Source organism: Eleutherodactylus coqui, chromosome 10 (genome assembly GCF_035609145.1).
Source record: "Eleutherodactylus coqui strain aEleCoq1 chromosome 10, aEleCoq1.hap1, whole genome shotgun sequence".
NCBI classification, from domain to species: domain Eukaryota; kingdom Metazoa; phylum Chordata; class Amphibia; order Anura; family Eleutherodactylidae; genus Eleutherodactylus; species Eleutherodactylus coqui.
The window spans coordinates 112,337,949-112,410,037 of record NC_089846.1 but is presented as its reverse complement, the minus strand read 5'-3'; the positions used below and the strand labels follow the sequence as shown (position 1 = coordinate 112,410,037).

The following is a 72,089-nucleotide window of genomic DNA, read 5'->3' as shown; positions in this document are numbered from 1 at the left end:
TTTGTATGAGACCGGGAAGTTAAAGAATTAGATTAAGTGTCAGATTCTCCTCAGGCTGCATGTATTGATGTCCCTCTGCAGAATGTGGAACAAAGCAAGAAAGGTGTGGACAGCGCCTTAAAGGAGGCCACACAAGTGAGCTACGTTATGAGACACGTGGTGGTGTGGCTAAATCAGACCATGAATCGGTTGTTTAGAGGAAACCCTGTCCCACTGCAGGGACATCCAAAGGAGAGCAAGCAGATAAATAACTGGGTAGCTGGGGACCCCCAGAAAAGATATATAGTGTATAAGAAAGAAAAAATCCTGCGTTCAGGGTGACCTTCAAGGAACCTTGTGCAATTTGTGGTTAGCTATCTTCTATGGTGAAGAGAGACAGCCCCAAAAAGATGGCATATAAAGATGTTTATTATGGACAACAGGAAGGTGCAACGCGTTTCTGAGCACGAGGGGCTCCTTTATCAAGCACAATAAGCTATACATAGATAAAATATGTGATAAAATATGTGAGGTAGAAGCCAATTTTACCCATTCAACGGACAAAAAATCCTTCCTGACTCCAATCTGGCAATTGGTATAACTCCTGGATCAACAACCCAGGGCTGAAAACTTTATTTCATGGTTTAGTATGCTTATGATGTTTGGTTTCTTTTGTTCCACTACGTTTTTAAAAAATAAATGTACCTTTAAAAAAATTGTCACCATCTTCTGACCAGCATAACGTTTATTTTTCTGTTGATGCCGATGTGTGATGGCTTGTTTTTTTTTGTATCTGTGGTTTCTATAGGTAACATTTTGGGGCACATACTACATAATAAATTTGTAAAATTAAGGACTCTGCACTCCAAAATGTGATTCAAGCCGTGTCTGCTGTTTACTGAATTATATTATTATCTAAAGTGCAGTTTTGGATACATAGGAAAAAAACTAGTCAAATACTGTTATAAGTTTTTCAGAGTCCATGAAGAGATAAACAGACCTATTACATTCTTCGTTGACTGTCTTCAGTATTCGAAATCCTATTGTTAGCCTCTTAAACCCGGTGAACAGGCATCATGGTCATGGGCGCCTAAGGCTTATTAATGCTCGTGGGAAGTGAAGCTAGCTTCTCTGGTCTGATTCCACGGAAGAGCTACTGTAGCATGCACTGCTCAAAAAGTTAAAGTTGGCTATGACAGGTATCATAACACACAGTATATGGCAGCTTCCTACATATGGGGCTTTGTAGCTGCAGAGTGATCAGAGTTCCCATGCTGACTAGAGATGAGCGAACCTACTCGGCCACGCCCCTTTTTCGCCCGAGCACCGCGATTTTCGAGTACTTCCGTACTCGGGTGAAAAGATTCGGGGGGTGCCGTGGGTGAGTTGGGGGTTGCAGCGGGGAGTCGGGGGGAGAGGGAGAGAGGGCTCCCCCCTGTTCCCCCCCCCCGCGCCGCCACGCCTCCCCCCGAATCTTTTCACCCAAGTACTGAAGTACTCGAAAATCGCAGCGCTCGATCGGGTAAATACTGGAAACGAGTAGATTCGCTCATCTCTAATGCTGACCCCTGATCGCCATCGGAGGTGCCTATAATGACTATCCGAACTGGACAATGGGGCAATTGGAGAAGGTGGCTCGGTCTGAGGGTGCGGGCAGACGAGCGTAGGCGTATTTACGTTCGCACGAGCGCAACGTATAATCGCCCGAGAGAACGTTTTTCACCGATCACGACCAGAGCTAGAAAGCGTATTTTCGTTTGTTCCTACTTTGCAAACTATCTTTTCGGCCATCGAATATGCGTTGGCGCGTATTTCGGTCGCATATGTTCCGGGTTTTTTTTGGGTTGCCGTTTTTACGCGCCGTAAAATCGCCCATGTGAACGAATACATTCGAAACCATTGCCTCAGATGGTCACGTATATACGTTTGGTCGCAAAAACGCGCCGTTTATGCGCTCGTGTGAACGCACCCTGATGAATCCTGTTTTCTTTTGGATTATGTGGACAGCCATCACACGGGGTAGGGAGTCGCCTCGCCCAGATTTAAATGGCTATTAAGCCAAACGAGGTGTCGGTGTTCATACCCGTGAGCACATATGTGCGCACCTCCCATAGACTTCCATGGGGCACAAAACAAAGCCGGTCCTACTTCTCTGCGCCCACGAGGACCGCACACGAAGGGAAAGAAATGAGACTCAACCACTGAAATCAATGGGTTCTGTTCTCTGCGAACTTTATTTTTTCCACGCGCAAAAATATGCTCATCGGAAGGAGCCATCAGGCCGGTCTCACGCGGTCGAGATTCTCGCATTGCGAGTTGCGCAAATCTCATACGAATGTGAACGCATACGTAGGAGCCATTTTTTTAGGCGTGCCCTGGCATCGCGCAGTGTGATGGGACCGGCGAGGCATCGCACCGTGTGCTACGGTAGGTGCAGGCGGTCCTCCTCTATACGCCGCTGCCCTGAAATTATGCCAGATTTCGATACAAAAGCGTCTTGAATCACAGGAAAATCCCACGTTGGCGAGCGCGATATCTGCTGTACTTCATGGCCTCATATCACACTGCCCCGCCGCAAATTAGCCTCAAGGGGGTTTATTTTTTGCCTTCCTCAGGATACAGGCGGAGCGGAGTCCTCATTCAGCCTTACAATCTGTGTTACTATGAGGCATACGGATCTAATGGGCGCCATCTGTATAAAGACCCCGTATTAACCCCACCGAGCAGCATGTATCTGCCGAACTGCAGTGTAATATAGCTATATGCCCACGTGTGGGGCAGCCTGCAGGATGTGTCTGCGGACTGCTGGACTGAACTAAGTCGCAGCATCGCTGGGTAATATGCCGCACCGTCTACACAGCCTCCATGAGAGCCCAGCACGACATCACCCGCCCGGACCTTCCCGCCTCCTGCTCTGAGGTAAACCACGTGACCCGCCACACAAGCCCCGCTCGGCCGCCCTGAGTGAGGTACGTGGGAGCAGCGGGGCGGGAGGTGCGCGCTGCTGAGCGGATGGACTGGGAGTAGTCACTGAGGACGGTAAGTCGGTGTGAGGTGGGTGATGTGTGCGGAACAGACCGGGATACACGCTCTTTAGCCTCTAGTGGAGGAGAGCCGTGTACCGCGGGCGGAGGGATCTATCCCCGTGTGGCAGGAACGGCCGGCAGCACGTCCGTAGTACCCGCCACTGCCCGCCCAGTAGTGGCAGCCGGTACCCTGCCCGCGTCTGGTATGTCTACAGTAATGTGAACTGCTGCCCCTAATCCTCTGCAGGGCACTCCTCGGTGGTAAAAGGCACACTTCTAATAATAACTCACACTACACCATCCTTGTAATCGGAGGGGGAAATGTTGGGGCAGAAAACTTCAAGTCCGCCTTAAACTACAGAGCGGTGGCTGCTGTGCGTCACGTCCCATCTGTGCGGTACTTTACTTACCCTTGGGGCTCCTTCACACTGGGGGTGTGGGTGCGGTGCCGCCATATAACGGATTTGCGCATGGAGGTTGGATGCGGTACCTTTTGCGCTCGTCTGTACTTTTTGCTAACGGTACGAGAGACCCTTTACGTGAATCAAAAGTTTAATTGCCCTAATGAGGTCCAGATGTGTTTTACGCTTCCCCTTGCATATTTGCGCACCTCCCATAGACTTATGGGGGCCGTGGTGCGCAAATACGCAGGAAAATAGGGGGGGTCCTACTTTTTTCCGCACGCAAAACATGAGAACGTACCAATTAAAATCAATGGGCGAACACGGTCGTGTGAAGAAGCCCTTATATGGCAGGTATATATCCGACGGCGCTATACACGGAGCGTCATAACTTTTATACTGAATGATCTTGTTTAGTTTATTGCGTGCGAAACTGATACTTGTTCAGTGTAAACGCCGCGGCGACTGAAAGACGAACGACAATCTGTTGGATTTGTCGTTCGGTTTATCTTAAATATAAAATGCAAAACCTGTTTGTGTCGGATACAAATCCACGGTTCTGCCCCAATTTGAGTGAAATTCTGCATGCGCGTTCTTAAGCACAAGGCGACAAATACTGGCAGAATTAAAAAAAACGAAAACTCAATGACTTCCCCTGTAATTCTTGTTGCCGATAGCAACCAATCACAGTACAGCTTTCATTTCTCATACTGCTGATGGTAAAATGAAAGCTGTGCATTGATTGGTTGCCATATCTTATACTGCCGAGGTCAAATGAAAGCTGTGATTGGTTGCTATGGGCAACACACTTAGGGTGGGCTCACACAGGGCGGATTCCCGTCGGAAATCTCGCAGTTTGGCCGCAGCAAAAACCGCGAGATTTCCGCCGGGAGAACCGCCGCGGCTTAAACCGCTTTGAAGCGGCTCGGCCGCATGCTTTTCCGTTGCAGCTGGCGCTCCCATAGAGGAGAGCGCGGCCGTGACGTAAATAAACAAAAAAGTAAAGGTAAACAGACATGCTCAATCTTTGGAAACCGCGGCTGCGGTTTCAACCGGATTAGCCGTCCCGTGTGGACGAGATTTCTGAGAAATCTCGTCCACATGTCTGGCTAATCCCGAGATTAGCGGCTGCGGGCGGATCTGCTGCGGCAAATCCGCCCTGTGTGAACCCAGCCTTACTCTTGGACGACTTCCATAACAGCGTGGTGCTCGGCTTGTTGTTGTGGCCCACTATGTATATTCCAGAGCGGCTATTCATAAAATCGCCGTGCAACGGATGTGTACATCACCTCGCGCAGCCATAACAATCAAACGACGATTGTGTAAACAGTCATTCGTTTATGAACAACCGCCTGTGAATGGGGGCGGCTGGAAGAGATTTCCATTCTGCCGCTATTCACTGAATGATTATCGCTCTTTTATGAAAGCACAAGATAATTGCTGGGACGATCGTCCCGTCTGGACCCGGTCCCCAAGGGAGCTCACAGCCTGAACTCACCTATTACGTTTTTTGATTATCCACAAATGCAGATTTTTGCACTCAACTGAAATAATGTAAGCCAAAGAGGAGAATAAAGCATTACCCTAACCCTCCGGGGCATGCAAAATTCAATGCACAGGCTGCTGCTCCTAGCTGTGCCTCTCCTGCCAGGTCTCCTTCTGCAGCCGCCGCTGACAGCAGCTCTCTTCTCCTGGCGCCGACTCTCCTGCAGCTGCCGCCGACAGCGGCTCTCTCGTCCTGCCACTGCTTCTGCCGCCGCCGTCCTGCCATCGCCTGTGCTCACACCGTCGGCGCTCTGCTCCTCCCTCTGCCTGCAGCTTGTAGCTCTCAGCGTCGCCACTGTGCTCCTGGGGGATTCAACATGCCCCTTAGCCAATCAGCAGCTGGGGGGCGTTAGTAGCTATTTCTGACAACTGTATTATGTTGCCATCCCTTACTTCCGGTGGCGACATAATACACCAGTACCAAAGTTGATAGAGATACATGTCAGTCAAACCATCAGTTAGCTGATGACTTCTCATATGTATTAGGCCGCCTGCACACGAGCGTTCCGGATTCCGCTAGTGGATTTTCACGCGCGTATGGTACCTAAATGTGCTTGCGGATAGGTGCGGATGCGTGAAAAATCACGCGCGGATATACGCGGATGTGTTGCAGAAAAAAACGCGCAGAAAAACCAGCAGACACCCCTTATTGTAAACCCAACCCCTAGAGAACTGCCCATTCCTTGGAAAACAGCTTAAAAACCAACACCCAGACTCCGTTTTGTCCCTCTTGCTTGTGCGAGCACCGTTAAATTATTCTGGCAACATGCTTTCACCCGGTGAGCAGATGTCTTTGTGGGCATGGTTGATCCATGTAACTTTTTTCGGGCGCTTCTCCAGCGTGACTTTATTTCAGTCACTGCAAAAAAATTCACAAGAGGAATTCATTACTACAGATTTTGCATTCTTACATCCTGCATTGGCAAGAAATACTACCTATCTCCCTCTACAAATTTGCCTGTGAAGCTCTGCTGTGTGTTGGGACGCCTCCTACCATGCCTACGTCCTGTAGTCATAGCAACCAGTGACTCCATCCGCAGCTGCACTGCGGATGTACTGCGTGAAAAAACGCACCCATTCACTTGTATTGGAGGCTTCACGCGCAGAATCCGACCCAAATTAGAACAGGTCGCAGATTTTTTCACGCGCGTGAAAAAACGCGATACAAATCCGTCCGTCTGGGGACAACTGCGGATCCTCATAGGAGTATATTGGCTGCGGTCTGGGGCAGATAATGTGCCTAAAATAACGCGTTAGAAATTCCGTTCGTGTGCAGGCACTTACTGAATCTTTTTTTTTTACCCTGCAAAGTGTGAGTGGAAGATATTTTTGGTGTGCAAAATACACATATGGTGTGTTACACTTTTGTAAGGGTGGTTTCAGATTCCCGTATGCACAACTACGCTTGCTAGTACGGAGCACAGTTGCGCCTGAACAAGGTTTTTTTATTTTATTTATTTATTTTTTAAACCTTGCTGGCCGTTCAAATTCTCCGTGCCATAGCACAGGTGTTGGTAAAAAATAGCGGGAAGATAGATGCTGGGGCTGGAAAAAAAAGTGGACAGCACTCAGATGCCATCTGTGTCTGCTTCTCTTGAGTGACGCAGCAAAAAAGGATTGGGTCTATTCCCTGTGTTTTGTTGTTTTTTTTTGTTTGTTTTTTTTAACTGCACATGAAATGTATACAGATGGCGCACGAATTGCACAGAACTGCACTCGTATGAAAAAGTTTCTTGCAGACATAATTTTTTAAATACAAGTTTGCTTCTAGCCTTATGCCATATTACATAGCCACCCAAGTGCAGGGTTTTGGTCCATACTAGTTCTTTCAGCCTGGGGAAGTCCATGGCAAACCACCCCGCAAAAACAGTCTGCCAAGAAACCGTCACCTTAGGAGTCGGTCATGACTCGGTGCTCGCACCAGGGGACTTTACCTTAGTTCTTTCCTCAGCCTGAAGAAGGGAGAGGTCTCCTGAAGTGTCCAGGCGCGTTGGCATCTGTTTGATCTTGGAAAAAGGCTGATATTTCTCTACATGAATTAGGAAACTATGAACTTTATATGGAGTAAGGCCACTTTCACACATCAGTATTTGTAAGGCCAAACCAGGAGTGTATCCAAAATATGGAAGAGGTAGAATTCTTTCCATTACACTTTTTCTCTGTCTGTTCCATTCCTGGTTTTGTCTTACAAATACGGATGCCATTGCTGACCGGAATATTGCTGCATGGAAGTGCCTATATCTGTATTTTCCGTCAGACATATAAAGCAATCTTTAATGGGCGAGAATACGTATGGCGCATGTATTTTATAATGAAAGGATTCTGAACAAGGATTGCGGGATTTTCTCCGTGCTTGGCCTGTCCGTGGAGAGGTTGTCCTTTTGGGTTTACAACGAACTTATCAAAGCAATCTGCCATTTCTGTATGCTGAAAAACTGATGTGCAGAAATGATCTACTTTACTGGGGCACATTTACTACCCTGTTTCCCCGAAAATAAGACGCGCCTTATATTAATTTTTGCTCCCAAATATGCGCTATGTCTTATTTTCAGGGGGTGTCTTATTTCGCCGTGGCAAATCCGTCTGTGGCCACTAATCCCTCAATTGGCCAGCTTTTGTGGACGAAATTTCTCAGAAATCTCGTCCACATGGGACAGCAAATCTGTCACGGCAAAGCTGGGAGAAGCCGGTGTTGTGGTGCGGATTCACCGGCCACAGAAACGGAAAAGCGTGCAGCCAGGTTGCTTCAAAACAAGCGGCTGAGTGCCGTGGGTTTTGAAGCAGCGCTTTCCCGGCGGAAATCTCGCTGTTTATCGCTGTGGCCAAACTGCGAGATTTCCGCTGGAAATACGCTCTGTGAGAACCCAGCCTTAAGAATCACACAGGGTGCCTGACTCACACACAGAGCCATAAAAAAATAAGGGCTGTAAAGTAACGTACCTGTCTGCAGACAGAAGGTCCTGGACCACCTGTAAGCAGGGATGGTATTGCAGCTTCCGGCCACCAGGGGGAGCTCATCACAGCAGACGTGTACAGCAGGAACAGAACGTACGGTATGGACTTTTCCAGCCAGCAAGGGGAGCTCACAACAGCACACTCGTACAGCACAGCAGGGACAGGATAACAGCAGACTGTCTGCAGATCTACCTATACATCTGGAGGTAGGAGACAACGGGGATGGCAGCAGGGGACAGGCCTCTTGACTTGCCTGCACACTTTACTATGCCTTACTATCGGGGGGGGGGGGGGGTGCCTTATATTTGGGACTTCTGCAAATTTCAGGGCTGCCTTATTTTCGGGGAAACACGGCAGTACCAATGTACTGCTGAGCGCGTGCTATTACAGCGTAGAGCGCGCCATCTTCAGCAAGAAAGCGCACATCAAGGCTATGTTCACACTAGCGTTTTGGTTCAGTCTAGCTGAACACGGGAGCAGCTAAATAGAAAAAGCTTCAGTTTTTGTGCCGATAGAGCAGTATTGTAACTGAAGACCGTCAGTATCGGTGTCTGGCAATTTTCCGCCGCTGTTCCGCTTTTAAAACTGAAGCAAAATTGCAGACTGCTGCGCTTTTGCTTCCTGTTAAAAATGGGAACCAAAACAGAACTTTCTTTCTTTCTTTCTTTCTTTCTTTCTTTCTTTCTTTCTTTCTTTCTTTCTTTCTTTCTTTCTTTCTTTCTTTCTTTCTTTCTTTCTTTCTTTCTTTCTTTCTTTCTTTCTTTCTTTTTTTTAACATAGCTTTTTGTTTGCTTTTGTTTTCGATTGACAGCAATCTGTTTGCTTCCCTATTTAACAGAAACAAAAAATGCTAGTGTGTACACAGCCTAAGGCTGCCTGTCCACGGGTGTTGCAGTATCCCGCGGTGGAGATCCGCCGCAGGATACCGCCGCGCAGGAGCAGAAGCCGGCAGACAGATCTCCACTGTCAGCCTATCTGACAGGCTGACCGCGGAGAATCGTGGTAAATTCGCAGCATGCTGCAAATTGCTGCCCGCAAGCGGAGAATCGCAATGATTCTCTGCTCGTGGATGGGGGAAAGCGCTCTCCATAGCGTTGCTATGGAGAGCTTTCACTGCGTTCCCCGCGGCCGGATTATCGCAGCGGGGAACGCAATTCAAAGCCGCCCGTGGACAGGCAGCCTAATTGAGGAGCATGGAGTACATATTGAACTACCTTATATCTTGCCTAGCGCCATCCACCACCACTTTTTTTGCACAGAAAAGTGAATGAAAATGTTTGTAAATTGGGTTAGAAAATGTTAGCCTTCAGCCTATGAGCATGACTACTTCTGTCAGTGGATTCGCACTTCGGTACTGGTGTAACTTGACGCCCCTGGAAGCTAGGTGTTTTGATAGGGCTTTGATGCAGGAATGCCCCTGTCAAACCCCTAGCTTCCGATTGGCTACTTGCAAGCAGGTCCTAGAAGCAGCGTGTGCCAAACTTTTTGCCTGCCGCTCCTGACAGCGCTCCCGGCCACCCCCGCTCATAACACCGCCCCCCTTTCCCCTGCGGCTGCTGTCACTGTGCTCCACCCTGCCCCACTCAATGCCGGCTGTGTCTGTCCATGTGGCCCTGCCGCCAGTGTCCTCCCCGCTCTTAGGCTGCATGCCGTCGTTGTACATGTTTCCCCCGCGCCGGCACGGCAAGGACACTGACAGCGGCGCAGCAGGCATGGAAGATACCGGGCCGCCATTGCAGTGAAGAAGGCAGCTCGCCGGTACTGACAGCGGGGGACCACTCACAGCCGCGGAGCAGGCAGGGAAGACGCCGGCCTGCGGCTGCACTGAAAATGGGACCGCGCTGGGGAACAGTCGCAGCCGCAGAGCAGGCATGAAAGACGCTGGGCTGCCGCTACAGTGAAGAAGGGAGCGCGCCGGGCCATCGGGGACACTAACAAGGCAGAGAGTGAAGACCGGCAGGGAAAGGTGAGGGAGTACGCCGGGGACATGTCTCACCTGCCAGGGCCATTGGTCCTTCATACTGTATCTTGTCTCCCAATCCGAAGCTAGGGGCGTTCACTCGTGGTGACAGCTGTCACACCCCTAGCTTCCGGTGGCGTCAAGATACACCAGTACCGCGCACTTCCATAGAGAAGACTGGGAGGATGCACGTACTGAATTGGAAGAAGTCTGCTCATAGACGCCTCCTTCTAGGTGTAACAGCGTGAGAACGGTGAGCCCAGTAAGTGTGAAAAGCACAGCCCCGGTCTCCACATTCCCTGTCTTATAAGCACTGTAACATAGTTGATGGTGCTTATAAGATATGACCGGTTCCTTTTAATTCCCTTATATCCTATGTATATTGGCTCTCTTCCTTGGAAGGAACATCTGGAAGTGCCATTTTCTAATGTTTTTTTATCTTCTCAAGGAGTTTTCAGTGTATAGTCATAGCCTAAATGTGCCCCCTCTCGGGATTTGTACTTTGGAATTGAGTCACCAAATGACAATTGCCTGTGAATACTGGTCCAATTCCGCAGGGCAGCGGGATAGAGTGCGAGCGTTCAGTGGCGCGGATCTCGGTATGCCTTATCTGTACATCTCGCTTCCTGCAAACACGGCTGCTTTTCTTTGTACCAGAACAAATGTGCTCCGCAGATAAAGTTTTATGGCATCCAGGAGATCCGGATTCAGCTGCTTCTTAGAATAGTTCTCTGAAAGTAACAGTGTATCACTATCCAGTAGATAACTCTATGTACTTGGGGTAGAATTCACGGCGTATAGCGGATTTCTGATAATGTTGGTATTGTGTGTGCTCAGGTAATGTATGCTTGTAGTATGGAGTTCTATATGACTGCTGTGTATAGATCTTGGTTTGAAACTTGATTACCGGACTGGGGAGGTGGGTGTGAGAAGTTCCTCTTCATGCACGGACATGCCATATACGTCTCCATTGTATGTGTTCTCCAGACTCTGTGTTGTATCCGTGTCACAGATCTGTACCTGCAAGGGCAGCTTCAGACGACCTTAGGTGCAATTGTGCACTCTTCAGCACAATGTGTGTGCCCCATGGACGAAGTTTGAGGTGTGTACTTTTTGCATATGCAGGACCTGTACACATGTGCATGTGACATGCTTCCCAACATGATTTTATTTTTTTTCCACAGAATTGCGCAGCTTATTTCATACATCTGCACCTCCCATAGACTTCTATGGTGCACAAATATGCAGGAAAATGGAGCAGAATCTATTTTTTCCGTGCACACAAAACCAGTTCATTGGCACGATCCCATTGGCATTAATGGGTACTAGTCTTTATATATTTTACATGTGTAAATGTGGTTGCCTGAAGAAGCCCCTACCTGGAAGTGGAATGGGTAAAAAGCAGTGAATTCTGCATGGAATATTTCCCACTAGGGATTTCATAAGATATATATTTTATGTTTAAAGGGGTTGTCCCGCGCCGAAACGGGTTTTTTTTTTTTCAATAGCCCCCCCCCCGTTCGGCGCGAGACAAACCCGATGCATGTGTTGAAAAAAAAAACGGATAGTACTTACCCGAATCCCCGCGCTCCGGTGACTTCTTACTTACCTTGCGAAGATGGCCGCCGGGATATTCACCCTCGGTGGACCGCAGGTCTTCTGTGCGGTCCATTGCCGATTCCAGCCTCCTGATTGGCTGGAATCGGCACACGTGACAGGGCGGAGCTACGAGGAGCAGCTCTCCGGCACGAGCAGCCCCATTCAACACGGAGAAGACCGGACTGCGCAAGCGCGTCTAATCGGGCGATTAGACGCTGAAAATTAGACGGCACCATGGAGACGGGGACGCTAGCAACGGAACAGGTAAGTGAATAACTTCTGTATGGCTCATAATTAATGCACGATGTACATTACAAAGTGCATTAATATGGCCATACAGAAGTGTATACCCCAACTTTGTTTCGCGGGACAACCCCTTTAAGCTAATTTTGCACAGGACAAGCTATATTGGGCCAAGAAACTTGGCCAGATATTGCGCTTGGGAACGTGCGATGCCCCCGCAGATGTAAGGCATTTGTGTCAGAAACGCCTCCCATCACTTCAGGGAAGTAGCGATCCTCCGGCGGCTTTGAATGGGAAACCTCGCATTGCACTTGCGTACACCTCGCACGCTATGCATTGTTTTTTCTAGCTCCATTGAGAACAATGGGCGAGGCGTTCCAAGTGAACGCCCGAAGATAGGCTATGCTGCACAATAATGGGATTCATATTCGTACGAGATTTGTGCGTCCCACAACGCACAAGTCTCACGGTTTTTTACGGCCGTGTGAAAGTGGCCTTACTGTTATTTTAACGTTTTCCTAACTTTATTTTATGTCATCCTCTGACATTTTAAATAAAAGAACGTAGTTGCATGCTAATCTTCCTGAAATTGCGCAAATATGTAACTCCACAAGGATCACAGAGATTCATAACTTTTTTTTTTTCTATGTACTAATTGTAATTTACTCCAGTATACATACATGTTTCCATGGACACGTCCATCTGCAATAAACAATGGTTAATCAAAGTCACATGTTCCTGATGGCTGATATTCATGTTTTACTTTCTGGGCTCAAGACTAAAAAAAAATTACCTAGGAGCCAAATAAAAATTTTAAGTTGCCAAATTTGGGGAAAAAACTGTTAGATTTATGCATTTATATCACTATAATAAGACCAACGGTGTATTTGCATGCAGCTACGGTGCTGTGGATATGCCACAGTTGAAATAATCCACAACAAATCAGCCTAATGGATTTTTGTAATCGAACATTAAAGTGTTTGCTATAGTAACCAATAGAATAGATCTGTATTGGTAGAAACTGTCAGTTGAGTCGGACATTCATAACAATGTATCCCTGCTAGGGTTACATGGGCTTTGTAGTAATACTGTTTTGACTTCAACTATTGAGTTACAGCCCAGAGATCTACACATAATTACATACAATCGTGTGAATTTCAGTACTTAAAGAAATAACTTTTCTCATCTATCCATAAGATAGGTGATAAATAGGGGTCTCACAGATTCCAATAACGGAGCTCCTGACCCCCTCATTTTGTTGCTGCATGCTCACTGCAACCACCTGCAGTGCCGTTGGATAGAATGGAGCAGCAGCCACACATGCGTGCCACCGCAGCATTCTATTAAAGGCTCTGTGATCTGGGATTATTCCAATTGTCAGATTGGAGTTAGGAAATAAATTTTTTTCCCCCTTTAAATGGGGATCCCGTCCCAGGGAAACCATCACATGACCGATAGAAGGATGAACGCACATATGCGCTCTGTTAGAGATGGATGGAACGTATGTTGCGTTCCACCATAGAGAGGATGCAGCGCCTAATGGTAAACGGAGGCAGCTCTGTGCGGCGCGTCAGTGAGTGACGTCACTCTGCATGAGCGTCCCAGAGTCATCAATCAGCTACTTGTGGGAATTCTAGAGGCTGTATTATGGCATAAAGAGGACGTGAATAGCATCCCTAAAGCTAAGTACTTAGTTCCCATATAAGAGCGGATGGCTTATTATACCAGAGGATCCTGACTTCACTGCTGCCGAAGTGAACACTCCATCTATGTACAATTTAATACTTCTATAATGCACCGATTCATACCTAATGTATATAAGTGTGTGTGTATATGTATATATAGATAGATATACACTATATAAAACACAAATAATAGAAAATGCAATGCAGTAAATATAGAAACACTAACATCCATACAATAGGTGGCAAAAATCTATAAATATGACTATTTATTTAAGGAACTACTATATGTAAAATGAATAAAAATCAATATTAAATATTTCCTGAGGCCTCATTCAATATGCAATTCATATATATAACTAATTCCAAAGGTAGCATAAACCCTGGCATCTCATGAGGGGATAATAATAAAGAATTTAAACAGCAAACTTAAAATTGATGCTAAATGACACTGAAAAATACTGATTAGCATATATTAAAATGATTAAGATGAGTTTTAAATCTTTTCCAAGACCTCATTCAGTCGTTGGGGTGAAAGTGTTTTTTAATTTATAAATCCAGTACATTTCTCGATTTCTATGAAGGGAGAACAATCCTGGTTTAATACACTAGTGGGGTAACTTTTAAGGCTGGAAAAGTCTTTATTATGGAACTTTAAGAATTGTTTAAAAAACCCTTCGTTCTATTGGTACAGTGTTTAATTCTTGTCTGTAGCGCATTAATCTTTCGCCCTATATACCTTCGTCCACAGGGACATTCCAACAAGTAAATAACATAACTAGTCCCGCAGTTCAGAAATGTTCTTATTTTATGGGGTGCTTTTCCCTCCCCTAATAAAATTTATTTCCGTCTATGGGTTATGTTTCGGCAACATTTGCATCTAGATGAGCCACATCTCAATGTTCCTTGTATCGGCTTAGATTACATTGAGCTTAAATTCTTTTCTCTACTGTTTAGTTATACTTTTATTCGTATTTCTATTCCTATTCTTACGTGGACAAAAGGGGGCAATCATATCTTTGATGGTTTTGTTTCTCTGAAAGGTGATCAATGGTTTATTGGGTAACCACCTGAATCTATTTTGACTCTGTGTGAAAACCATATATCGTTGTGGTAACTGCAATCTGTTTTATGTCACACAAAAAAAATCTAATTTTGGTTTATTGTACACTGGTGGCCAATCGAGTGAACTACACCAACTGCAATATGTCGTATGTCAACAGACCAATGAGAAACCATCAAATTCCCCCTCTCTATGGGACGAATCAAGATGATAGGGTCAAAACTGGAATGTTTTTGTCTCTCCTGTAAAGTTTGACATGCAACCTGTTGCAGTTAGCATGACGATCTATTTAGCGGATCAAGTTCTGTCATTGGTGGGTGGGAAAATATCCTCCCTGGAAATCTTTAGCAAAGGTTTGCCATATTTCAGTAAAAAAATACTATTTTTGTTACCAATACGGCTCTCACATGCGCCAGAAATATAACCCTGTGATCGCAGCCTTATAGGTATATAGTTATGTCTCCCCATGAATACAGTTTCACAGTTTTATATTATCAAAAGTTGAGTAACTCTGCAAATATATTGTATCTCTTATCTTTGTTAAAGCTGTATCCTATCAAGGAGCTGCATTTCCTGTTCCTCTGGCTGCCATTGGAAACGGTCAACAAACTTGCAGTAAGGGACACAGCTAGCAGATCTGATTCCTGTTATCTATTTGGCCAGTAAATAATCACCTATATATAGCGCATGCATATCATGTAGCACTTTACATCACTTGGGGCTCACAATGTATATTCACCTATCTGGATGGTTTGGGAGGAAACTGGAGTACTCGGAGGAAACCTGAGCAAATGGGGGGGAATAATACTGTAAGAATGTAAAAAAAAAATGATCACAAGACATTTAGCCAAAAAATTCTGAGAATTTTCAGCTCTGGAGCTTCCAAAATATAATGCATTCCATTTAAAGTAACTCTTTGGTTCACAATAAATATTTCACTATACATGCAGAATGTATAGTTAATACACCTAGTGCCCACCTCAATGTTTCTGGTGCGGTTTGTCCCCTCTGTGTATGTAAAATGTCCATCAGATTCTCAGACTTCCCTATAATAGGCTTTAGTAGTCGGAGACCCTCCCCTGTGCTTTGGGGGGTGGGGGGGACCTGCAGGTAAACTAGAGGGGGCACTCTGCTGCCATCAGCGGTGATGGACCATCTGAGAGTAGGGGAAATGTCTCAGACTACAAAAAGCACGCTGTAAGTAGGGAAGTCTTAGAATTCGGCAGCTATTGTACAGACATGCAGGAGATTTGGGAACAGGAGAAACCACAGCATTAACAAAGAGAGAAGCGGGCAATGTTTCCTCTAAGGCTGCGCTCACGCCAGCATTTATTTGCAGCGTTTCGAACTGCATTTGAAACGCCTGCTAAAAATGCTGTACTGAGTCTCCATTGATTTCAATGCGGCTTCTCAAACAAGCGTTTTAGCACAGCATTTCTAACACCACAGTTTTCAAACGCATTCTGTTCCATTTAAGTGCGTTTCGCCTTTTTTTTTTTTAAGCACCACAGCATCCAATAGGATGCTACAAAAACGCTGTTGAACCCGTTTGAAAACGCTGTGTTTAAAAATGTGGCCTTTTTACGAAGGCCTGTGTGAGAGCAACCAAAGCCTTTACGGTTGGGGAGCTGGGCATTGTACTGTCAAAGGGGGGCAGACTGTTAAGGGTTTATGCAGACAGTACAATTAGGCTCAATGTCCACGGATGGACGTGAATTGCGGAATCTGCGCAGGGCACCCTAGCGGACGATCTGCAGTTCCAGCCGCCCATAGAGAAACATAGGCGTATGCAGATTTGTTTTGCGGACCTTTTCCAGAAAACAAATCACAGCATGCTCCATTTCAATGCAGTTCCCGCACAGACTGCTTCCATTTGAAGTCAATTGAATTGCAGATTCCGCAGGAAAGCAAGAGTTTAAAAAAACCTCCACTGCACATGTGCGGCGGCGCTTCCGCACACATCCGCAGTGAAGAAAATAGATGATCCGGATGGGTAGGCAGAAGACCCGCAGTGTCCATGGCCGCGGGCAGGGTCGCATTCCGCTGTGGGCTCCCTCATGCGGAATTCGATCTGCCCGTGGACCCATTCAGTTTAAATTTTTTTTATCTGGGTTTTGTAAAACTTCACAGCAAAAACCCCCAAAACGATTTGGCTGTGATTTGTGAACACAGCATTATTATGAGGCACATGAAGTTACTAATTTAATCTAATCTACTAATCTCATAGGAAGTATCTCCATTTACATCACATTAGCCCCAAATTGGCACGGTTTTAAAATGATTATCTGCAAAACAGCAAATTTTTTTTAACACAAAAACCACACAACTATAAACCAATATTTAAAAACAACGCTGATGAATCCGGTGCTGCATCACAGTTTCTGTTGAGGTTTAGGTTCTGTTTGCACCTATGTCAGAGCCTCCAGCACAGGTCTGGCACAAAATAACCCAGCATGCCAGATAATTGAATGGAAGCCAGACATACCCCATTATAGCTAAAAGGACTCGTTGGGCACCATTGTAGAACGGATCCAGTGTTCTGCTTTCCTGTTTACACTATGACCAGGGGACCTTTGCCTGTCTCTTCCTCCCTCTCTGAGGTGGTCGTTAGTGGACAGTCCAGGAGGAACATTCATCCTCTGTTCTCTGCTGCTGCAGCACATAAGTGTCTTATGCCTCTTTATGTGCAGCAGCAGCAGCAGCAGCGCTCTGAGGAGGCAAACTCCTCTTGCAGGTGTCCGTGTAGAGCTAAGCGGGGAGAGCCCAGGAGCCGCACTGCTGTGCAGCTTAAAGGCGGGGGGTACCAGAATTACAAGTTATCTCCTATCCACAGGATAGGGAATAACTTGCTGATCGGTGGGGGTCTCACCACTTAGACTCCAATCTGCAGAACGAGACTCCCGTGCCCATTTCTGCCTGTTACTGCGGGGGTCACTAGGGAGCACTGGCTGAACATGCGCTGACAGAAATGCCCAAGCAGCTGCCGCTCAGGTATCTCCTCAGTCCCATTAAAAAGTGAATAGAGTGCTAATGTACTTGCGCGACCAGCATGCCATTCAGTGTCCTCGCTGCAGGGTGTGCGGTAACCCTGCAGTGAGGAGGACTGGGGACATGGGACCCCTGTTCTAAAGATCGTCGGGGATCTCAGCGGTAAGCCCCCCACCAATCAGCAAGTTATCGCCCATCCTGTGGATAGGTAATAACTCGCAATTGCAGTACAACCCCTTCAACGAGAGCACTGGAACCAGTATGTTAAATATACTTTTTGCATGTTTAGTGGAGTTTATACTGAGAACTGAAGGCTCGCTTTAAATGTAATGACAGACCCAATAAGGATAAAAAAACACTAACTTTTGATCAAATTTTTATCCACAGATTACACTTGTGCAAGAAGCAGACAAGCGCTGTCTCCACTGATGTTGTAGACTATCGGCACTCTGAAGCTTTTGTGGATTTTCTGAATTCCTTTTTAAATCTTGTCCTACAACAAGCCTGCCCATGAATCTTAATTGCAGCGATGCTTCGCAGCTCAAGAAGCTCCTCGTCCAAATGTTGCAGGAGCTAGACCGGATCAATAGCACCAGCACCCCAACTAGTGATCACGACGGTGATGCCGCTTATATGTACATCCTATTTATAATGATCTTTTATGCCTGCTTGGCAGGAGGACTTATCTTGGCTTACACCAGATCACGAAAGCAAGAATCTAAAGATGACCCATACCATCTATACATAGAGAGAGAATGGGGACGAAACCCTAAGAACATTCGAGCTGCGGACGACAGCCACACAGGAAGCATAGAAAGTGAACTTTTTTTGTGAAAGACGTGGATAACGAGGACCAGGCATTTCGAACAGTTTTAGGACCACAATGGATACACAATACTTGTACATAAAGGCCTTTGTCAAATGTTTCCTACAATACCAGTGTCATTGCTTCTCCTATAAACTGTATTAGGTATTTTTGTCACACCTGGAAGACATTACTTGAACCCATTACTAGTACGGTGTCACTTTCTGATATATAGTGCCAATGTCTTAATAATTCCTGGATTAATGATGTTATTCAGCATCATTACTGCAGGCAACAGCGCTTTATGTCATCGGTGATATCTTCATCAATACACTGAGAAATATCGTCAGGAAACACATCTGTGTAATTATATACAAGTGCACCGCTCCCGTCATTCTGTTTGTCTATAGATTGATCTGCTTGCCTTGGAAATTAATAGACTTTCATAGTCTCTAAGGACCTTCTTGACCCTTTTGGTATTTTACTTGACGGCTGAATGCTGTGTGTTCAGTTTTTACTGTTCTCTTCTGTTCCAGGAATTAATTACTTCTGACAATGAATGGGGCTCACCTTTCATTTTCACTGCAGTTTAAAAGGTGAAGACTGAATTCCGATTGACCTCATGCAGATTGCTCCGCCTTAGTCTACAATTAAAAATGCGCATTTTTCAATACGATGTTGGGCTGCTTTTGGCCTCTGACTGCAGTAACCCTCTTGGGCTGCTTTCCACCAAATTCCAATAGATATGTGGAGGGCTTCCTCAAGGAGCGCTTCAGATAGTGATGTGGGGGATGTTGGGTATGCATGGATACAGCCTTCTTGTTCGTCCCAAAGATGCTTGATGAGATTGAGATCCAGATTTCGGGTTAGCCAATGAAGTTTGTAGACATTTTGCTACTCGACCATCTGATTTGCATATCCCCTTTTTCCTGACAGCATTGGTGGGTGTTCCAATACTTTTGTCAACGTAGTATACTTTTATTCATTTTTTTTTTAACTCCGTGGTACTATAGAGCCACTATTTTATTATGTTATTGATTTGGACAGACATGCACCAAGACCCACTAAATAGCGCTACAATGTGAGTCTCTTTCCAAATAATTCCCTATATAGAAAAAAAATGTCCGTACATGGTGGGGATTGAAGCGATCCTTTAGGTCTGGAGAAACAAAGATGGCTGAACTGCTTCTCTGACTACCTGACCCACACTGTGTATTAGTATGCTCTAGTAGTCTTAAGACACTACATGCTGCTCTGACTGTCCAGCATGGCTTATGTGGGAAGCACTGGTAATCAAAGCATATGTAGTCTCTTATAGTCAGAGAAGCTGGTGCGGCCATCTTTGTTTCTGCAGGTACGGAGGGTAGCTTTAAGGCCCCTCCCCTATGCACATTAGACTTTAGTCGTCTGAACCTGCCGATAATGGATGACTTCTCTAATGTGTGTGGTGATGTCTCAACTTTCTACCAACAGATGTCTGGGGCTAAAAAGCATCAGAGATGTTGTTTCACTGCCCAATGCTTTTGCCCCTGGAGATAAGCCAGTGTCAGAGCTGTCTGGCTGTAGCTTACTCGTCAAGGCACATGAACATTTGTCCAAGCCAAACGTTCATGTGTATGGAGAAGCCGTGGGTATAGTAGGCTGGATAATGATCGTTCAGGTGTTGAAGGCGAATGAGCAGCTTTTTTTCTTTGTTTATTTTGCTATGGCTTTTGTAATTGTATAATTCTAAATGGAATCATCCCTGCGATAAAAAACTTAGGGCTCATGCCGACGGCCGTGACGTACTCCGCCTGCGGAATATCGCAGCAGAGTCGGTCATGGTGCCCCCCCAAAGACCCTATACTCACCTCCCAGATCTGCTGTGTACATCCCGCCTGACGCACCGATGAGCAGTACAGCGCATGATGCGGTGGGCGAGATCGTGTAATTACGCGATACTTCCGCTGTACTGACAGCAGAAGTATAGCGTGACGGCCGGCTTCCATTGACTACAATGGAAGCCAGACGAGCGTATTCCTGTGGCAAATAGGATATGTCGCGGTTTATTTCACGCTGCGGAATTCCGCGATGGAATAGAACCTAATAGCTGCGGTATAACGCCGCACGACAGAAATCCGGCCGTGGGCATTAGCCCTTATTCAGGATGGGATGTTGGAAACGCAAACAACATTCTAAGCTTCAAATAACAATAAACGACTCCTAGGTCATTTCCATTAGGCTGTATTCGCACATCCAGTCTTCAGTGCGAATTTTTTTTTAAAGCCAAACACTGGAAATGATACAAGAGAGGAAATGTATAAGTATTTCCATTTTGCTTTTCCTTCCATCTGGATCCACATCAGTCTTTGGCTTCCAACATAAGTTCTAAGGACAGGGTTATCTCAAAGAATCATAGAATAGTAGATTTGGAAGGGACCTCCAGGGTCATCTGGTCCAACCCCCCATGCTCAGTGCAGGATCACTAAATCATCCCAGACAGATATTTGCCCAGCCTTTGTTTGAACACGTCCATTGAAGGAGAACTCACCATCTCCCGTGGCAACCTGCTCCAGTCATTGATCACCCTCACTGTAAGAAAGTTTTTTTCTAATATCTAATTTGTGTCTCATCCCTTTCAGTTTCATCCCATTGCTTCTAGTCTTTCCTTGTGCAGTTGAGAATAGGGCTGATCCCTCTACACTGGGACCGCCTGATATGTAATGTTCATATTATCCATTGCTAGAATAAATTCTTTTAATTAAGTTTTTAAACTTTTTACCAAGTGAAAATAAAACAAAATATTGGCTAACGTTTCTTTACAATTATGTGAAACCTTTTTGGTTCTAAAAATTCACAGAATGTGACTGTTCCTCAGGGTATAATGTGCTCTAGTTTTTCTCTGCATAGACTACATATATTGAAGATCCAAAAACAATTTATCATGTTTTTTTAATTTTTCCTAAATTTGAATCTTAAATGACATATTGAAACAAATCTAAATTGGGATCAAATCTACTTAATCACAGAAATAGGCAATATTTGCTGATGCATGGGAAAGTATAGACATCAGAAAATTACTTTTTTGTGTTCAACATATTTTAAAGCATTTTTGGTATTTTTTTAAAATAACTTTCAGTCACTATAATTTACAATTTTTATCCTAAAATCCTGCATTTTTCACACTGACCAAGAAGCCTTAGGCTAGCTTCGCACGAGCGTGTATTTTGTGCATGCATACAACCACTGCATTCCCTATGGTGTGTTCACATGTCCATGTTTTACAGGTGCGTGCCTGTAAAGATAGGACATGCGTGCACCATAGGGAATGCACGCATTATCTTCAACGGAGCCGCGGCTGCTGCCATTGACTTCAGTGAAGACAATGGTGTGCCAGCACCCCATAACTGTTTTTTTTCAGGGAAGAGCATATAAGCTCTTCCTTGAAAATCAAGAATTTTGGTGTAAAAAAAAAAAACAAAAATAAAACGTAACTGCCCGCCGCTGCAGTGTTCCCGCAGGGATGAAGAACACACCTGCCGCATGCGGCAGACGTTTCCTTCAGCCCCGCGAGGAAAAAGAATTTCCTGCAGCACCTGCCACATGTGTGACAGATGCAGCAAAGGAATTCTATATTCCTGCGGGGAATAAAGAATTACCTACCATAGCTGTCACAGATGACAGCTGCGGTAGGGGATTCAGCTGCCGACATCCTATAATTGTTTTTCAGGGAAGAGCATTAAATATAAGCCCTTCCCTGAAAAACAAAAAAGAATGATGATAAAAATACTTACCTTTCTTCAGCTGCCGGGGCTCATCTGACTCCAGCCGGCTCTTATCCTGCACTACTGTGAGGAGTATTCAGCAGGTGGGGATTTAAAATCCCCGCCTGCTGAATGGGCTGCCTCTGATTGGCTGAGCACTGGGACCAATCAGAGGCAGCTCTCAGCTATTGAATGACAGCTGAGAGCTGCCTCTGATTGGTCACAGTGCTCAACGAATCAGAGGCAGCACTCACCCATTCCTGAATTTTTGAAGCAATCTGCATAACAATGTTGGTGCTCTCGCAAAAACAGGGCTTATTCGACAGGAATAGCAAAAACACGCTTTAGCACTGTTCCCCGGGATAACCACTGAACGTTAGAATGGTACAGAAGTACCTCCAATTCAGAGCCCATTTCATTGCACCGCGCTTCAGAGCACTATTTCGCACATAGTCCACTCATTCCACTACAACGTTTAATACTTCAGTTTTGGAAGTAAGGTTTTTGTTGCCAACGCATGTCTGCGCAGAACACGGTACGTAACAATGATGGGTGGTGCATTGCCTTTAACCAGTGCACCAAAACCAGAGTTTTGTCCCAGCATGACTGGAGCTCCGTCCGAACAAACTGCAGCAACCATATCCCATGATAGATCGATGTCTCTGAAGAAGTCATCCATCCACAAGTTTCTTCATGTCGGCTGACTTAGTTGTAAAAGGCTTACAAAATAAAAAAATCTTCCTTTATCACGTTGTCTTTCACATAGCGCACGAATACAACAAGCTTGCTTAGATTTGAAACGTCGGTGGTCTCGTCGAGTTGGACGCTTAATTTTGCTGGGCCTGAAATCAGATCTGCAACTACTTGAGCCAAGATGTTATCGCTCATATCTATTCGGCTGCTGATGGTGTCCATTCAAAAGAAGTATTTGGGATACGTTATTTTCAGCAGCTTCTACAGCTGGCTTTACGAGTGTTTCACCAATGGTGTGTGGTTTGCCCTGCTTTGCGATCAGGTACGCATCACGAATCATATGAGGGAGTTTATGGTGTGGCCTACATATCTAAGATGGCAAGAACACTCTAATAGGTAAATAATGTAATGTGAGCCGCCGTTCAAGTGGTGTTTGATCTCAATGGCATGCTCTTTTTTTTTCCCCTCTTCCTCCCATGGCAAATATTACAGCACTTGCATTCAAACTTTTTTACATTTTAAAATGCCCTTCTCTACTTCCATTCAGCCAATCATATTGGCGTCAACCCCTTGTTATGGTCAGGAGGGGGCCAGGATGTTCTAAAGAGTTCTTCCACGGCTAAAGATCGTTCTTGTTATGGCAGGCAGAACATTCAGGATAATATCGCTTTGCAAAATTTTCCAGTGCTTGTAGAATATTCCCTTGATGTTACTAAGTTGCATCTTGTATAAAGGAGATATAAAGTCATTTGTGTTGTTGCTTGTCATTTTAATGCTTTACAAAGACAATCTTCCTGATTGAGGGCCCCTGCCTTCTCGCAAGCTGTGTTCCTTGGAGGAAAGGCTGCGTGCCTTTTTTTTTTTTTCGTTTCTCTATCCTATCTGACATTCCGGACTACTGAATTGGATCGGATGGCTGCAACTAGTGCTGTCCATGTTGGACATTCACATTGGAGGAGGATCCTCTGCCATCTATTGAGGTTATATACAGAAGACCATCCAGGCTCTGAGGTGTTGTGGTGCACCAAGCAGATACAAGGGTGACCCCGCTACACCAGGTGAGTCTGTTCCTGCACAGCTACTTGTTCTTTTACATCTGGGGTGGGGGGCGTTCTCGTTTATACCTCTATTTATGCTATTTGGAACATATGGACCTTTTGTAATCGGTGATATGTTGCCGACAACAATATATGCTCAAATGATTGCACTAAACAATGGTTCACGCACATAGGGTACTGCTGATTGTTGCATATAACTATGGCTCAATGAGTGCAGATAGTGTTGTAAAAATTGGCACTCATTCCTGGCAAACAATTTGCCCGTGTAATGCTGACGTCACGCACATGCCTTAAAGGAGTTGTCCCGCGCCGAAACGGGTTTTTTTTTTTTAACACCCCCCCCCCCCCCCCCCCCCCGTTCGGCGCGAGACAACCCCGATGCAGGGGTTAAAAAAACAAACCGGGTAGTACTTACCCGAATCCCGGCGGTCCGGCGTCTTCATACTCACCTGCTGAAGATGGCCGCCGGGATCCTCTCTCTCTGTGGACCGCAGGGCTTCTGTGCGGTCCATTGCCGATTCCAGCCTCCTGATTGGCTGGAATCGGCACGTGACGGGGCGGAGCTACACGGAGTCGGCATTCTGCACGAGCGGCCCCATTGAAGACAGCAGAAGACCCGGACTGCGCAAGCGCGGCTAATTTGGCCATTAGAGGCCGAAAATTAGTCAGCACCATGGAGACGAGGACGCCAGCAACGGAGCAGGTAAGTATATCCCTATTTATATCACTCAACGGGGAGGGGGTTTACTGAGATGTTACAACTTGGACAACCCCTTTAAGCAAGCTTATAATTCCTTCTCATTTTTAAGATGTGCAGCTCCTTTTAACTGTAAAATGTATTCACATCATTCTTCATGTAACCATGGCATGGCTTAGTTTTCAGAACGCTATGGTAACAAAACTGAATTTTCAAAGATTGAGTCTTTCCAGATGAAGTTTGCATACACCCACATCACAAACTTTTTTAACAGGGAAGTTTACAAGAAACTTGTCTCTTCTGCCAACTACTTTGCACCATAGAACAGTATGTCTACTCCAAGGCCAGACAACAGATTATATACAGCTGTGACTTGTATGTATGGATAACTCTTTAGAGACTTTTCAATGTTTTATAGTGTAAGCAGTGATCTCATATAACAAACTACAAGTGCAGCAGTGTAATGTCAAACAATTGCTTTTAATGGCCAAAGACTTGTTACCATTTGGCTTGGATGCTTCTATGTTACTTGTATTGTCTCATGTTTCAGATGAAAGTATGCAGTAAAAGGATACAATTTTATCTGCCTGGAGATTCTTCACTACAGCAGGCCTATTGTCTGCATGTAGACATTTTCTAGTGAGATCTCAACTGAGTTTTAAAGGGGTATGCTAGGAGTTTTAAAAATTCTTGCTATTGCTGACCATCAGGGAGCTGCTGCTCAAATCCCCATCGATCAGCTGATTTCTAGGGTCTTGTGTCACTGCAATCAGTCCACGAAGCAGAAAGTGCTGAATTCAGCTGGAGCTTTCCCTGCAATACCAACCTGGACCGCTGTGGTCAGAGCTTTCTAATTCCCATACCAACTACCTCGGCAATCAGCTGATTGGTGTAGATCCGAGCAGCAGGCCTCTGCCAATCATCTATTGATGACTTCTATGTCATCAATAGCATAAATTTAAAAAAAAGTCTTGGAAAACCCCTTAACGGGGGTATTCGCACATGCGATTTTCCTGTGTAAGTTCTATTCAATTCCAAGATTCACCTGTGAGTGCAGTGTGTGTTTAACGCAGGTTACAATGGGGACCACATAAAAAAAAAAGAATCGGAGCAGAGAAAAAACGTGCAAGAGAATAGCATGGAAATACAGCCTAACTGTACAGCCACAATGAACATGGATGGATTCTAAAAATTTAGTTTATTTATCTGAATAGCTAGCCAAAATCTGGTTATCACTAGACTGTAAAAGTGACCAGTACTATAAGTGGGGTCCCGTTCATAGAGCGCACTAGTTGGGTGTGGTTGGTTTTGTGGTTTGCTTACGTTTGGTACACAATACTCTCCTTTTTTCAGTTTTTTTTCTTTTTCTGTTCTTCTCTATTCTCCTACTGTTATTCTTATTATTCTCCTTCTTTCCCTCTTTTACCTCTCTAGGTTCTTTTTTGTATATTGTTAAATCTTAGGATATTACCAGGTACCACCTGTACTCTAGGCCCCCTGTCCATGGGCATTGTGAAATCCCATGACGAATCTCGCTGCGGGAGCGACCGCCGGGGAGCAGGAGCCGGCAGATAGGCTCACCACGGAGAACCATCTGACAGATAGGCTCACCGTGGAGAATAGGGGCAATTCGCAGCATGCCACGAGTGAATAATCACAATGATTCTCTGCTCGTGGACAGGGGGGCTGCGCTTTCCGTAGCAATGCTATGGAAATCGTTCACTGCGCTCCCTGCGGCTGGATTATCGCTGCGGGGGAACGCAGTGAAAATTCGCCCATGGACAGGAGCCCTTAGGAATTCATTATGATGTCTTATCTGGTCATCCCCTTTCATTTTGACTATTCTATTTTAGAACTGGCCCATGTTGGATTCAGATGACCATTTAATGAGGTGATATTGAATATAAGAAACTGTTATTGTTACTAAAACAAAAGAAGACAATGTGACAAGTTTGTACAATTTATTACTTTTATTGTATCTTCATGATGTATAATTGACACATATTTGGCTTCAATAAGAAAAGTAACGTGCGGTCATTTACTGAAGGATTCGACATTTAATGGAGTTATCCAGGATTACAATTTATTTACCCTGGCAACTTTAATGAATATAAAATGTATTTGTAATTGGTTTATATTAACAAATGGTCCCCCCTTTTTTTACTTTTTACACCCCCCCCCCCCCTGATACAAAGACACCCCTCTCATTACGCCATCACTTATTGTACCCTCAAATACATGTTGTGCCATTGCAAGAACAGGTCATATGATGTGATGAGAATAACAAGCCATGTATGGGTGAACCGCAGCTGCAGGATTTACATGTTGCATAGCCAGACAGTTGTGATTTAACTCTTATGATGGGCCTATTTTAGGGCCTAATAACTAACCAATGTTTCAGTTTTTTCATTGTCACAGTTCTGTAGCCATAACGTACCATCATTTTGGGGTAAATACTGTGTTTTCCCAAAAATAAGACCCTGTCTTCCTGAAAATGTCTGCCCCAAAAGAGGCACTAGCTCTTATTTTGGGGGGGGGGGGGGGGTTGGCTTATACTTACCTAGCAGGCTCAGTCCAGGTCCCTTCTGCTGTTCAAGTAAGAGTTGTTCAGTGTAAACACAGCCACAAACAGGTTGACGAGCGAAAAAATCGTCACTGGTTGATCAATCTGCTGTAAAGCCATAAGGAAACATTCATAAACTATTTTGTGCCCGTTTCTGGTGTAAAAAAAGATGCATTTTTTTGTGTAAGTAGTTATTTGCGCAAAAATGTGCAAATTTTCTTTCTGCGCTGGCCCTGCCACTTTTTTAACAAGTGGGTGGGGCTTCTCTGAGGGGTACTGGCAGCTCTGGACTGACACAATTATACATAATTTACACCAGAAACTACCCGCCACCATTCAGAGTAAACAGACCGTTGTCCATAGATGAATGACTGCCTATTTAAACAGGCCTGACAACCGAGCAATTCTCGCTCCCTAGCCCCGTCGGGTCCTGTGTTTGTTACTCTTTTGAGCGATTATTTGGGTGACTATATGCCTCTGTAATAGTATCCTTAGTAAATTCTGTTGGTTTTTACCTTATTTTTCTGATCGGTACAGTCTATCTGAGGAAAAGCACAAATTGCACTGTGGATTGTCAAGTTAGATCTGGTACAACTTCCTTGGTAACTTTGAAATCTGTGACAAAGTATCACTTAACATGCTACATGACTGAATTCCTTCATTGTTCAATGACATTTCTTCTTTTATTTAGCATTTTACTAGACTTCACATTTGATGAAAAAAGAGATAAATGTAGTAGTTGTCAATGCATCAAAACTGTGAGAAACACTTGACTGCCAAGTGGGTTCCTAATCACATGACCTTGATTCTCAGCAAACATCCTACAGTCTGCACATTAGATTAATACTATACAATATTGAAAAAATGGCCTATACTTTTATCAGTGTCAATGAACCTAGCTCATTTATAAAGTAAAATGTAAAGGGACATTGAAGGTCTTGAACGATCAGAGGCACAAACAAAATTTATGTACACATGTAGTCATCATATAACATTATTATTAGGTGCAATGAACTGTTACTGAACGAAACACTATACAAAGAGCAAAAATACTATATGGGAACCACCACATAATGACTACCATACAGTTATTGAATAAAAACACTATCACAAAAACCATTACCATCACCATACAGTGATAATATAGCGGGAGATACCAGCTCCACATCGTGTGATTACGATACCATTATATCCAGTGATGTCATTTAATTTTTTTCGTCTGTCTCATCCAGTCCAGACCACCATAATGACGTCTTCCAGCTATGACTTGTATCTGCAATGATTGCAACACAACCCATCTAACTTTTACCAACCTATAAAAACTTCCCATTCTGCTGCTACTCCCAAGTCTGTTCCTGTCCCTATTATTGTACCTGCTGTATGGCATGGTGCCCCCAAATACTGTACTTCAGAAAGAATAGTGTTATAAGCGCTGCGGAATAAGTTGGCGCTATACAAATAAAGATTATTATTATTATTATAACTATAATCACCCCCAAAAAGCAATGCCACACAGCAACCCTCAAAACAATAGTGCCAGCTTGAAAGTGCCATTTCTTTCCCGAACATAGTTGGGAACAGCGAATTCGGGCAATAATCTTCCCATGTACATGCGGCCATCAAGAGAGCACTAAGAAAGAAATCAGTCACTTGTCAAAGTTGCCTAGTCTTTAGTAGAACGAACAACCAAGCAACTGTCGGCCCGCGTAAACTGGCAGTCGTTTATCTATGAACCACTGCCTATTTGCAGTGAATGGACTTGGCCAGAACAATATCCGGCTTGCATCACCTCTATTCACAGAACAACTATTGCTCTTGTGTAAAGCATATCGTAAAGATTTATTCTGTATTTATTATGTATTGCAATCCACCAGTAATTGTGAGCTGAGTGACTAATTAACACAAAGGGTGCACATATGGTATGTCCACCACGACCTGCAGGAATGACTTCCCTCTATCTTACCCACAGATAAAATAATAGTCATCACTCCAGCTCTGGGAACCAGCAGCCAGGCCTCTCTAACAACCCACTGCAAATAAAAACTTTTTACAATAGGGTTCTTCTTTAGGCCATGACCACACATGGACTATCCGTTGTGGATTGTGGCAGATCAGCACCAAAATACATATACGTTACATGCAGATTTAGACATGGATTTTGGTGCTAATTTTGATGCAGATTTCACCTCCTCATTTGAAGAGGTGAAATCTGTGCTGCAAATCCACAGCATAAGGCTGTTTTCACACAGACGAGAAAATTGTGTGATTTTTCTTGTGGTTTTCGTGCAGTGCGATGCAACTTTTACAGTAGGAAATCCTACTCTTTCCCCTAAAATAACCCATAGCTAAACTAAAAACCAAACAGACAACACAATACATCACCTAACAGGCGCTGTTCGCTCTGCTGCACTTCTCCTCCGCAGGTCCCCAGCACTTGTCTAGTTTTCAGCCCCTGCTTCCTGGTTTGGTGGTTCTAAATCCCTGCCTCTGGAAAGCACTGGCTCTAATTGGTTCACGAGTGCCGTGGCTCAGCCAATCACTGCAGCGCTTGATGAACTAATCACAGCCTCCTTCCTGGAGGTGGGGATTCTGGACCTCCAAACCAGGAAGCGCTGGCTGAAAACGAGCGGACAGCGCCTGGTAGGTGATGTATTGTTTTTTTTTTTAATGCCGCTAGGGTTTATTTTTGGGGTTTGGCTAATATTTCAAACAGCCACAATATGCGTTTTTTTTTTTTTTTGTAGCCCATGTTTCCCTATGGAGCCTTCTTGTTTATCGCATAGCACGAACGTGCAATTTTCATGCGATTCGTGGGTAGCAGCAATACTTTCTTCACAAGAAAAAGCATCACTGACGCTACAAAATCGCATTACAATTCTGTAATATTGTAGCGATTTTGTAGCACCGATATCGCTGTCGCCCGTGTGAAAGAGGCCTAAATTAACATCATAGTTAAAATCTGCACCGCAGAACAACTTATGGTACACGTTTTCTCTAGAGTATGTGGATGAAATTTCTTGAAATCTCATCCACATTGCTTGTAATGTAAAATGCTGTTGATTTTCCACAGCCGTGTGAACATGCCCTTATTCTCTGAGGTCTAAATGCAAGGTGTTTGTTTTTGTCACTATGAGAGGAGACCGTAGATGTCTGTGGCCGGCGCTCAATTCCACTTGTCCCAGAAGAAATATTTATATTGTTTAAACTAATAGATAAAACTACACCTTTTACTAATTCCCTTATCATGCCCTGAGTCATTATACTTCCAAGCCAGAACACAAGGATAAATATTGGAAATGTAGTAGTGAAACAAGTGTCTTATAAGTGCATTGACCTGTATGTAGCACATGATGTCATCATTTAAGCTGGCCGTACAGAGTGGACAAATATGCAATAGAGATGAACAATCAGGCAAAGTTGATATCATATCTGTTGATGAGGCGTGGCTTGGATATAGCGCCGCGAGGACGTAATCCCTCGGAGCTCCTGACAGCAGATCCCAGATCATACAGGAACCATCTGCACCAGATTCCGAGAGGAAGATATGGGGAAGCACTCGGGATGGCAGAAAACAAGCCCTCTGGCTGCCTGGGAGAACATCTTTTCAAGATTTTTGCGTTCCCCACAGGCCTTTTCCCCACCCATGGCTGACGACCGCATGCTCCATAGCTCACACCACTAGATATCTCCTCCAATACCCTCATGGTTGCGAGCACATCCCAGGCAGAAATCACCACCGCAGACAAGGTATACGGAGCAGCAATAGGCCGCTGATTCTACCCTATGTCATAAAGGAGCGGTCAGAGGCTTCCCTACCTCTCTCCTCAGGAGGGAGGGGGGAGTACGAGTTCTTTCCCATAGCGGAGGAATAGCTGGTACTACCTGATGTTGGAAAAGGCACAGGTTAGGCCCTTGCTCTCTAAAACAGCTCCAGCCTCTGTAATGTTTGCCTATCCAAACTGGATAACCCAGAGCCCCTGCAAAATAGCTCCAGGCCTCCATCTCTCACAGCTATAGCTCCCCAGGGACCGTGCTCTCCTCCCAGTCCCTCTTTTGTCTCTACTCCAACCTTCCCCTCTATGGTGGATATGAGAAACTTCCCCACGCCTGAAGAATTATGGGCCCTTCTCAGCATATTACCCACTAAATGAGACCTGGAATCCATGATACAAGAGAGATGAATCGCACCAGGAGAAAACCTTGGCGGTTTTCCAAGCAGAGCTTCGCTCTATGTTTCAGCAGATCACTGCACAAGTACAGGCATCTTCTGTCCTGGAACAGTACCTAACCATAGTCAAGAATTCATTATCTGTGCAAAATACCTTTAACAGATCCATACTACTCCAGGTGGACAATCAGGAAAACAGAGACTAGCTTTCCTATCAGAACATGACTGTTCAATTCTTCCCAGATGTCTCAAGGAGAACATGGAATATGAGATGCCTTCTCAAACCCCTTCTGAATTCAACCACGGAAATATGCCTAGCATATTGATGGGATCATCCCTTTCATCTTACTATCTATAAACATGGTGGGACAGTCTCTTTGCATTCACCGGACCAAACTACTGCCCTGGCACTATTTCTACGCTAAATCCGTTTATTTTCTTTGTTAGTCAAATAGTTTCTGGACAGTCCCGAGGACTAACCTCTTAGATCTCTAGCTCTTCGAATTTACTATTCTCTGTCAGTCTTTTCTCACCCCCCTCTTACTCACTGTCCTCCTCCCACTTTATTCTTCTCTCTTCCCCTTTTTTTTCTCTCCCTCTTCTTCATCTTCTTGCATCACCTACCTCTTAAATCTTAATCATGACCCCTACACACTTCTGCTCTTTAAACGTCTGAGGCCTGGATATTCCTCAGAAACATAGCCAGGTTTTTCAAAATGGGGCATATTCCTGACATTTGCGATCGCCATTATCCAGTCTGGCTCCACAGCTCCAACCCAGCCTCCAAGTCTCGTGGTACATCTATTGCCATTCATAAATCTCTACAGCACAAGGTCATGGGCAGCTTGGAAGACACAGAAGGTTGTTACCTTTTTCTCATATTGAGGATAGGAGGTAAGATTAGCTCTATTGGTAACTGATAGCTCTCCAAGACTAATCAGTTTCACTTCTTAAAAACACCCAGAGGCAACTTTAACTCCACAATAGACCCACCCATATACTGCAGAAGCCATTTGCTTATCTCCCACTTATGTTCCATCAAACAACATCTTCAGAACTTACAGTTAGTTGACATCTGGCGAAATTATTCACCCTCAAGACAAAGACTACTCATTCTTTTCTTATGCACATCAATCTTACAATAGTATTGGTCTGTTCACCACACTCTCTTTTGGCAACCATCTTCCTCCATTGGAAATATCTTGTTGTCTGACTACGCACCTGTTTCTCTTTACTCAAAGATCCCAGGTACACTGAAAAGTCTTGGACGTGGCGCCTAAACGACAACTTACTAAACAACACGGTCTGTACCTCGGAAATACATTCAGCAGTTAACAAATTCCTAGCAAACCATGCATCTGACTTCACTTTACCTATCCAATGGGAGGCTCTTAAATGTGTTATTCGAGGCCTAGTCAAAAAGCACGGTTCCTGCCTGAAGAAAGCAAATTCTTTCAAGGTCCCCTCCCTGTTAACTAAACTCTATAACTTAAAAATCTCCTACCCATTCCCCAATCACCTTAAGTAACCTCTTCTGCACCAAACTAGAACTCAAAATTCAATTAGATAAAAAAAAAGTACTCTTTTCCGACAACAAATAAAATGATATTCTTATGAAGATGCCAACAAATGTGGTCGCCCCCTTGCCAGACCCTTGCACCCTCCTATCTCACATGCTTTTATTCCTTGTCTTACAACTTCCGCAGGTAACGAAATTCATGACCTGACAGATATTTCAGAACTTTTACCAAAACTTAAATAATATCAATTGACCATTCTCAGATTTACCAAGAGACATCCTACAAGCTAAAATTCAGGACTGTCTGAGAGAACCCCCTTCCCATGATCACTATGGAGACTAGGTCTTTCCTAAAGCATGACTTCACAGAGGAGGAGGTGGCCCTGGTTATTGTATCTACCCCTGTGTGTAAAAGCCCTGGAGCAGATGGGCTCTCCTGCTTTTACAAAATGTTCAGAGAACCATTAACTGGTTATGCTCTATCCTTCTGTCCCTCGTTTACAGGGATCAGGTAAGGTCTGTAAAGGACCGGGAAGCAAGGGACAACACAAATAAAACTTTCTTTATGATCAAGGGCAGCCTAGAGCATAAGTCCCCTTTCTGCCTACTCTCTATCAACATTTAGAAAGCTTTCAACTGTGTACACTGGGGTTTCTCTTGAGCAGATAGGACTAGGACCAGGCTTTATTGACAAAATCGTATCCCTCTATAATAGGCCTCTTGCTCGGGTCCAAACTGATGGAATTACCTCTAGTCCTTTCTCCACTTTGAATGGAACCAGGCAGGGCTGGAAGACATAGACATGACAGACATGAAAGACATGGCTATAGCTCTGAGGTGGAACTCCAGTGTGCATGGTCTTACTATCTGTTCTCAACAATATAAGACGTTGTTGTTCGCTGATGCCCTGTTGTTATGTCTCTCAGCCTCCTTTTATCCTTTCAGAATTCCAAAAATACGTCCGACTCTCCGACGCATTAAACATTTCTTTACCTGAATCTGAGATTTCTCACCTTTCTTAACAATTTCCTTTCAAGTAATGAAACTCTAGCATTAAATATTTAGGTATACTTATTCTCAGAGACCTAATTGTTTTCTCTAAACTATCTTCCCTTACTGGAGCGCACAATCAACAACTACGATAAAAAATACCTTTCATGGTTTGACTGTATCGATGTCCTGAAAATGGATGTAGTTTTTTCTACCTGTATCAGACCCTACCTATTAACCCCCCCCCCCCCCCCCCAAGATCTTCTTCAAACGCTTACAATCTGCCTTTAGCCGTTTCGTCTTGGGAGGAAGCCATAGTAGGGTTAGTTTCCAGACATTCTGAAGGCCAAAACTCTCAGGAATGGCTGGTCTTCCCGATCCTAAACTTGACCATACAGCTGCTGTCTTACTAAAAGTCTTTGATTGGCATTTCCCTCTTTGCCCCCCGATCTTCTCACTACATGGAATACATCAGCTGAAAAAGACATTTTATCTAGAAGAAAAGGCCCTCTAACCCCCCTTTTTCACAACCCTGCTTTTCCCCCACTCCTAGATCCTGAGAACCTTTTGGGATGGTCTGTATCAGATGACACTCTGGTATACACCGGGTACTAAACATATCTGGAATTCCCTCCTTTTCCGATTTAAAGCACACATATCCTGATATCCCCCTCATGGTTTTCTTACATGTGGTTCTCACACTTTCTTCGCTTTAACATACTTAACTCTGACTTTGCTCCCCCTTTGAATCCTTATTCCCCAAAAGTCGCCCGACTCATTGCCTCGCATAAATTTATGGTTGGTTACTTAAGGGCTCGTTCACTCATGATGGTATAGTTGCCCGGTGCTCTTATATCATATCTATCCTTCAGTATCCTCAAACTGCTGGATGTTTGGCACTATAATGGTTTTTCTCGCATTCCACCAATTTAGCGCCAAGCTTCCTACCTTGGAGGGTGGCTAAGTAGGGCTGTCAGAGCTGTACCATCACCAGTGAGTTGCTGAACAGAGCCGTGTGGAGGTGCACGCTGGAGCTCAGAATACAAGATGGCATCTGCTCTATGTGCTGGCGCTACCACCTCTGCCAAGCACCGGCTGCGTCTTCCGGGGAAAGCGGAGAGCCAGGCCTTCTGCCTCCGGACCTCGCCGCAAGCCACATAATGTGACATGGTGGGCCATAGGGGACGATGATTTGATCGCATGCACAATGTAATGCATTACTATGGTATTGCATTATACAGCGTTTTAACAGGTGGACTATTAAAGATGTGCCACAGGTACATCTTAATAAACAGAAACACATGGCAACTCTCAAACTGCCATGACACCTGGATGGCGCAGAGGGCCATTTGGGAACAGACAGCGACATTCAAAGGATTAACAGCCACAATCATTTATCTTCAGTTGGGTTTGTTGTGAGTGTGTCGCTGTAAGAAATAGTTGATATTCGCTGTATGTGGAGCTGGTGCGGCTCCCAAGGCCGTGCCATGCACAGCATATGCAGTGGATGACTATATGCATTCTATTTGCACGGGGTATGTACATTTAGGACAAATATAAGACAAAATGTGTGTTAGGAAGGGGTTACAGATTTCAACCTTAGCAAAAAAGCGTATGTTTTCAGTGCAAAAACACCTTCTGCGCCATTTAAGGTCTAAAGGTGCCGTTTTCACATAGCCGAGAAAATCGCGTGATGTTTGTGATTTTCAAGATGCACAACTCTCACGTGAATATGAACCCCATTCTTTGGAATGGGTCATACACATGAGCGATTTTATCCTGGCTCACATGGCAGAAAAACAAATCGTGGCACGTCCTAACTATATGTGGCCATAAACAATTTTGGATACCTCTATCCTCAGTACTTTCATTTTTAATGGTTCAAAAACATCTGATATTACATACTGATAAGCAAGTACAGCTGAACTCCAAGTCGTGGCATACAGTGACTGCTACCCTGTTTCCCTGAAAATAAGACCTACCCAAAAAATAAGCCCTAGCATGATTTTTTTTAAATAGTGTCTGAGTAGCTATACATGTAGAAATGAAATATTTTGGAGCAAAAAATAATATAAGACCCTGTCTTATTTTGGGGAAACATGGTATTTCCACATCATCTATGGCCAAGCCTGATGCGCACACTTTTCATTTGTTCCAGTATTCCTGACAACATGTACACAGTTCTTGCTTCGGAGAAGAGTCCTCTGGCTTTCTAGCAGGGTAATGATACAGCAATTTCCTCTTGTGGTTTGTATGTCGTGGTTATTTTAGGCTTTGGTGATATTTTGACTAAACCTATTCTTGTGTCTGATTCTTTGTGATTAACGGTATCAGAAGAATGCAGAAGGACATCAGCACAGGAAATGGGTAAACCTAAATCCATAGCAACCTCCCGAAAGAAGGAAGCCTGGAGATATGAATAATCATGTAACAGGAGCATTCATCTTTATTCTTGCAGATAACATGCCATAGGCTTTTACCGGCGGGAGGAAACTTGGCTAAAATAGCATGGAATAGGATCCAATGTTATATAAACATCAATGGAAAATTAAAGGGACTTCTGTCTGACAAAAAAAAGCCCAACAGGTTTCCCATGATAGAAAATAACAAACAAGCTCATAGTCACCTCTCCTGGTTCACCGCTCTGCCATGCTGAAGCACAGTCCTCTGTGCCCGGTCTTTTTTTTTTTTTTTTTTTTTTACAGGCTGCAGCAGCCTGTGACTCCCCATACATAGGCTGCTGCAGCCTGTAAGCTGTACGTCACAAGGAAGACCTGGAGCTGCAGGGACCCAAGAGAGGTGATTTTAAGTTCACATTTGCATTAGGGCTTCAGACATAATTTGGTGTCTCTGCTCCGTTTTTGGAGCAGAAAAACGGAATTAAAGGGGCTTTCCAGAGAGAATACTACTAATGACTAGAGATGAGCGAGCACCCAAATGCTTTGCGTTATTCGAGTTGAGCTTTTCGTAAAATTCAAGAGCTCTACTTGAGTAACGAACCCCATTGACTACAATGGGAGACTCGAGTATGTGTGTATGCCAGGTGCCAAGCTTTTTTTCTTTCCTAGGTTCATCCGTCTCTCTCGCCTCCCAGACAAAACATTTGTTAATGACGCACGCTGCGCCACGGCGGGGAGGGGCCAAAACAGGCACGTCACAGCAGGGAGGAGCCAAAAACTGGGGCAGGGTCGAACACGGCTTGATCCTCGTTCGAGTAACGAGCACCATAGAGTACGCTAATACTCGAACGAGCATCAAGCTCGGCAGAGTATGTTCGCTCAACTCTACTAATGACCTATCCTCAGGATAGGTTATCAATAGTTGATCGGCTGGGGTCTGTCGCTCGGAACCCCGACTTTTCAGCTGATTGTGAGGCCGCTGACAGCACTGCAATTACATAGGGGTCGGAGCGGCAGTCTCTGCTCTGACCCCTGTGAAGTGGCCGGCGCTTGTAACTGCAGGGCAGCTCTCATTGAAATCAAAGGGGGAAAAATGGAGCAGAGAGATAAAATCATGACTGCAGCCGTAACACAGATGTGAACTGAGCCTTAGCTTGTCATTTTCTATTAATTGGGATCCTGTTTTTTGTTTTTTTTTAAGCCCTCAGGCCTGTGTCACACAAATTTAATTGTGTAGTGTTTTGTGTGTGCAATATGTGGATAGAACCTATTTAGTACAATAGATTAATTGCCAATGCCTGTATTTTGCCTGCGCATAAAAAAAAATACGCAGCACGCTCCATTTTCCTGCGCACGACAACAGCACATATTGAATTAACGTTATTGCCCGTTTCAATGAATTTCTATGCTTGTATGTTTTTTTGCGCATCTATTTCATAAAGAGGTTCTTTAACAGCCGTCATGTGAGCGGGCGAGTATGAAAAATACGTCACCAGGCTCTCCGAACTGCACCAGTACTTAGTTTATGGTGCTGATGAGAGGTAACAGGTTCCGTTTAAGTAACTCCTTGGTGACTTCTAACATTCATATAATTCATAGTAGGTCGGACATTATACCATATGTAACGTTATGATAGCCAAAGATAAAAATGAAAACCGGTCGGCTGCTAGGAATTTCAATAACCCCGGGCTTCACTTTGATCACCTCTGTAAAGAAGAATAGAAGCGCACAGAAGTCACAACAGGTGTTTTAGTGGTTTTGATAAAACATCCATGAATGCTAGAGGCTAAAAAGCTATAGAGATCAATTGTATGCTGGATCACCCAAGGAATAGTAGAAGTATAATGCTGTATGTCAACACGAGAACAGGCGGCACAGGGAATCCTATTGTATAAAGCTATATAACAATGCCAGTGCTCACGCAAACGCACGATCGCGACGGACAGCTTGAATTTCGGCACGTTCGGTTTATAAGAGGTACAGAAAAGTCTTATAAAGCGTAAAATACAGTATATATGAGAGATTATATTTTCCTGATAATCAGGTTTTCAGTAGTCTTCACGACAGAACCACCTGAGATTGCCTTCCCCGTTAGGACAGGAAAAAACAGAGAGATGTTCGAAAGCCCCCCCCCACCCCTCCTACCCTCTCCAGTGGCTTATAACTAACTGTCTAGGGTAAGATTTTAAATGATAATCAAAGTTACTTATATATGCACCTCTACATAAAGTAGAAAGGAACAACACCCACTTTTTTATTTTTATTTGGGGAGGGGGGGTTAATATAAGGGTACTGTCAGGGAGACTCCTGAAAACCCGATTATCAGGTAAGTATAACCTATCTTTTCCCAGTCATCTCCACGACAGCACCACCTGAGATGTATCAACGAAACAAAAACATTAGGGCGGCACTACTGCTGAAAGGACCTTCCGTCCGAATGCTAAATCCTCATCTGCTCTAACATCTAATCTATTGTGTCTGATAAAAGTACACTGCTACCTCGCAAATCTGGTCAACTGAGGCAGAAGCCTGTTCGGCCAAGGAAGTTGATAATGCCTGGGTAGAGTGGGCTTTAAGCCCCTCACCCTCTGGCTTATTAATCGAAGTATGTGCGTCAGAAATGGCCGGACGTATCCATCTGGAGATAAGCTTTTTTTTACCCCTATTAATCCAAAACCTGGGCAGGGAGGTTTGTATCTTTCCTCCATTGGCTGGTAGCCTGGATATATTGAAGAACTGTCCGTCTAACATCTAGAGCGTGGAACCTTCTCTCTTGATCGTTCTTAGGGTCATTACATTTTTTTTATAGCCACATTAGATTTGTCCAAGCGGACTACTTACTATTGGCACAATCCCCTTACCACCATCTGCACTATCCATGGCGTCTCAGAGGTGCAATGGAGCCTACATCTAGAAAATGCTCCAGGGATTTGAATTTGCCTTTTGTGCAGAGACGCCACAGGCGTGCGCATCTGCATCATTGTATACGACGCAGCGCCGCCTCATCACAGGAAACCGGCCGCCGCTGGAAGCCAGGACTGAAGCGCAGAGTGCAGCTGCACCTGCCGTGGGTCCCACTACTGCCGCTGACCTCCAGAACCTGCTGGTGCCGACGCCTGGATGGTGCCGCAGCCCTTGACCGCTCAGACCTGGCCGGCTACCAGCGCCCCGGTGAGTAAGACACTCCGGTTCCCAACTGCTCCTAGCTTCCATCCTCGGCACGGAGAACTCCCCTCTGTGTCCATTGGGACAGGAAAAACACTGGAGTTGGATGGTGAGAGATAGGCTGAAAAAAAACGAAAAAAAAAAAACTCCTTCCTGTCCCAGCGAACACAGGCGGGGCAACCTCCATTTGTGCTGTCAGGATGGGTGCTATGGAAATATAGATTTGGTATTGCCATAGTTGAATTAACAAACGGAACAATGCTGTGTCATGTATACTGTTGGGTGAATGCGGCAAGAGAGGGGGGGGGGGGGGGGGACAAATGGTTCCCGCCCCATAAGAAAACAAGCCCTCATACGGACACATTGATGGAGAAATAAAAGTCGTGGCTTTCCGAAGGCAGAAATTAAAATAAAATCTGATGCATCATAAATAAAAAAAATAATCGCAAAAAATGTTAAGATGGTACAGTTTGAGCAATTAAGGTACAGATATACTAGAGAAGTGTTCATTCCAAGATTGGATTTGTATTAAAAAAAATAAAAAACACACACATACAACTGCAAGGAAAAGTAAGTGAACCTGCTTAGAATTACCCGAGGTTTGCATGGATTACAAATAAAATGTGGCCTGATTATTATACAATTCACAATTTTAGACAAACACAATATAGCAAAACTAATAACACACAAACAGTTGTACCGGTCAGGTATTTTAGGAGTACATTGAGGAATATAGAAAATAGTGGGAAACGTGGTGAAGCCTTGAATGTAACAACATGGAGACTCTCTTTTAGCAGCAATCACCTCCACCAAATGTTTCCTGTAGCTACAAATAAGATTTGCACACCATTGGGAGGAGGAATTTGGGACAATTCTTTCCTACAAAGATGTTTCAGTTTGTCAAGATTTCTGGGATGCCTTGCATATAGAAACCTCTTTATGACAAGCCACAGCATTTTGCGTCAAAGTCCTGACCATAACCCTAAGATACATTACAAAGCGCCCCAGTGACTATCGCTCTTGTGCTTTCGCACAGGAGCAATATTGGTTCAGTAAATGGAGGCAGAGATCTCTTCCAGCTGCCCGCCTCCATTCATTATGAACAGGCAGGAAGTGAAAAATGATCAACTACCTATATACAATGAGTGAGAAGTCGCACACTAGTCGCTTTGTTTCAGTGATCTGAAATGAAGCGCCTAGCCACTAATAAGATATTTCCTGTTGTGACAACTACCTTCTTTGTCAGTCAATATTTGGCCCGTGTAAAGGCACACTTACCCATTTCAAAACACAAATTATACTTTCCACCCACTCTCTACTTGATTTACGTTTGTGCTTTGGATCACTGCCTTGTTGCATCACCCAGCACCTCCTCAGTCATCGACTGCTGCCTTTACATTCTACATGTTTTACTACGCATTAGAATTCTTTGGTCCCTCGGAGATTGCGGGGCATCCAGGTCTTAAGACCGCATAGGAGCCCCAAACCATGCTGCTCCCTCCCTCATGCTTCACAGTTAGGCCTCCGAAGCACTCTATACCCCCACTGATCAAGGAAGTTGTCCCCTTATCCTGTGGATAAGGGATAACTTGCTTTCATGGGATAACCCCTTTTAAAAAGCGTTTCCAGGGTCTGAAAAACACAGCTGCTTTCTTCTCAACACAGCGCCACGTTTGCCCGTGGGTTGCGTCTGGCATTACAGCTCAGCTCCCATTCACTTCAATGGAGCCAAGCGGCAATACCATACACAACCCTACAAACAAAAGGTGACGCTGAGTCTAGAAGAAAGCAGCCATGTTTTTCTAACCTTGGACGACCCCTTTAACTGAAACCGCTTTTGTAATTGTAAAGAAAAATCTCCAAAAATGACTAGGCTTGTGTTTTTCTTTCTGGTCCATCGTATTTATTTTCATACCCAATTTATAATACAGTAACTATATAAAAGACGTAGAAATGGCAGGTCTTGTCAAGTAACATGACAAAATAAAGATATATGCATTATGAAGATTTCAAGTTTTTAAAAATGTGATCATAGACCAAAACATGGCATTTTGTGGCATGTGAAACACTGATAAGAACCCCCCCCCCCCCCAAATAAAAACCCATAATCGTCAAATCTGCTTGACAAAAGAAAAATACACATTTAGCAAAAAATATTGAAGAAATCCTCTCCCAGGTCTGGTAGTCTTCTTCAAAGCCAAAAATATCTCCTACGAATCAATTCCAGCGTCAAGTCCTACTACAGAAGTCTATGAGTTGGCCCAATCCTGAAAGCGAAAGCAGTCACTTGCAATCTTCCACACGCTGTTCGATGGGGTGGTATGTAGCGTCAGGAGGAAAATCTGGTTGAAGTAGTGATGCTTATTCCCGTCAAACTTCACAGATCCGTTTGTCACGACCAGCACGGTCTTCTGTCCTTGAGTAGCCATTTCTTAGGAAGAAAAAAAGTATATTTACTACAGATCGCACAATATTTGGTACAAAAGTGAACTAAACTCCTGTTCAATCTGCCACAAGCATCTTAAGGAGCAATCGCGGTAAATATACGATGCTTGGCCCTGGGCTTTAATCTCTGCCGATAGCAGATGTATTACACGCTGTCCGTTCACAGGCATTGTGAAGGGACAGGGTTTCAATACGCAGCCGTGCGGGGAATTGGAAGAAATTAAGAAAGGCACATTGCGCATGTTCGTGATGTTGCAGCCTGTATGTGATCTCTGCCGGCAGCGCGAAAGGGCTGCGATGAGTACAACACTGCGAGATGCTCACAGCGTTCTACGCATACGCCCGTATGAAGGAGCCCTAAGGCATATGTAGTCAAAAACTGTATCATTTTGAGCTTCTCATGCTTGTGTCCTTATCATGGTTGTAAATCCGTCATTAAGTATGCCAAATCTTAATCAAGTGACTGTAACACAACACAAAGGCGCCCTCTATTGGGCAAAGTAGCCCACTACACAAATGGTACGCTGCAATCCGTTCAGTGTAATTATACTAGAGTTGAAGGCCTTTGGCAGTAAAGTAATACTTCTCACCATGGACTGGCTGGCAATCAATCATATTCACAGAAAATTCACTTGAAGGCAACATTTCAAAAAATTCAATAAGAGCGTTCTGTCCAGAAATCGGATTGCCGTTCCAAACCAAAGTTGCTGTATCCATATACAGTTTTGTGAGTTGCTAAAAAAACAAAACAAAAGAACAAGATATTAAAAACTCTTCTGAGAGTATCCCACAAGGTGCATGAACATAAGCGGAGCTTCATAGAGAGAATGTGCTTTAGCTAGTTCAGCACTGGAGGTCATAGCAAAGACTTACAAAAGATTCAGCTTTACTCTCATCCTAATACTAAGCAACACTGTACCAAGGACCCCAGCCTGATCTTAAAGGGGTTGTCCCGCGGCAGCAAGTGGGTCTATACACTTCTGTATGGCCATATTAATGCACTTTGTAATGTACATTGTGCATTAATTATGAGCCATACAGAAGTTATAAGAAGTTTTTCACTTACCTGCTCCGTTGCTGGCATCCTCGTTCCCATGGAGCCGACTAATTTTCGCCGTCTAATGGCCAAATTAGCCGCACTTGCGCAGTCCCGGTCTTCTTCTTTTTTTCAATGGGGCTGCTCGTGCTGGATGCCGGCTCCGTGTAGCTCCGCCCCGTCACGTGCCGATTCCAGCCAACCAGGAGGCTGGAATCGGCAATGGACCGCACAGAAGCCCTGCGGTCCACCGAGGGAGAAGATCCCCGTGGCCATCTTCATCAGGTAAGTAAGAAGTCACCGGAGCGCGGGGATTCAGGTAAGCACTCTCCGGTGATCTTTTTTAACCCCTGCATCGGGGTTGTCTCGCGCCGAACGGGGGGGGGGGGGTTGAAAAAAAAACAACCCGTTTCGGCGCGGGACAACCCCTTTAAAGCGAACCTCCGATCCTGGACAAAGATGGCCGCACCGATAGACGAATGATGTATACTAATGCAGTGTGTAAGACACTGCATGCTGCTTTGACTGGTCAGTTGTTGCCCACACAAGCCGTGCTGGCCGGTCAGAGCAGCATGTAGCGTCTACGGGCTTATTCACACAGGAGTATTTGCGTGTGTAATACACCACCATTTTATATTGCCTTTGAGTTCAATGGAAGCCGTCCGCACAGAATCTGATAAAAATAGAGTATGCTGCAAATTTCTGTCCGCGAGCAGGGAGAGGAGAAGAAAAAAAAACGTAGTCGATTTCCGCTCGTGTGCAGGAAAAAGCGTTTTTTCCATAGCATGCTATGGGCGTTATTTGCAATGCAAATATGCCCATGTGCAGCTAGCTAGAGGATAAAGATCATGGCCTCTCAACTTTTTGCCCTAGCAGTGCAAGAAATGTAAACCTAAAAAAAAAAAAAAAAAGAAATAAAAACTCCTTTTTTCTTTTGTTAACCCGCCTGTATTATCAGAATATTGTATGATATAGACGCACATTACATGGGCATAGTGCTAGGCAATACGATCTAAAATCAAAACCTTGATTGGGGCTGAACTTAAAGAGAACCCGTCACATTGAGCATGGTGTCTGATCTGCAGGCATGCTGTTATAGAGTCGGAGGAGCTGAGCAGACCGATAAACTGAATATTTCACCATTAACCCCTTGAGTGGCAGGTTTCCTACCACCCTGTCGTGCCCACCAGGGCAGGTTTTTTAAAATGGTCTAATCATTGAATTTCAACTAGTTTTGCAGTTGCGTCTCAAGAGCCATAACTTTTTCATTTTTCCATTGACATGGCCATATGAGGGCTTGTTTTTTGCGGGACAAGTTGTGATTTTTTAAACAGGGGGGAGAAAAAAAAGAAATGGGGAAAAAAGAAAAAAAGGGGCCATGTCATTAAGGGGTTAAATAATGTATTAACTTCCTTCTCTGGGTCATTACGACGCACACGGATACCACATGTGTGATTGTATTTTTGATTTTTTTACAAAGTAAAGGGAGACAAGTGTTTTTTTTATTTTTTTTTAAAATTTTTTTCCTTTTTTTTTTTTTATTTTTTTTTAAATTTTTTTTTAATTTTTGTTCCTTTAGGGGACTTCCACAGGGACCCATCAGGACCCCTGATCACATTCCAGGGGTCCGATGGTGACAGCCCTTTACATGCTGCAGTGACAACCCTTTACATGCTGCAGTCACATAGACTGCAGCATGTAAAGGGTTAACACAGCAGAGATCGGAGGTTTTCTCTGATCTCTGCTGTAAGAGCTGGTACCTAGCTGTCCTCTGACAGCTAACAACCAGCTCTCCCTGTCACAGAGACCATCGGCTTGCTTCTGACAAGCCGATGGTCTCTATGGCAACCTGTAAACAAAGCAGGACATTGCCGACATGTCGGCAATATCTTCTGCTGGTTTTTCAAACCCCCTGCACTGCTCTGTGTGGGTCTGTGCAGGCAGAGCACACTGTCACAGCTTGTGGCATTGTGCTCTGCAGCTCCCATAGTGATACATAGCCCGGAAATCTTCCGGGCTATGTTGCTATGAGCAGTGGAGCTCGTCCCCGGAAATTTTCCGGGCGTGCCACTCAAGGGGTTAAACTATATAAGGGTCTTCTCACACATGAACACGGCAAAGCGCCATATAGCGATGCGATCGAACGCATGTCTGCGAGGCTGCATTGATTTCAGAGAGCGTTATACCTCGGTTTACGTGGCATTAAGAACGCCGCGTCAATCGCAGTAAAAAGCGCCTGTGTGAGAGAGGCCTTACTTGTATGTTATTTATTTATATCCCTGCTTATGTTATGCTCAGTGGGCGGTCCTACCAGTGATCAACAACCTCCCTTGTATGACTGTAAATAGAGACGGCCATCAATCAGTAGGTAGGACCGCCCACTGGACTCCCAAGATAAAAAGACGATCCGATACTCTGCAGTGATATTACTAATAATGGCTCTAAGCAGAATACATAACAAGTCGGCTCACCCTTCTCCTCTTGTCAATGGTTTCATAGTACAGACTGACGAACTCCTCTGCAGCCCGACAAGCCAGGTCCGCGTCAGTCCGAAAATCCTGCTGAGTAGTGAGACAAAGATATTGTTATGTCATGTTGTATAGACGAGTGACCTGCCTCTAGGGTCATCGCTAGCGCTCCAGGGTGCGCGCCCCAGACCCCTAGTCCCACGCCCCAGACCCCTAGTCCCACGCCCGGAATCCTCAAGGTCCAAGGTGCAGCTGACAAACGCATCATTGTCTGCAAAACACTGATAATAGTAGAGCAAGAAATTGCCCTACTATTCTTAACCAGGACTTCACGGATGTCACCTTACTGTCCGGCACGGGAGGTGCAATGACATCACTACGTCACGCCGCCTGTGCTGGGCTGCCAACAGTGCTTGGAGGAAAGGAGGGGCTGTGCAGAATGGGAGTACAATGTTTAATTTTTTTTCTGGGGCATAAGGCCCCCTGTCCATGGGCATTGCGAAGTCCCGCGGCGAGCAGGAGCTGCCGCTGATTCTCCGCCGGTCAGCCCTATCTGATAGATAGGCTGGCTGCGGAGAATCAGGGCAATTCGCAGCATGCTGCGAATTGCCCGCCACGAACGGAGAATTGCAATGGTTCTCGTGGACAGCTGCCAGCGCTTTCCATAGCAATGCTATGGAAAGCGTCAGCCGGCGTGATTCGCCGGCGAATACACGTCCATGGACAGGGGGCCTAAAAGTTTAAAAGATAGCAGTGAGCAGGAACATGTTTGATACAGAAGAAGAATCGGTGGGGGCATTTTTTACTGTAAAACATGGCATGATAGTAGGGGCATTACTAAATAAGGGGCATAGTTAGTATAAAAGCTGGCACTCAGCGGGGGCATCTTTACAAAAAAAAGGTGGGCTTTAGCTTCAAAAAAGCACACGGGGCATTATCAATGTCTAGGGGGCAAAAGAGAGCACCATTTGTAGGGGGCATTAATATGGGTATTATAATGTGGGGGCATTAGAAACAGCACTACTATTTGTGGTACAAAAGTTTGTACTCTTGTGCCGTGCACCAATAACCTCTGGGGCAGAATATAGGGCACTATTTGGCATTCAAGGGCGCTGTCTGTGTGGCACAAGTTTGGTTTTTTTTTCTTGGGGGGGGGGGGGGGGGGGGGATTATATCTAGAACACTTATTTCTAAATTACAGTATTTGGGGGCATCATTCCACACATCAGATGCAGCAGTAGGGGCAGACAGGTCAGTACTGATTGGGGGCAGCGGTATTGAGTTTCTGTTGGCTGGTAAGGATTTGGGGCTGCTTGAGCAGCGAGGAGCTACAGATGTCGGCGCTGCAAACTTTTCAGACATTCGTGGCGGGAAACACAACAAGGTGTAAAAAATTCCTGCGCCTCAGGTGACCAATAGGAGGGCAGGTAGTAGGAGCGCGGAAATGACTGACCACCCCGTGTGAGGAACCCCTACAGCAGGCAGGTCTCCTCCAGACTAGGATGTAGGAAGTAAACGGCACAGACAGGTTGTCAGGTGTTCACGCCAGGTAACAAGGAACACCTGGAGACTTCTCTGGGAGGAGGGCAGCGCTGCCCCCGCCTTCAGTGACCGTGTTGTTTGGGCTCTCTGTATTGTGGTAATGTAATCACCTTGTAAAGCCTTTGGTTAAACAGCAGGATGCAGACAGGGTTTATTTACTGCTGGCGCATATATATATACACCTATAGGGTCATCCATTATGATGCTATAAAGGCATGGGGGAGGGCAGCAGACTATATAGCTTCAGCACAGCCCTCCAGGAAATGAGCACCACACGTGCCGTCCACGAACGAGGGCAGAGCTCTACTCACAGTAACTGCCATGGCCACAGGAATTGCCGGTACTAAGTGCGTCCTAAAACATCACTCGCCGCTCTACAGTGGAAGCTTAAGCCAGCTGCACACTATTGTTCCGGTGCACGGGAAGCTCAGTCCCCCGGAAACTAATTTCAGCAACTTTGGTTCCGCTGTCATAGGAATATCTCATTGTCCTCCAGGTGTCGCTAACGAGCTGTGAATGTGGTCTGTGTGTGCGTAACATGCGGGAGAGTAGAGAGAGATATAGCGGGGCTGACGGGACATCATATAGTGCGGTGTGAGGGGCTGACGGGACATTATATAGTGCGGTGTGAGGGGCTGACGGGACATTATATAGTGCGGTGTGAGGGGCTGACGGGACATTATATAGTGCGGTGTGAGGGGCTGACGGGACATTATATAGTGGGGTGTGAGGGGCTGACGGGACATTATATAGTGTGATGGGCTGACGGGACATTATATAGTGTGATGGGCTGACGGGACATTATATAGTGGGGTGTGAGGGGCTGACGGGACATTATATAGTGCGGTGTGAGGGGCTGACGGGACATTATATAGTGGGGTGTGAGGGGCTGACGGGACATTATATAGTGCGGTGTGAGGGGCTGACGGGACATTATATAGTGCGGTGTGAGGGGCTGACGGGACATTATATAGTGCGGTGTGATGAGCTGACGGGACATTATATGGTGGGGGGGGGGTGATGGGCTGACGGGACATTATATAGTGGGGTGTGAGGGGCTGACGGGACATTATATAGTGCGGTGTGAGGGGCTGACGGGACATTATATAGTGCGGTGTGATGAGCTGACGGGACATTATATGGTGGGGGGGGGGGTGATGGGCTGACGGGACATTATATAGTGGGGTGTGAGGGGCTGACGGGACATTATATAGTGCGGTGTGAGGGGCTGACGGGGCATCATATAGGGCGCTGTGAGGGGCTGACGGGACATTATATAGTGCACTGTGAGGGGCTGACGGGACATTATATAGTGCACTGTGAGGGGCTGACGGGACATTATATAGTGGGGTGTGAGGGGCTGACGGGACATTATATAGTGCGGTGTGAGGGGCTGACGGGACATTATATAGTGCGCTGTGAGGGGCTGACCGGACATTATATAGTGGGGTGTGAGGGGCTGACGGGACATTATATAGTGAGGTGTGATGGGCTGACGGGACATTATATAGTGCGGTGTGAGGGGCTGACGGGACATTATATAGTGGGGTGTGAGGGGCTGACGGGACATTATATAGTGCGGTGTGAGGGGCTGACGGGACATTATATAGTGCGGTGTGAGGGGCTGACGGGGCATCATATAGGGCGATGTGAGGGGCTGACGGGACATCATATAGGGCGCTGTGAGGGGCTGACGGGACATTATATAGTGCACTGTGAGGGGCTGACGGGACATTATATAGTGGGGTGTGAGGGGCTGACGGGACATTATATAGTGGGGTGTGAGGGGCTGACGGGACATTATATAGTGGGTGTGAGGGGCTGACGGGACATTATATAGTGCGGTGTGAGGGGCTGACGGGACATTATATAGTGCGCTGTGAGGGGCTGACCGGACATTATATAGTGGGGTGTGAGGGGCTGACGGGACATTATATAGTGAGGTGTGATGGGCTGACGGGACATTATATAGTGCGGTGTGAGGGGCTGACGGGACATTATATAGTGCGGTGTGAGGGGCTGACGGGACATTATATAGTGCGGTGTGAGGGGCTGACGGGACATTATATAGTGCGGTGTGAGGGGCTGACGGGAAATTATATAGTGCGGTGTGAGGGGCTGACGGGACATTATATAGTGCGCTGTGAGGGGCTGACGGGACATTATATAGTGTGAGGGGCTGACGGGACATTATATAGTGCGCTGTGAGGGGCTGACGGGACATTATATAGTGTGAGGGGCTGACGGGACATTATATAGTGGGGTGTGAGGGGCTGACGGGACATTATATAGTGCGGTGTGAGGGGCTGACCGGACATTATATAGTGGGGTGTGAGGGGCTGACGGGACATTATATAGTGCGGTGTGAGGGGCTGACCGGACATTATATAGTGGGGTGTGAGGGGCTGACGGGACATTATATAGTGGGGTGTGAGGGGCTGACGGGACATTATATAGTACGGTGTGAGGGGCTGACGGGACATTATATAGTGGGGTGTGATGGGCTGACGGGACATTATATAGTGCGGTGTGAGGGGCTGACAGGACATTATATAGTTCGGTGTGAGGGGCTGACAGGACATTATATAGTGCGGTGTGAGGGGCTGACGGGACATTATATGGCGCGGTGTGAGGGGCTGACGGGACATTATATGGTGCGGTGTGAGGGGCTGATGGGACATTATATAGTGGGGTGTGATGGGCTGACGGGACATTATATAGTGCGCTGTGAGGGGCTGACGGGACATTATATAGTGCGGTGTGAGGGGCTGACGGGACATGATATGGTGCGGTGTGAGTGTGAGGGGCTGATGGGACATTATATAGTGGGGTGTGAGGGGCTGACGGGACATGATATGGTGCGCTGTGAGGGGCTGACGGGACATTATATGGTGCGGTGTGAGGGGCTGACGGGACATTATATAGTGCGCTGTGAGGGGCTGATGGGACATTATATAGTGGGGTGTGAGGGGCTGACGGGACATGATATGGTGCGGTGTGAGGGGCTGACGGGACATTATATGGTGCGCTGTGAGGGGCTGACGGGACATTATATGGTGCGGTGTGAGGGGCTGACGGGACATTATATAGTGCGCTGTGAGGGGCTGATGGGACATTATATAGTGCGGTGTGAGGGGCTGACGGGAAATTATATGGTGCGGTGTGAGGGGCTGATGGGACATTATATAGTGGGGTGTGAGGGGCTGACGGGACATTATATAGTGCGGGGTGATGGGCTGACGGGACATTATATAGTGGGTTGTGATGGGCTGACGGGACATTATATAGTGGGGTGTGAGGGGCTGACGGGACATTATATAGTGGGGTGTGAGGGGCTGACGGGACATTATATGGTGCGGTGTGAGGGGCTGACGGGACATTATATGGTGCGGTGTGAGGGGCTGATGGGACATTATATAGTGCGGTGTGAGGGGCTTACGGGACATTATATGGTGCGGTGTGAGGGGCTGATGGGACATTATATAGTGGGGTGTGAGGGGCTGACGGGACATTATATAGTGCGGTGTGATGGGCTGACGGGACATTATATAGTGCGGTGTGATGGGCTGACGGGACATTATATAGTGCGGTGTGAGGGGCTGATGGGACATTATATAGTGGGGTGTGATGGGCTGACGGGACATTATATAGTGCAGTGTGAGGGGCTGACGGGACATTATATAGTGGGGTGTGAGGGGCTGACGGGACATGATATAGTGCGGTGTGACCGGCTGACGGGACATTATATGGTGCGGTGTGATGAGCTGACGGGACATTATATAGTGCGGTGTGATGGGCTGACGGGACATTATATAGTGGGGTGTGAGGGGCTGACGGGACATTATATAGGGCGCTGTAAGGGGCTGACGGGACATCATATAGGGCGCTGTGAGGGGCTGACGGGACATTATATAGTGGGGTGTGAGGGGCTGACGGGACATTATATAGGGCGCTGTAAGGGGCTGACGGGACATCATATAGGGCGCTGTGAGGGGCTGACGGTACATTATATAGTGTGGTGTGGGGCTGACGGGACATTATATAGTGCGTTGTGAGGGGCTGACGGTACATTATATAGTGCGGTGTGAGGGGCTGACGGGACATTATATAGTGCGCTGTGAGGGGCTGAAGGGACATTATATAGTGCGGTGTGAGGGGCTGACGGGACATTATATAGTGCGTTGTGAGGGGCTGACGGGACATTATATAGTGCGGTGTGAGGGGCTGACGGGACATTATATAGTGCGGTGTGAGGGGCTGACGGGACATTATATAGTGCGGTGTGAGGGGCTGACGGGACATCATATAGTGCGTTGTGAGGGGCTGACGGGACATTATATAGTGGGGTGTGAGGGGCTGACGGGACATTATATAGTGCGGTGTGATGGGCTGACGGGACATTATATAGGGCGGTGTGATGGGCTGACGGGACATTATATAGTGCGGTGTGATGGGCTGACGGGACATTATATAGGGCGGTGTGATGGGCTGACGGGACATTATATAGTGCGGGGTGATGGGCTGACGGGACATTATATAGTGCGCTGTGAGGGGCTGACGGGACATTATATGGTGCGCTGTGAGGGGCTGACGGGACATTATATAGTGGGGTGTGATGGGCTGACGGGACATTATATAGTGCGCTGTGAGGGGCTGACGGGACATTATATGGTGCGGTGTGAGGGGCTGACGGGACATTATATAGTGCGGGGTGATGGGCTGACGGGACATTATATAGTGCGGTGTGAGGGGCTGACGGGACATTATATAGTGCGGTGTGATGGGCTGACGGGACATTATATAGTGCGGTGTGAGGGGCTGACGGGACATTATATAGTGCGGTGTGATGGGCTGACGGGACATTATATAGTGCGGTGTGAGGGGCTGACGGGACATTATATGGTGCGGTGTGAGGGGCTGACGGGACATTATATAGTGCGGGGTGATGGGCTGACGGGACATTATATAGTGCGGTGTGATGGGCTGACGGGACATTATATAGTGCGGTGTGAGGGGCTGACGGGACATTATATAGTGGGGTGTGATGGGCTGACGGGACATTATATAGTGGGGTGTGAGGGGCTGACGGGACATTATATGGTGCGGAGTGAGGGGCTGACGGGACATTATATAGTGCGGTGTGATGGGCTGACGGGACATTATATAGTGCGCTGTGATGGGCTGACGGGACATCATATAGTGCGGTGTGATGGGCTGACGGGACATCATATAGTGCGGAGTGATGGGCTGACGGGACATTATATAGTGCGGTGTGATGGGCTGACGGGACATTATATAGTGCGTTGTGAGGGGCTGACGGGACATTATATAGTGGGGTGTGAGGGGCTGACGGGACATTATATAGTGCGGTGTGATGGGCTGACGGGACATTATATAGGGCGGTGTGATGGGCTGACGGGACATTATATAGTGCGGTGTGAGGGGCTGACGGGACATTATATAGTGCGCTGTGAGGGGCTGACGGGACATTATATAGTGCGCTGTGAGGGGCTGACGGGACATTATATAGTGTGGGGTGGGGCTGACGGGACATTATATGGTGGGGGGGTGATGGGCTGACGGGACATCATATAGGGCGCTGTGAGGGGCTGACGGGACATTATATAGTGCGGTGTGAGGGGCTGACGGGACATTATATAGTGCGGTGTGAGGGGCTGACGGGACATTATATAGTGCGGTGTGAGGGGCTGACGGGACATTATATAGTGCGGTGTGAGGGGCTGACCGGACATTATATAGTGCGCTGTGAGGGGCTGACGGGACATTATATAGTGTGAGGGGCTGACGGGACATTATATAGTGGGTTGTGATGGGCTGACGGGACATTATATAGTGGGGTGTGAGGGGCTGACGGGACATTATATGGTGCGGTGTGAGGGGCTGACGGGACATTATATGGTGCGGTGTGAGGGGCTGATGGGACATTATATAGTGCGGTGTGAGGGGCTGACGGGACATTATATGGTGCGGTGTGAGGGGCTGACGGGACATTATATAGTGGGGTGTGATGGGCTGACGGGACATTATATAGTGCGCTGTGATGGGCTGACGGGACATCATATAGTGCGGTGTGATGGGCTGACGGGACATCATATAGTGCGGAGTGATGGGCTGACGGGACATTATATAGTGCGGTGTGATGGGCTGACGGGACATTATATAGTGCGTTGTGAGGGGCTGACGGGACATTATATAGTGGGGTGTGAGGGGCTGACGGGACATTATATAGTGCGGGGTGATGGGCTGACGGGACATTATATAGTGCGGGGTGATGGGCTGACGGGACATTATATAGTGCGGTGTGAGGGGCTGACGGGACATTATATAGTGCGCTGTGAGGGGCTGACGGGACATTATATAGTGTGGGGTGGGGCTGACGGGACATTATATGGTGGGGGGGTGATGGGCTGACGGGACATCATATAGGGCGCTGTGAGGGGCTGACGGGACATTATATAGTGCGGTGTGAGGGGCTGACGGGACATTATATAGTGCGGTGTGAGGGGCTGACGGGACATTATATAGTGCGGTGTGAGGGGCTGACGGGACATTATATAGTGCGGTGTGAGGGGCTGACCGGACATTATATAGTGCGCTGTGAGGGGCTGACGGGACATTATATAGTGTGAGGGGCTGACGGGACATTATATAGTGCGCTGTGAGGGGCTGACGGGACATTATATAGTGTGAGGGGCTGACGGGACATTATATAGTGGGGTGTGAGGGGCTGACGGGACATTATATAGTGCGGTGTGAGGGGCTGACCGGACATTATATAGTGGGGTGTGAGGGGCTGACGGGACATTATATAGTGCGGTGTGAGGGGCTGACCGGACATTATATAGTGGGGTGTGAGGGGCTGACGGGACATTATATAGTGGGGTGTGAGGGGCTGACGGGACATTATATAGTACGGTGTGAGGGGCTGACGGGACATTATATAGTGGGGTGTGATGGGCTGACGGGACATTATATAGTGCGGTGTGAGGGGCTGACGGGACATTATATGGCGCGGTGTGAGGGGCTGACGGGACATTATATGGTGCGGTGTGAGGGGCTGATGGGACATTATATAGTGGGGTGTGATGGGCTGACGGGACATTATATAGTGCGCTGTGAGGGGCTGACGGGACATTATATAGTGCGGTGTGAGGGGCTGACGGGACATGATATGGTGCGGTGTGAGGGGCTGATGGGACATTATATAGTGGGGTGTGAGGGGCTGACGGGACATGATATGGTGCGCTGTGAGGGGCTGACGGGACATTATATGGTGCGGTGTGAGGGACTGACGGGACATTATATAGTGCGCTGTGAGGGGCTGATGGGACATTATATAGTGGGGTGTGAGGGGCTGACGGGACATGATATGGTGCGGTGTGAGGGGCTGACGGGACATTATATGGTGCGCTGTGAGGGGCTGACGGGACATTATATGGTGCGGTGTGAGGGGCTGACGGGACATTATATAGTGCGCTGTGAGGGGCTGATGGGACATTATATAGTGCGGTGTGAGGGGCTGACGGGAAATTATATGGTGCGGTGTGAGGGGCTGATGGGACATTATATAGTGTGGGGTGGGGCTGACGGGACATTATATAGTGCGGGGTGATGGGCTGACGGGACATTATATAGTGGGGTGTGAGGGGCTGACGGGACATTATATAGTGCGGGGTGATGGGCTGACGGGACATTATATAGTGGGGTGTGATGGGCTGACAGGACATTATATAGTGCGGTGTGAGGGGCTGACGGGACATTATATAGTGGGGTGTGAGGGGCTGACGGGACATTATATAGTGGGTTGTGATGGGCTGACGGGACATTATATAGTGGGGTGTGAGGGGCTGACGGGACATTATATGGTGCGGTGTGAGGGGCTGACGGGACATTATATAGTGGGGTGTGAGGGGCTGACGGGACATTATATAGTGCGCTGTGAGGGGCTGACGGGACATTATATAGTGCGGTGTGATGGGCTGACGGGACATTATATAGTGCGGTGTGAGGGGCTGACGGGACATTATATAGTGGGGTGTGATGGGCTGACGGGACATTATATAGTGCAGTGTGAGGGGCTGACAGGACATTATATAGTGGGGTGTGAGGGGCTGACGGGACATGATATAGTGCGGTGTGACCGGCTGACGGGACATTATATGGTGCGGTGTGATGAGCTGACGGGACATTATATAGTGGGGTGTGAGGGGCTGACGGGACATCATATAGGGCGCTGTGAGGGGCTGACGGGACATCATATAGGGCGCTGTGAGGGGCTGACGGGACATTATATAGTGGGGTGTGAGGGGCTGACGGGACATTATATAGGGCGCTGTAAGGGGCTGACGGGACATCATATAGGGCGCTGTGAGGGGCTGACGGTACATTATATAGTGTGGTGTGGGGCTGACGGGACATTATATAGTGCGTTGTGAGGGGCTGACGGGACATTATATAGTGCGGTGTGATGGGCTGACGGGACATTATATAGTGCGGTGTGAGGGGCTGACGGGACATTATATAGTGGGGTGTGATGGGCTGACGGGACATTATATAGTGGGGTGTGAGGGGCTGACGGGACATTATATGGTGCGGTGTGAGGGGCTGACGGGACATTATATAGTACGGTGTGATGGGCTGACGGGACATTATATAGTGCGCTGTGATGGGCTGACGGGACATCATATAGTGCGGTGTGATGGGCTGACGGGACATCATATAGTGCGGTGTGATGGGCTGACGGGACATTATATAGTGCGGTGTGATGGGCTGACGGGACATTATATAGTGCGGTGTGATGGGCTGACGGGACATTATATAGTGCGGTGTGATGGGCTGGCGGGACATTATATAGTGCGGTGTGATGGGCTGACGGGACATTATATAGTGGGGTGTGAGGGGCTGACGGGACATTATATAGTGCGGTGTGATGAGCTGACGGGACATTATATAGTGCGGTGTGAGGGGCTGACGGGACATTATATAGTGCGGTGTGAGGGACTGACGGGACATTATATAGTGCGGTGTGATAAGCTGACGGGACATTATATAGTGCGGTGTGATGGGCTGACGGGACATTATATAGTGGGGTGTGAGGGGCTGACGGGACATTATATAGTGCGGTGTGAGGGGCTGACGGGACATTATATAGTGCGGTGTGAGGGGCTGATGGGACATTATATAGTGCGGTGTGAGGGGCTGACGGGACATTATATAGTGCGGTGTGAGGGGCTGACGGGACATTATATAGTGCGGTTTGAGGGGCTGACGGGACATTATATAGTGCGGTGTGAGGGGCTGACGGGATATTATATAGTGCGATGTGAGGGGCTGACGGGACATTATATGGTGCGGTGTGAGGGGCTGACGGGATATTATATAGTGCGGTGTGAGGGGCTGACGGGACATTATATAGTGTGGTGTGAGGGGCTGACGGGACATTATATGGTGCACTGTGAGGGGCTGACGGGACATTATATAGTGCGCTGTGAGGGGCTGACGGGACATTATATAGTGCGGTGTGAGGGGCTGATGGGACATTATATAGTGCGGTGTGAGGGGCTGACGGGACATTATATAGTGCGGTGTGATGGGCTGACGGGACATTCTATAGTACGGTGTGAGGGGCTGACGGGACATTATATAGTGCGGTGTGAGGGGCTGACGGGACATTACATAGTGCGGGGTGATGGGCTGACGGGACATTATATAGTGCGGTGTGAGGGGCTGACGGGACATTACATAGTGCGGGGTGAGGGGCTGATGGGACATTATATAGTGCGCTGTGATGGGCTGACGGGACATTATATAGTGCGCTGTGATGGGCTGACGGGACATTATATAGTGTGGGGTGATGGGCTGACGGGACATTATATAGTGCGGTGTGATGGGCTGACGGGACATTATATAGTGCGGTGTGAGGGGCTGACGGGACATTATATAGTGCGCTGTGATGGGCTGACGGGACATTATATAGTGCGGTGTGATGGGCTGACGGGACATTATATAGTGCGGGGTGATGGGCTGACGGGACATTATATAGTGCGGTGTGATGGGCTGACGGGACATTATATAGTGCGGTGTGAGGGGCTGACGGGACATTATATAGTGCGGTGTGAGGGGCTGACGGGACATTATATAGTGGGGTGTGATGGGCTGACGGGACATTATATAGTGCGGGGTGATGGGCTGACGGGACATTATATAGTGCGGTGTGATGGGCTGACGGGACATTATATAGTGCGGGGTGATGGGCTGACGGGACATTATATAGTGCGGTGTGATGGGCTGACGGGACATTATATAGTGCGGTGTGATGGGCTGACGGGACATTATATAGTGCGCTGTGATGGGCTGACGGGACATTATATAGTGCGCTGTGATGGGCTGACGGGACATTATATAGTGCGGGGTGATGGGCTGACGGGACATTATATAGTGCGGGGTGATGGGCTGACGGGACATTATATAGTGCGGTGTGATGGGCTGACGGGACATTATATAGGGCAGTGTGATGGGCTGACGGGACATTATATAGTGGGGTGTGATGGGCTGATAGGACATTATATAGTGCGGTGTGAGGGGCTGACGGGACATTATATAGTGTGAGGGGCTGACGGGACATTATATAGTGTGAGGGGCTGACGAGACATATAGTGTGAGGGGCTGACGGGACATTATATAGTGCGGGGTGTGATGGGCTGATAGGACATTATAACGTGGGGTGTGATGGGCTGACGGGACATCATATAGGGCAGTGTGATGGGCTGACGGGACATCATATAGGGCAGTGTGATGGGCTGACAGGACATCATATAGGGCAGTGTGATGGGCTGATGGGACATTATATAGTGGGGTGTGAGGGGCTTACGGGACATTATATAGTGGGGTGTGATGGGCTGACGGGACATTATATAGTGGGTGTGAGGGGCTGACGGGACATTATATAGTGCGGTGTGAGGGGCTTACGGGACATTATATAGTGGGGTGTGATGGGCTGACGGGACATTATATAGTGCGGTGTGAGGGGCTGACGGGACATTATATAGTGCGGTGTGAGGGGCTGGCGGGACATCATATAGGGCAGTGTGATGGGCTGACGGGACATTATATAGTGGGATGTGATGGGCTGATAGGACATTATATGGTGCGGTGTGAGGGGCTGACGGGACATTATATAGTGCGCTGTGAGGGGCTGACGGGACATTATATAGTGGGGTGTGATGGGCTGACGGGACATTATATAGTGCGCTGTGAGGGGCTGACGGGACATTATATGGTGCGGTGTGAGGGGCTGACGGGACATTATATAGTGGGGTGTGATGGGCTGATAGGACATTATATGGTGGGGTGTGAGGGGCTGACGGGACATTATATAGTGCGCTGTGAGGGGCTGAAGGGACATTATATAGTGCGCTGTGAGGGGCTGAAGGGACATTATATAGTGTGCTGTGAGGGGCTGACGGGACATTATATAGTGGGTTGTGATGGGCTGACGGGACATATAGTGTGGTGTGAGGGGCTGAAGGGACATTATATAGTGCGCTGTGAGGGGCTGACGGGACATTATATAGTGCGGTGTGAGGGGCTGACGCGACATTATATAGTGTGAGGGGCTGACGGGACATTATATGGTGGGGTGTGATGGGCTGACGGGACATTATATAGTGCGGTGTGAGAGGCTGACGGGACATTATATAGTGCGATGTGAGGGGCTGACGGGACATTATATAGTGCGCTGTGAGGGGCTGAAGGGACATTATATAGTGGGGTGTGATGGGCTGACGGGACATTATATAGTGGGGTGTGATGGGCTGACGGGACATTATATAGTGGGGTGTGAGGGGCTGACGGGGCATTATATAGTGCGGTGTGAGGGGCTGACGGGGCATTATATAGTGGGGTGTGAGGGGCTGACGGGGCATTATATAGTGCGGTGTGAGGGGCTGATGGGACATTATATGGTGGGGTGTGCGGGGCTGACGGGACATTATATGGTGGGGTGTGGGGCTGACGGGACATTATATAGTGCGGTGTGACGGGCTGACGGGACATTATATAGTGCGGTGTGACGGGCTGACGGGGCATTATATAGTGCGGTGTGAGGGGCTGACGGGGCATTATATGGTGGGGTGTGGGGCTGACGGGACATTATATGGTGGGGTGTGGGGCTGACGGGACATTATATAGTGCGGTGTGACGGGCTGACGGGGCATTATATAGTGCGGTGTGAGGGGCTGACGGGACATTATATAGTGTGGTGTGAGGGGCTGACGGGACATTATATACTGCGGTGTGAGGGGCTGACGGGACATTATATAGTGCGGTGTAAGGGACTGACGGGACATTATATAGTGCGGTGTGAGGGGCTGACGGGACATTATATAGTGTGAGGGGCTGACAGGACATTATATAGTGAGGGGCTGACAGGACATAGTGCGGGGTGTGAGGGGCTGACAGGACATTATATGGTGCGGTGTGAGGGGCTGACGGGACATTATATAGTGCGGGGTGATGGGCTGACGGGACATTATATAGTGCAGTGTGATGGGCTGACGGGACATTATATGGTGCGGTGTGAGGGGCTGACGGGACATTATATAGTACGGTGTGAGGGGCTGACGGGACATTATATAGTGCGGTGTGATGGGCTGACAGGACATTATATAGTGCGGTGTGACGGGCTGACGGGACATTATATAGTGCGGTGTGATGGGCTGACGGGACATTATATGGTGGGGTGTGAGGGGCTGACAGGACATTATATAGTGCGGTGTGACGGGCTGACGGGGCATTATATAGTGCTGTGTGATGGGCTGACGGGACATTATATGGTGCGGTGTGAGGGGCTGACGGGACATTATATAGTGTGGTGTGAGGGGCTGACGGGACATTATATAGTGTGAGGGGCTGACAGGACATTATATAGTGAGGGGCTGACAGGACATAGTGCGGGTTGTGAGGGGCTGACAGAACATTATATAGTGAGGGGCTGACAGGACATTATATAGTGAGGGGCTGACGGGACATCATATAGTGTGAGGGGCTGACAGGACATTATATAGTGAGGGGCTGACAGGACATTATATAGTGAGGGGCTGATGGGACATTATATAGTGGTGTGTGGGGGGCTGACGGGACATTATATAGTGAGGGGCTGACGGGACATTATATAGTGGTGTGTGGGGGGCTGACGGGACATTATATAGTGCGCTGTGAGGGGCTGACGGGACATTATATAGTGCGCTGTGAGGGGCTGACGGGACATTATATAGTGCGGTGTGAGGGGCTGACGGGACATTATATAGTGCGGTGTGAGGGGCTGACGGGACATTATATAGTGCGCTGTGAGGGGCTGATGGAACATTATATAGTGTGGGGCTGACGGCATTATATAGTGCGCTGTGAGGGTCTGACGGGACATTATATAGTCCTCTATTTCCAGTTTTTAGCGGGCGTGATTATCTTGTCGCGTCTTACCGATGCTGGATTGGAGCCACAGGTGTAGTAGCAAGCCAGTGACTGGAGAGTTGTCAGAATAGCCAGGAGTCGTTATCGGGAAGTCACGGTATGCAGTGCAAATGGATGAGACGGAAGCATAGTCAATGGAAGCCAAAGGTTAGCAGCAGGAGGTATCGGTAATTGAGGTAACTGAGAAATAGAGAACAAGGTTTCAGCAAGAGAACTGTCCAAGTTCTGGATAGCCTAGCACAGTGAGCTGCCGATCGCAACACAAGAGGTCGTGGGTTTCAGCTGTGATACACCGGCTTGCACACCCGCTATACAGATAAGAAATCCAGACAGATCACTCGGGGATCAACAGCCGGGTACAGGTTTGGAGTCCGCTGCGGGATCCCGCATGTGGAATCTGACCTGGTCGTGTGCATTCAGCCTTAGCCAAATAGAATTTTATATATAACCCCCTTTCCAAAAATATAACCTCTCTTATTTTTGCAACAAAATGTCCTCCTGTTGAGGGGGTGGATGGGCATGCTGATTTAAGGGGCAGTAATCAACTTCCACGCCTCATACAATGCTTTCTCTCTAAATTACCAATAGAGTCTACCCATCACGGCCTATCAATAATACAGTATACAAGTTCTGGGATTAAGAACAATATCAACAAGATATATGTTATTTTATTATCTCCAATTTCCAACTCCAAAATTCACGCAGTTCTACTTAATACCATACCATATGCATTAGATCTGTAACATTTAGGACAGCCTGGATTTAATCTAATACACATGTTAAACAATTTTAATGGAGCTCAATAAACTTTAGGCACTAAAATGTACGTTTTTACACAGCTTGACAATCGGGCACAAACATTCATTAGCCCAATCATCAGTCTGTCTGAATATGTCATCGATAGGCCTCCTGCCCACGGGGGGACATGTGTTACGGAATCCGCAGTCAGCGCCCGCACCGCGAATCCTCCGCAAATACCACCCGTTACTTCCTATGGAGATCCACTGCTTCCTCCACATGAGCGAAAATCAATTGTGATTTCCGTTCACAGAGGAAAAATCGCAGCATGCTCCATTTTCATGTGGATTTGCATGGACGGCTTCCAAGTCAATGGAAGCTGTCTGACCTACGGCCCGTCCGCAATGAACATTGCAGACAGGTCGCGGATTCTGTGACATCGCTTAGCACTGGGGCAAGGAAAATGTTTCAATTTTTTTAAAATTCTGTACTGCACACGTCCGACCACAAGTCGCCTGGTCCATCCACATTACAGAAAAGACGACGACTGAGTTGCAGAATTCGTCTCTGCCATGTGCAGGAGGCCTTAGGCCTCCTCTACACGGATGACACGTCATTACCATGAGAAAATCGCAGCAATATCGCATCACTGGTCCGTGCATTTTTTTGCGGTGATACTGTACTTTTGTGGCGCTACAAAGTTGCGTGCCTCTGTAGCACCACATGCAAGGGTTTTCATGGAGGTGGGAGAATTTGAAATATAAGCCCTACCTCGAAAATATGCCCTAGTTACAGGAAAAAGAAGAAGTATACATAACCTAGAAGCGCTGCCTGTGGCTCCGCTACAGCTTCTTCTCTGTCCCTGGAGCTCTTCTTCTTTATCTCTTCTGGCCCGGAATTGAAAAATCCCCGCCTCCTGGAAGCACTTGCTGTGACTGGCTGACGCTAAGCCAGTTGGAGCCAGCGCTTGATGAATGGCTGTGATTGGTTCATCGAGCGCTGACTATGATTGGCTAAGCGTCAGCCAATCAGAGGGAGCGCTTCCAGGAGGTGGAGATTTTTCAATCCTCGGCCAGAAGAGAGGAAGAGAAACGGTGCCAGAGACCAAGGAGAAGATGTAGGTGGGCTGACAGCGCTTCTAAGGCGATGTATACTGTTTTTAAAAAAATTTTCTGCAGCTAGGGCTTAGGTTATAGCTTTGACAGTTCAATTTCCTACTGTCAAAGTTGCATCGCACCGCACGAAAATCGCGTTTTTGTAAGCACTGGATGTGCTGCCGTTAAATACTATCTGTATGGGGATGAATGATGGGTCACTAACAAGTGAGCATTTTTATGTTCACCTGAAAGATCCAATTAGCTGGTGAAGGAGTATTTGGTCATTCGTCAGCTGATCGCTGGCATATTCAGATGGACCAGTGATCAGGCAAACATGTTCAAGGAATGTTCACGCCTGATCACTGGCTCATGTCAAGGGCCTTAGTAATGGGTTAGCTCACAACACTATTCACTTAGGCAGCGTGACCCCCTTCTTCAGCATTTAACTTGTTGCGTTTTTAGATAATTGTTGCCTGGTAACATTCATTGCTTCATCTAATAACGCTCTTATGTTTAGTAAATCATACCACATTATTGTATAGGAAAATCATTTTTAAAAATAAACAGTATAATACAGTAATAAAAGTATTATTAATTATCACCTCCTGTGTATGAAGTTAGCGCAGATCCTGAACCTGCTCCTTACTTTCCCTGCAACTCTCGCCATAAATATATGGTGCATGCTACGAAGGGGTTAAACTCAAGGTAGTGCATAGATACCTAGCTATAAAACACAAGATGCTGAGCTGCTACCAGAAGGAACCTGGGAGCTGAACCCCTTCCTGGCCGCACCCCTTATAGGTTAGTAGTCCAGCCGTTCTGCATCTGCTCTGCATGTCTGTGAATAAAGATCAGATAACTGATCTAATGGACTGTTACCATTAGGTCGCTGTTTATCAGCAATCTGTATGTGGGGAACACATAGATAATGTGTTCCCTGCTAACCTGTGCTGCCATCTCCTGTAACACGGACATCTTTTGCAGGGGTGTCAACTGCTCAGGCATCAATATGTTCCTGTCATGCAAAAAGTGTGTTATGCCAGACATACAATAATTACCCTCAGCACCAATTTTAGTTTATTCTACTCCGATTCTATCTACTTTTGCGCCTTTACTAAAAAAGTTCTGCTTTTGGATGATTATCCTCTAGGTCCGTAGACTGCGGCTAAAACTAAGGAAGGGAAGAAGATCGATTTCAAGCTAAAATACTGTTTTTGTTGTCAGCACTATAGCGATATCCTACCGCACACATTGTGCAAGTATTTGATATCATTATTCACGGGGGAATTTGAGGATTACTTTTCGATGAAAATATTAATTGAATAAGGGCTCCTGTCCACGGACGGACTCGCATCGCGGAGTCCGAAGCGGGATTCCGCCTCCGGACTCCGCAGCAAATCGAACCCCACAGCATGCAATGTAAAAGCGCGATTTCCTGCCCATGAGCGGAAATCGATTGCGATTATCCGCTCACCAAGAAGAAATCGCAGCATGCTGCGATTTTGTGCAGGTTATGCACGGACGGCTTTCATTGAAGTCAAGAAAGCCCCATGTGTCCCAAAAATAAAGAAACAAAACATTTTGGCGTAGAATACAGCATTACAAAATTGAAATTTTACTCAGGGCATGAAAGTCCAAATTAACCCCATGATCATGAAGGGTTAATGGGGGTATTCCTAACAGGAACATTTATGGCATATTTACAGTATATGCCATAAATGCCTGATGGTGTGGGTCCTGCCTTTTGGACCTGCACCTGTCTGGGAAAATATGGTCCCCTGACCCATCGACTGAAACGTCCACGGAAAGCACAATTGCAGGGGTGGCTATAGGAGTTTATATAAACATTCACTTCAGTGGGAGAGAGCTGTCCTACCAAGCTGGGCCACTGCTCTACAGACTAAATGTGAACACTTATGCCCATCCACAGCTCCTTCTAACGGCAGATTAGCAGACCCTCACCAATCTATTCGTGATCTATCCTGAGGCTAGCTCACCAAAAATTTTCTCCTGGAAAACCCCTGTAGGTGTGAGACACCGGCTGAATACTCACACTCCTGAATGAACACTTCTTGCTTGTTTTTGAAAAGTTCCAATGATTTACACTACCGTCAAAAGTTGTAGAACACCCCAATTTTTCCAGTTTTTTTTTTACAATAAGGGGCCATCCACACTGGCATATGTTCATCTGTGTAGCGCACACTTTCATTTGTCCAGAAAACAGGTCAAAATGGAGCATTTTACAGATCTTTAGGCTCTAATGGTTTAAACTTAGTCAAGCTAAGCTTCTATTGACCATGTTTAATCTAGCATACGTTTCTGTGTGTTGTTTTTGGGGGGATTTAAAAAATGTAACCTACTATGTTTTTGTGTCCCACAAAAAACATGGAAATGTATGCCTGTATGTTACCATATGGTTAACGTATATGTTTTTGGCAAGCTGGGGGAAAAAAGTGTTGAACTACAAAACTTCATTAGAAAAAAGGTTTACAGTGAATAATCTATATGTTTTTCTTAAAAAAAAAGGATCATAACTTATATCATGAATATGATTTTAAAAACATGCCTATAATTAGTGCGTTTTACACGTTTTTTTTAATGTATGTTCCTCCTGTATGTGAAATGTTTATGAAAGTGACAGTGTGGCCGGGCCCTAACACAGTTCTAGTCCAGCGAATAACTTGAAATGGTTCAAAAGTAAGTTATAAACATAAAAATATTGTGAAAAAGTCTGAAATGATTATTTTAATCAAAGTGCTTTTTAGCAAATTATGGTTTGAAATTGGATGCAAACTATTCCTACAGTTGTCTCAGCTTTTGTAGATTACTTTCAAACTCTCTGATTTTATATAACCAGAGTTGGAACAGATTGTGTTACAGTATCCTCTAGGGCAGGATTTGGACAGTTTTGCTCTTCAGGACTGAGCACAATGCTATCAACATAGCAATAAAAAGGCAATTAACCAAAGGCAGACAGATAATTATAACCCTAGAAAGTGTAGGCCTGCCCTACAGAGAAATTGCCAAGAAAGCCAAGGTGGCAGTCAGTACAGTCTCCTGTACAATCTAAAGGCACTTGGAAAATGTAGGAAATTCTGATGAGAAGAGCTCTGGCAGACCAACGGACACTGCAAAATCAGACGACAAGCTTTTGAGAGTCAACAGTTTATGTAATCAGTGCCTAACAGCCCAAAATCTACAAACACAGCTTAATGCAGCAAATAATAAGCAGTTGCCATTTGAACTGTGAAGAGAAGACTTATATCTTCAGATTTGATAGGTAGAGTATCAGTAAGAAAGCCAATGCTAAGATTCAAAAATGAAAAAATTGCCTGGCCAAGCAGCACCTCCAGTGGACTACTGAAGAGAGGAAGTAGATCTTGTGGACCTATGAATCAAAATTTGACATCTTTGGTACACCACTCATGGTTTTTGTACATCGTTGAGTAGGTGAAAGGATGGTTCCTGAGTGTGTGACACCAACTGTCAAAAATGGAGAAAGAAGCGTATTGGTCTTGGTCTTGTTTGCTGGTTTCAGATTCGTCAACTTAAACAGGGTAACTGGCACACTAAGCAAAAAGGGGCTACCACAGCATTTTCATACACTATGCAATACCCTCTGGTGTACGCCTAGTTGGGCAGGGGTTCATATTACAGCAAGACAATGATCCAGGTTATCTCAGAACTAAAGAAGACAAGAAGCAGCTGGTAGGCTTCAAAGAATATAATGACCTACAGACTCCAGACTTAAACCTCATTCAGTTTGTTTGAGATGAACTGGACGGAAAGCAAAGCAATTTACAATTGCAGCAGATTTGTGGGAACTTCTGCAACAATGTTGGAAAAAAATTCTGAACAATATCTGAATGTAGTTGTAGAAAGAATGCCTCAATTTTATAAAGCTGTTATATCAACTAGAGGCGGCTACTTTGAAGAGTCGAAAATCTAGATTCAATGTGGTGAAACAAAGTTAACACATTATTTAAATATAAATAACTGGAAAAATTGAGGTGTTCTAAAACTTTTGACTAGTAGTGTATATTCTCCTCCCATATAAACGACAATACATATTTCACATTAATATATGAACATTTGAATATTGTATAGTATTAATTGTATTTTATGAAAAAGAATATAACTAGAGATGAGCGAGCATACTCGATAAGGCAAACCACTCGAGCGAGTAGTGCCTTATTTGAGTACCTGCCCGCTCGTCTCTAAAGATTCAGGTTCCGGCACGGATGACAGGTGAGTCGCGGCGGTGAGCGGGGGGGAGAGAGGGAGAGAGAGATCTCATCTCTGTTCCTCCCCGCTCTCCCCCGCTGCTCCCTGCCCCCTGCCGGCACCCGAATCTTTAGAGACGAGCGTGCAGGTACTCGAATAAGGCACTACTCGCTCAAGTAGTTTGCCTTATTGAGTATGCTCGCTCATCTCTAAATATAACTTATCAAGTTATATCACTGTATTTGTTAGGTTGTCACACATGCAGAATTAGTTACGAAATTAAGCACATAACTAGTAATCTTTACTTGCCAGTTGAATTAGCAGTTTGTTCACTTTAACCTGTATCAGTGGTAGGTCACTTTAACTCAGCACACAGCTTCAGAATATTACATACAGTTTTAAATACTTTAGCAATGCACTCCATAACACTCAGTAACACAGATTCTGGAGTCTTGGCAACACTGTATCAGCTTGCCGGTCTTTGCAGAATTGAGTACAGTCTCTTTTCACACTTGTCAATGTCTTTGTTCTAACACATTCTTGTTATATATCAATGCAATCTCTGGTACTTGCGATCACTTTATGTTCACAGTCTCTTTATATTCACAGTCTCTTCAGCTTCCCATAAGGCCTTGCAAACCCTGCAAGCACTCTCAACAGTTCACAATGTTTAGCACCCACAGTCTCTCTAGTGTAAGGGTCTCTGACTTCAGCAATTCAGTGAGTCTCCAACTGGAGCTACTGCAGCTACAATGGTCCAACTCTCTGGGCACTCTCTCCTTCTGGACCAGATGCTTCAGTTTATTTCCTCAGCTTATACACTTAAGCTGCACCCAGCATCCTCCACAGCAGGCATCACAGGGCTCCATTCATGGCACACAACTCTGCTCAGACCTCCTACATTTTTGCACACTTTACCAGTGCAGGAAACAGCAACCACTTCTGTGCCACACCCCAACTCTTACTCTTATACTTCAACAGGCACCACCCTGCTGGGTAGGCATGCACTACTATTCTTCCATTGACACATATGTCCTGCCCAGCACAATACCTGGTGATGAACATCAAAACATGACTATCATGACTGGGATCAATCACCCTTTTCCATGGGGGCCACAACAGAGACTATTACACTTTCATAACTGCATGATTACTCATAATCATCATAAATCATACAGTAACTGTTAATTGTCTTTGTGTCTAATAAATATACACATCTATGTCAATCAGTTGCATTATGCACATTTCCAAAGCCCTATAAACTTCTACTATTATGCAACAAACATATTTCTGATGTTAGGCTTTAATATTTCTTTCGATGAACACTAGCCTTTGCACGATAAACAGTATTTCTCTCACTAAGCATAACATTAATATCACTTTCTTTCATACACATCATTTACATCACTTTTTCGAACTGGACTTCATTAAACTACATTATCTCTTCAAATACATTCTAGCAGTAGTAACATTTGACTAAATTGGTTAACTTTTCTCATGCCCCTTAAATACTAGTATATGTCAGTGCTGCTCTCTATGTGGGCAGCAGGAGAAGCTGTGCAGACTGATATATAGTTTTGTGGGAAACGATTCAGTATATTATTACCATTTATTCACTTAAATCCCTCAATGCTTTTGAGGCTTATGAGTCTGGAGGACGATCTCACTTGGTGACTGTCAGACGACCATGTATGAGTGTGTATGCAAACAACAGTGTCCGTTCCTCTGGGAGACCCCCCAACCAGACTTATAAACCTGGGATGACCAGATTAAAGGGGTTTAAAGCCATACATTAAAAGTTATATTGAATCTTTTTCCCACCAAACTATATGACAATCCGCTCAGCATCTCCTGCTCTGTTACACAATGCCAGTAGATGGTAACACTGCTGTAAACCCAAAGCCATGCACTAACGACATTACAGAATGACCCATGCAAATGAATAATATTTTTAATTACATATCATTCAAAATCAACAGGTTTGGATCACTGTAAGAAAAAAAAACATGTTCCAGAGTATAACGCTTATCCCACCGCAGGTCATATATAGGTCGTTAGTTAACACTGATGGAAGTAGATCAGTTTAAAGGATTGAAGGCGTCATTGCAGTGTAAGTCTTAATCCGTGTCTTTGGTCAACATGCTGAACAGTGATTTGAAAGGTTTATGACACATCTCAATTATGTTGACTAAATGACATTACTTTGCTCTGAATGCCTGAGAGCCCTGGGACGACCCGCAGAAAATGTAAGGGCCATTTTAATACCACCTCCCTGCATACAGTAATGCTGAGAGGTAGCATGGGGACCAGGCCTTTGATCACTTCCAAGACAAACTCACATAGACTGTAATGGTTGCATTACAAATTCTCAGGGTGGCAAATATTAAGCAACCGGGACACTCAGAGGTAAGAGTTTGTTCATTTTTTACCTTTCTTTATGTTATAGTCATATTTGTTGTATATACATAAATGAAAACCACTGCAATAATAAAGGCTAGTTTGATGTCCGTTGCTTTCCTCTATGTGAAATGTATTGTGTAGAGGTTTTCGGAATAATATGTGCTTTTATTTAAAAAAAAAAAAAAAAAAAGGAACCGCCTGGTTTCCTAAGATTTCACTTTTTTTTAGATTGAGCGCACACTTAATATACACAATCAACTGAAATGTTGTCAATGCTGGAATTTCAGTGGTTGATTGCATTCTCCCATAAGTAATATATCAAGCATAACAAGTTGTGAGATGCCAGTTTGTGTTCAAAAATGTATTTATACTCACACAGAACAGTTTCTGCCTATTTTAAGCACAGGAGATATAAATGTTAAAGCACTAGTCAAAGCCCAACTCCACTCAAAAGCTTAACATCCAGGCATAATTGCAGCTGACCCCCAAATCCCACTCACCGGAGAGTCCAAGATGCTAAGATATTGGAAGCTGTTTGGCACAGTCAAACTCTGAAGAGCTGGGGGTACTGCGGAATTTCAGGTTCAAGAAAATCATTGTGTGACTCAGCCTGGCAGGTCAACTGGTTTGTTAATGAGAAGAACTTTCCCCCTAATGTTTGAGCCCTTCTGAGCAGCCTCCAGGACCCCTTATGGTTGTGCCATGGCAGCGAGTTGGATTTTAAGGGTTGCTTATAGCTGGAGCAGAATTTTCAGGTTGCGAATAAAGTTTTGGTTTTAACCAATGGCATTGAGTTTGGCGTTAGACTGTAAAGTTCTGTTGTTTCATAGTTATTCGCAGAAGCTTCTGCAGTGGAAACGCTAAATTATTTGTTTTGTCTACCAAATAATCTGCTTTCAATAAATGTTGTCATGTAAAAATTACTGGAACAGATACTTGCAGTAGATTGTCCATATACTCTATGCTGTGACAATGGAGTCAATACCAACAAGGTCTCCTGATAATACAAAACCTATAAAGTAACAATTGTGCTACATGAAACTAAAGGGGATCAATATTGGATACGTTGAAAAACTTTTAGACCGAATGATCGGATTTGTCCATTTTTGTCACACGTATGGTAGTTGATGAATGTAGATTAGAGATGAGCGAGCATTGCCCTTAGCGAGTACCTGCCTGCTCGAGAGAAAAGGTTTGGCTGCCGGCGCAGGTGACAGGTGAGTTGCGGCAGTGAGCAGGGGGAGCAGGGGTGGGGTGGGGGGGTGGGAGAGAGAGATCTCCCCTCCGTTCCTCCCCTCTCTCCCCCGCTGCTCCCTGCCCGCCGCCGGCAACCGAACCTTTTCGCTCGAGCGGGCAGGTACTCGCTAAGGGCAATACTCGCTCGAGCAATTGCCCTTAGCGAGTATGCTCGCTCATCACTAATGTAGATCCATCAAACAGGATGTTCTGTGTCTTACCCACCACTACTTAGCAGTATTACATTGCAGATCTAGAGCACGCCAGTGTGGGAGGGGATAATAGATCCTATAATCTGATTTAAAAGAATACTTCTTTAGTTAAGTACCATTATATATCATGTTGATACATCCTGATTAATGGGGATGGAAATCAGACAGGACTAAGCCAAATATATTTGATCAACCCATATGATAAAACCATTAAGAGCTGTTTAAAGTATTTGTATTCGTCAAAATAAAATTGTCTGCTTTCATTAAACTTACTTTACTAAAATAGCCAAAGGGCCCTTTCACTTGGAACGACTGTCGGGCACAGTGGATAGGGTGAATATAGGCAAAGCGGTCAGAAATGGCTTTGCCTTCCTGCCTTCATTCAAAGTAAAAGGCAGTCGTTTATAAATAAAATAAATCTTGTTATTTGTATAGCGCCAACTTATTCCGCAGCGCTTTCAGTTAATTAATTAATTAATTACTCCCCCCCCCCGCCCCCCACCAAGCTGGGTACTCATTTTACCAATCTCAGAAGGATGGAAGGCTAAGCCAACCTTGAACCGGCTACCTGAACCATTCGGGGACTGAACTCGCAACCTTCAGGTCGTGAGCGAGAGCTTAGGACTGTATTTCTGCTGCTCAATCTGAATGATAATCATTTTGTGTAAAAGGGTCGTAACTTTTATGGAATTTAATTACACTAATAGGGTTTCAGTAGAGATAGCCCTCATGTGTAGAGGAGAGCTGTGTGAACGGAGTCTGTACTAGGTGGTGTGCTATGGAGCTATATGTACTCTGCTGCTGTATGGCGCCTCCATATGGCACTGTATGACAAACCTAGGAATTGTTGAGCAAAACCCTCTATATGAAATTGGAGGCATATGGAGGACAGCGTCGTTCCAGATTTCTATAGGTGCTGTATAGTGTTTCTGTACAACTTATGTAATCATACTATGGTTGTGTACATAAGGCCTTGGACTTTAAATAAAAGACTGTGTCCTAATAAATCCTCGATTCTAAGTTTTACCTTTTATCCATGAACAAATAGCTACATAAAAAGCCAGCATCATAAACTCAGGTAGAATTGCTTTATGAATGCTTCCATTTGCTGATATTGTTTGTTGCTTGATGTACCTGATGTGCAGAGATGTTCACGTATGGTAACTATTGATTTCTAGCATGCCATGACCCCATGAATAACAATGATCTATTCTATACACCATATTTTTTTTTACACTTTATTTACAAGCTTTATATAAAACCTCTACATCAGATCAGTCTGAAGGTCAGATTGAGCAAAAGTTATGTAAAAGTCCAATCTATAAAAGAAAACTTTAAGCCCTTGTTTAAACTGATGCATATACTAGAGTAGCATTTATAGAGATTTATCTTTGTTACATATGTTATATTTTAATGCAAAATGTTCGTTTTTAATCCAAAGGGGTCAGTATTGGCAATAATGTGATAATCATCGCAAAACATTCTAAAAATCTTATGCACTTTTCAATGCGTGTAGTCTCGGTTCTGTGCCCCGCCATGGGCTCGGAGAGCATTCCTCTGGCATAACATCATTGTGCTGAGTCTGGAGAACGTGACCATTCTCTGCCTTTGTAAATGCACCACAGGGTCCCAATAGTATCTCTGCATTAACAATGTGAGGGACAGTAATCTTCAACTTTGCCTAGGAGAGAAAGGTGGAAAAAAAGTGTAACATTAAATAAAAAGATACATTGTATTATCTTTTACTGTGGACAGGTCTGGGTTGGTAACAGTAATGAAACATGAAGCACAGGAGTCACAAAGTATCACAATCAACCCCTTTAGTGTGTTCATGTCTCTGCTGCTAGCGCCTGGTTACGTCGCACATGAGGATGGGCGCACCCTTATCTTAATTGGTCCTAAATTGGTATATTATGATAATTAGCATTTACTTCCTGAGGTCTATAGCTTTTTAAAAAT

General features: G+C 45.8%; 1 protein-coding gene across 2 annotated transcripts; it reads right to left on the bottom strand.

Moving 5' to 3' along the window:
• Positions 1-41,090: 41,090 nt before the first annotated feature.
• NXT2 (nuclear transport factor 2 like export factor 2) lies at positions 41,091-47,163 on the bottom strand. 2 transcript variants are annotated; one of them, XM_066581719.1, is made up of 4 exons: positions 47,044-47,157; positions 45,194-45,280; positions 42,277-42,421; positions 41,091-41,672 (listed from the first exon to the last, which is right to left on the bottom strand). In XM_066581719.1, the coding sequence occupies exons 1-4, from the start codon at positions 47,053-47,055 to the stop codon at positions 41,491-41,493; spliced, it is 426 nt and encodes a 141-aa protein (XP_066437816.1). In that variant the 5' UTR covers positions 47,056-47,157; the 3' UTR covers positions 41,091-41,490. The 2 variants fall into 2 exon arrangements, with proteins under 2 accessions (XP_066437816.1, XP_066437815.1); XM_066581718.1 differs by having other exon boundaries at positions 41,099-41,672; positions 45,194-45,283; positions 47,044-47,163.
• Positions 47,164-72,089: the final 24,926 nt, after the last annotated feature.

What these genes read in the sequence shown, in the direction of transcription:
- NXT2 (XM_066581718.1), bottom strand. An exon ending in CCATTGACAAGAGGAGAAGG is followed by an intron (nt 42,422 to 45,193) that starts GTGAGCCGACTT and finishes TTGTTTTTTTAG; the next exon opens with CAACTCACAAAACTGTATAT. An exon ending in TGATTGCCAGCCAGTCCATG is followed by an intron (nt 41,673 to 42,276) that starts GTGAGAAGTATT and finishes TTTCTTCCTAAG; the next exon opens with AAATGGCTACTCAAGGACAG.